Source organism: Cantharellus anzutake, assembly GCF_015039405.1.
Source record: "Cantharellus anzutake strain C23 chromosome Unknown EI90scaffold_1, whole genome shotgun sequence".
In the NCBI taxonomy this organism is placed as follows: Eukaryota; Fungi; Basidiomycota; class Agaricomycetes; order Cantharellales; family Hydnaceae; genus Cantharellus; species Cantharellus anzutake.
The window spans coordinates 2068343-2129290 of NW_024066951.1; the positions used below are offsets into that span (position 1 = coordinate 2068343).

The 60948-nt window shown below is 49.4% G+C and overlaps 7 protein-coding genes across 7 annotated transcripts; 2 read left to right on the forward strand and 5 right to left on the reverse strand.

Moving 5' to 3' along the window:
• Positions 1-35270: 35270 nt before the first annotated feature.
• Positions 35271-36062, forward strand: EI90DRAFT_3010917 (uncharacterized protein; the record flags this gene model as incomplete). Its single annotated transcript, XM_039056422.1, has 2 exons — positions 35271-35313; positions 35386-36062. 2 exons carry the CDS (start codon positions 35271-35273, stop codon positions 36060-36062), a joined length of 720 nt encoding a protein of 239 aa, XP_038923995.1.
• Positions 36063-37036: 974 nt separating this feature from the next.
• Positions 37037-37198, reverse strand: EI90DRAFT_2901729 (uncharacterized protein; the record flags this gene model as incomplete). Its single annotated transcript, XM_039054071.1, has 1 exon — positions 37037-37198. One exon carries the CDS (start codon positions 37196-37198, stop codon positions 37037-37039), a length of 162 nt encoding a protein of 53 aa, XP_038923996.1.
• An 818-nt stretch (positions 37199-38016) lies between these two features.
• Positions 38017-38425, reverse strand: EI90DRAFT_3114831 (uncharacterized protein; the record flags this gene model as incomplete). The annotated part of the gene is made up of 4 exons (XM_039062715.1): positions 38017-38094; positions 38149-38214; positions 38284-38298; positions 38363-38425. The coding sequence occupies 4 exons, from the start codon at positions 38423-38425 to the stop codon at positions 38017-38019; spliced, it is 222 nt and encodes a 73-aa protein (XP_038923997.1).
• A 255-nt stretch (positions 38426-38680) lies between these two features.
• On the reverse strand, positions 38681-39224 carry EI90DRAFT_3114832 (kinase-like domain-containing protein; the record flags this gene model as incomplete). Its single annotated transcript, XM_039062716.1, has 3 exons — positions 38681-38747; positions 38795-38940; positions 38988-39224. 3 exons carry the CDS (start codon positions 39222-39224, stop codon positions 38681-38683), a joined length of 450 nt encoding a protein of 149 aa, XP_038923998.1.
• A 90-nt stretch (positions 39225-39314) lies between these two features.
• On the reverse strand, positions 39315-39699 carry EI90DRAFT_3114833 (uncharacterized protein; the record flags this gene model as incomplete). Its single annotated transcript, XM_039062717.1, has 2 exons — positions 39315-39497; positions 39559-39699. The coding sequence occupies 2 exons, from the start codon at positions 39697-39699 to the stop codon at positions 39315-39317; spliced, it is 324 nt and encodes a 107-aa protein (XP_038923999.1).
• A 665-nt stretch (positions 39700-40364) lies between these two features.
• On the reverse strand, positions 40365-41699 carry EI90DRAFT_3114834 (uncharacterized protein; the record flags this gene model as incomplete). Its single annotated transcript, XM_039062718.1, has 5 exons — positions 40365-40682; positions 40736-40798; positions 40912-41039; positions 41081-41369; positions 41406-41699. 5 exons carry the CDS (start codon positions 41697-41699, stop codon positions 40365-40367), a joined length of 1092 nt encoding a protein of 363 aa, XP_038924000.1.
• Positions 41700-43752: 2053 nt separating this feature from the next.
• Positions 43753-45072, forward strand: EI90DRAFT_3010919 (uncharacterized protein; the record flags this gene model as incomplete). The annotated part of the gene is made up of 5 exons (XM_039056423.1): positions 43753-44292; positions 44364-44510; positions 44562-44723; positions 44754-44962; positions 45015-45072. The coding sequence occupies 5 exons, from the start codon at positions 43753-43755 to the stop codon at positions 45070-45072; spliced, it is 1116 nt and encodes a 371-aa protein (XP_038924001.1).
• Positions 45073-60948: the final 15876 nt, after the last annotated feature.

Below are 60948 nucleotides of genomic sequence, written 5' to 3' on the forward strand. Positions count from 1 at the left end.
CAAAAAGAGCAAGGGTACTCCAAAAGGAGACAAAGGGAGCTGGAAGTAGGAACAACACCAAGGGTTTGACTCACCAAAGGAGGAGTGAAGGGCCAAGGCCCAAGGAGGAAGGAAGGAGGATGGGAGTGGGGAATGGCTAGCTGACTGAATAGGAAGGAAGCAGCAGCCCAAATAGGAATGAGGGAGAATAGTAGAATTGAATGGGACAATGCAATAGTTGCAAGGTCTGAAGTAAGTCTGGAAAGTCTGAACTTGGAAGTTAAACTCCAGAACATTGGCAAAGGTAAATAAATGGAATGGGCTAACCAATACAATGGGTATAAGTGGAGGTGGGGTCAAAGTCCAAGGTTGGAGCTAAGTGTTACAGGAATGGGTTCCGGGGAACCCAACCTGAGCCGTTCGGCTCACTAATGGAGGTGGCTGCATAGCCATCAGAGGGAGAACGGAATGGGATGAGTGTTTGGCAGTGTAACCTGTGTGTCGGCCAATGGTAACTTGGCGCTCCTGGGAGCGTACCGGTAGCGAGTATGATGTGGGCTCCTTGAGGGAGCCACCTGGCTGTCTGCTAACGGGGACTTGGCGCTCCTGGGAGTGTGCCGGTAGTGGGTGTGCTGGGAGTGTGTGGCTAGCGGTGACTTGGCGCTCAATGGAGCGTACCGGTAGTGAGGGATACTGGGACTCCCAAAGGGAGTCACCCAGTTGGTGGCTATCGGTGACTTGGCGCTCATGGGAGCGTACCGGTAGCGGGAGTTGTTGGGGAAAGCAGGCTGGTGGACCAGTGCACGGTAGTGGGTGACTGTGGGAAGTGGGACCCGCGGGTGCGTGGCCAGGCATCCTGGAGCTGCCTGGACCGTATCCTTCTCCTGAGGAGGTGGGATAGGTTACAGTTCCTGATAGGGAACTTCTGGTTGGATGGGAGTAACCACTCAACCACCCGGTGGACTGGTGGGAGTGGGCAGCAGGAGGTTGGGCATGGGAATGCCCACCTCGTTGCGGTTTTGTCATGGAGAGGAGGAATAGGGAGGTGGACATGGTTCCAGGGTTACAGGTTGAGTTTACAGTGGTGGCACAATGGTGAGGATGTTACAATTGCGGTACAAGGTTTTAGGGTTATGTATTCGATAATCAGAAAACAATTCCGGCAACTGCCTTACATGTCATATGACTCATAACTATCTAATATAAATATTACAATGGTCAAGGGAAATCCCTTGAAACTCAACAAATCCCCCAGCCAGCACCAAAACCCAGTGGGAAAGCTTGGCATGGGGTTTGACAGCGAAATAAGGTGATGGAATCCCAAAGTCTGCTTGCCTATAGTCACGGACCATAAGATTCTAGATCCGTTTCTATAACACTAAGACTGGAGGTTCTGGAGTCAGGAGCATAGGTGTTGTGTGCTTGTCTGGAAGGTGTCAAGGTTGAGGTCAGACCCGGAATGTTCTGGAGTCGGACCAAAGGTGGTGTCGAAGCTGGAGGTGGAATAACCTCTTGGGAGTCGGCAAGGAGAAAGGTGATGGAAGGGAAGCAGGGCTCCGGAGTCAGTTTCATAGTTCTGGGAGCCCAGAGCAGAGGTCGGGATTGTATGGATATGACAGCACCCTAAGGCAGGGTGCTGAACCCTGACAGTTTGGCAGCGAGATCTGCCAGCATGTGTGCCTCTTTGAGCTCGCATTTTAATAATTTGATCTCCCTCTTCTGGAAATTGACTTCTCCCTCTGTATCTCTCAGAGAGGCAAAGATGCCCTTGGCATCTCTTTGTGCTCATGCCTCCAATGGGCACAATTATCACAGGCATCATCTGACACCCTTGAGTTGTCAGACTGTACCTGTTTGGATGGCCTGGATGAGGAGCTGCTGTTGCTCCCTTGTCTGCCTCCTACAAGGGACTTCATCTCTTTCAACTCCATCAGGAGTTGACCTGTCTGGGCAGCTACTGCTGATGCGATAGCTGATTCCCATCCTACATTTGGCTGGGGTGTTGTCAGACCTGGGCCAAATTGGCTGATCCAGGGAAGTTCCCTGGGGAGTTGTCACGGCCGTGCATTCCGGCCTGTTAGCCGCCCGTCCTGATGCCACCCGAGCCCGTTCCCGCTATGCGAGCGTGAGCGCGAGCCCCAACCTCAGCCCTATCCTCCCTGAGGACTCCCTGCTCACTTCCCCGCTTGCCCCTAGGCTCCCCTACACTTGGCCGACTCCCCTGCTGCTGCACCAACCTTCCCACCCTGAGTCCGCCTCCGGCACCGTGCCCAGCGCGACTCCCCTACCCCGCCCACTTGGCCCCTACAGGGCCACTATCATCCCCGTGCCTGACTCCGGCCCAACTCCGAGTCCAGCGCCGCTACGATACCATTGCCGCTATCGCGGCCCTACGCTCTTTCCTTTATTTATCTGTTATTGTTTGTTTTGACCCTCGGTCATTGCCGGCCGCTATGCGGCCAACCCCGCTCCTTCTTGTTTGCTTCTGGACCCTTCGGCCTCCGGCCCGGGTCTGCTTCCATTCATTTCTTCTTCCTATATATATCCTGTATGATACTTTATTGTACCTTAGCTCTAATATCAATGTGACCACGACCCCTAAGTCCTGACCCCAACAAGGCAACCCCAGTGAGTCCAAAATGAGGGCCAAGAGACAGCTAGGGGGCACAGCACTCCCTTTAGAGTTGCTGAGGCCAAATGCCCTACCCCCGGGCCTTGTTTGCGGCATCACAGCCATCGTGGCCTATAGCGGGCCACATAGGCGACCTTCGGTGCCGACCCCGGACCAGTGTCTAACAGGAGTATGCCTGGGGCTGCAGCAGCAATTGTTGTCCCTGGAATGGTGCTTGTTGCGCCATCGGTGAAGTTTGCACCACATATGGTTGGAAGCCCCTTTGGGAGGCTGGGGGTATGCAGTGCCAATTGGCATCATGGAAGGTTGTTGGTTTGCGGCACTCATTTGTGCTGCATGCATCATATAGTCCATGGTGCTTATCTGCACCTGGTGTTGTTGTTGTTCTGAGGAGCCTTGCTCCCCAGGTTGATGTATCTCAATTTCTGGCAGCTTGCTTGGATCAAATCAAGGGTTGCCTCCCCCAGAGAATGACATTTTGTTGCTTTGCTTCTTGTGGTGGTGGGGGGGTTTTGGTTCTTGCATGTGTGGGATTTGCCACAATTGTGTGTAATTTTGCACATGAGCCTGTGGTCCATGTGGTCAGGCAACTTAGTTGCCTAGCCCATGTGATCTCTGGCATATGGTGTGGTTGTCCAGGCGAGTTTTTTGCCCAGAGTTTTTCCACACTTCCAGTTCCCTCACATTTTGTAATGTGAGGTACTCATCCAGGTGGACAAGGTCGTTGCAATTTCCTAGGGGTTCCCATGTGGTGTCCCCTAGCTCCCATTTGACCTTAAACCAGAGTTTGTCATGAACCCACACATGGTTTAAGATTTCGTGAACTACTGCTTTGTGGTTGGGGTCTTCCCCAAAATCGTAAAATATGTTTACTTCCCTATTTGGGAAGATTTCTTGGTTGTTTGGCTTGTGAGGTGCAAGCCAAGATATGTGGAATCTTGGGTGGACTCCACATTGTTCAAGTTGTGGTGGCAACTTGAGGAATGTAGTTTGATGTCTCTGGAAATATTTCCAGAATTTCATCAGGCTGTCAGAGACCAGGTTAAGACGAAGGAGTGTCTCCATGGTGAAGGGCTTTGGCCTCAGCGACTTGTGCTAGGAGCGCTGTGCCAAGTAACATGTCCGTGCCCTAACTTACTAAGCTGGCAACCAGAACTGAAAGGGGGTAAACTCTAGTCGATTTTATTACTGAGGTATAACCTATGTACAAGTTGGATATATATAGTTACAGCGAAGACGGGTCCACAAATGGCAGAGCCAAGTGGGGCAGAGCTAACAGGGTTAAACATTAGCCAACTGAATGTTACCAACGAGTCAGGTTACGGGGTTAACGGAAAGGCAGGCGATAACCCAGAAATGGAAAGGAGGGATAGGCCTGAAGGTGGGCTCTGCAGGTGTTATAAAAATGGGGCCTAATTGGCCCATTTCTATAGCGTCCGGGTGCAGGAGGGGGCCGTGACATTGAGAAGCTGTTACAATTAATGTAACAGATGTTGTAACAGTGGGGTTTACAATAACATGGACATCGGGTGTTTTGGGTGATAATAGTTGGTTAGGTTGTTATTATATACATGTCACGTGATAATATACTGTACAGAGGCCATAAGAGGCTAAAAATGGGAATTTCCCATTTCCATAACAGCAGGGCAGGCGAGTGTATTGCCCAGTGGAGGCAGGAGTGCGCTAGTGGACGTCGGAGCTGTCTGGAAGCCTTCGGGGCTCCGTACTTAGGGAGGTGTAGGTAATAAATTGAAAGGAGGGGGTGGTGACCATCGAGGGGTACCGAGGGGATTGTGGAATATGGGAGCTCCGAGGTTAGTGAAGAAGGAGCGGAGGTAGACCGGAGGGATTGGAGGGATCGGAAGTCGATGGCTGGGGATGGATATGACAGCGACCCTCAGTGCCACTGACTCTGGACCAGTGTCTAACATTCTCACCCAAACTCAACCAATTTTGACAATTCAAAAGGCTTGGTATGGATGTATGGATGATATCTGAAGGATATGTACATCAGCTTTCTGTCATGACTGACAAATCCTGGGGCTTCGTTAGCAGCAAACTGATGCCGATAGGTGAATCTGCCAACCTGAAACCCATCCTAACCAGCCCCCAACCCAATGTCTGGCCCCCTGCCTTATTGCATGAGACTTGGCCAATAATCAGAACCCAGGCACTCCTGGCATTCAGTCCCTCCAGTTCCTATGCCTGCCTTGTCTCCATCTGAACCACACTCATTGCTTCCTGCTATGTGATCACAGCAATGCCCCGCTTCTGTGCATTCCATACCCTCTGCCCACCTCTGCACCCTCTGCACCCTGGCCACTCCTGGTTGACCTCCACACCCTGTAGTCAGGTCAACACTCCCCTCCATACCTTTGCTGGCCATCACGCTGTCCTCATTTGTGACAGCACTGACGGACCACCCTCTGTTGCAGACTTATCAGCACCATGCTGATTCCTGCATCCCATTTTGTGGACTTGTGTCGGTGCTGTGCACTGACCACACTTTTCCTTTTGCCTTTTGCCACTCAGCAGCTTATCATTTATTCCTTGCTGAGTGCCTATTATGTTCACCCCTTAACTTGCCAATATTGGCATTTAATCTGTCAATATTGGTACTTGATCCACTTTGACTTTATTCATTCCTTGCCTCCCATTTCCCAGGTTCTCGTCCTTGGTTTAGTTTGACAAGTCCCTGCTCATTTCCCCTTATTTCTGCACCGGACCAACCAGTCCCTCTTTTGATTTCTCTTACCTACTTATACCTTGTAAATATTTTCAGGGACCTCAGTCTGAAATCACCTAGAGTACCCCCCCCCCTGTCTGGTCTGAGTCCCTCCTTCTGCAAAGGGGCTTCCCCCCTTCTGAGTCCGTGCTCATGGAGTCCACGCTCCTCCTACAGGTCCACTCTGCCCACAAGTCTTGTTTGAAGTCCACTGTAATTGTGAGTCTGTAAATAAGGGATCTCCCCCAGATGTCAAGCTCAGGGCACAGCGCTCAACTTGAGTCACTGAGGCCACGAACCCATTCTGCTAACTCTGAACAGCACTTCCAGAGATGCCGCATGTTTCCACCCACATATCCACACACATGCACTCCAACAGACCTCTGCATCACCTCCGACCCCAACTCTGACAGAACCCTGCCCATCTCTGACGGTATTTCAGACTCTGACACTTTCTGTTTGCTTTATTGGGCTGTATTTTAAATTTACTCTTTTTGGGACACTTTTCAAAACTGATTTATACCCTACATAACATGCATGGTTACATTGCCACACTTAAGTGCTTTCCAATCCACATAGATAGAATCATCAAAATTGGATGAGTTTTGAGCAAGAAATGAGATGAAAGATAAAGTGCAAAGTTTTGGATTTTGGAGTTTTCCTCAAATTTTGCAAATAGCAATAAACAAGGTGCTGTATCTCAGCATATTCCATGGATACATCAGTAAACACAAAAGGTCTATGAGCCTGCTGAGATCATAAAGCTCATAGAGCCTTTGGAGTGATGAGGATGGCTATTTTCCACACATTTACACAAACATATATCCATATTACCATTGCACTACTGGTGCCAAGATAACTCAGCAGATTCCATGGAGACATGAAGACCATTCATTAGTGAAAAAAAAAAAACACAAAGCTCTATGAGCTGATAGAGCTTTTCAAGTGATGATGATGGCTATTTTACATGCATTTCCAAAAATGGATATCCATATTATCTTTGCACTTCTGCATCCTTATGAGAACAAAATCACATATATATTTCATTTTCTTGACTCTATGTGTAGAGGGTGCACAGCAAAAGGCTCAATTTGCTCACAGAGCTCTGAGAGGTCTGAGAGGTCTGAGAGGTCCATACCAGGTTTGCTGATGATGGTTACCACTCTGCTTCCTGTTCGGGTGCCGGACCGACCAGCCACTTCTTTGTTCTCTTTTCATATTTATACTTGTAGTTTACCATCAATGTACCTCAGTTTGAATATTGACTAGAAATCCCCAAAGTCCTCTTGTCTTTAAGTTTGCCTCTAGGTTTCATCTTCACCTGAGTAAATGTTGCCACAAGGTCCTCCTGCTAACCTGAAATATGGGACAGCCTAGAACCCATGGTGCAATGCTCCAGTTGAGTCATTGAAGCTGAAGTCCCATCTCCCAAGACGTGTTAGATACTGGTCCTCAGTCAGCACCGAGGGTTGCCGATGTGGGCTGCTATAGCCTGCGATGGCTGTGATGCTGCAACAAGGCCCTGGGGGTAGGGTGTTTGGCCTCAGCGACTCTAAAGGAGCACTGTGCCCCCTAGTTGCCTCTTGGCCCTCATTTCAGACTTACTGGAGTTGCCTTGTTAGGGTCAGAGCTTAAGGGGTTGATGTCAAAAACCCTGAATGTAGGGGAAGATGCGTGAGTCCGAATGCAGGCAGGGCTCAACTAGAGGGGATCTGAGAGCTCCGGTAGTGGACTGAAGCTTCTCCAGGAAGCCCAGTTCTGCTGGGTGGTACAAGAGGCTCTAGGAACGGGATTCACTCAGAGGGACTTGGGGTAACATTTTAGTCGAGATTAGAACTGGGGGACTACAGGTTCTAATCTACAAGTATTTATATATGGAGGAATGGGGAGGACTTTAGTCAAGTCTGAATGATAATGGAAAAACACCGAAAGGTACCGAAAGGTCCCAAACGATATTCCTAATGGGAAACCAAGGTGTTGGGTCAAGAAGGGTGGAGTAAGAGGCCGGAGGATGAATGGGAACGAGAAATGGGTAAGAGGAGGCTAGCCGACTGAATGAAAAGAAGACACAATCGTACTATAAATAGAAGGTGACTAATTAGTGATGATGTGAGTGGGATCACCGGAGGATGCAGGTAGCTCTGAAGGTGGAGTTACATATCTGAAGGATATTGGGTGACTCCAATAAATGAAATGGGTGGGAGAGTGGTTTAGAGGTAAGTCATGGGATGTTGGAGATCCGTTGGGAGGTCGGAGCAAATCCGGGGTCTCCGAATGTTCCAACTCGGGACCGAGCTTCCGGGATGAGAGTGGCCCAAGTAAGGTGTGTGTGAGGTCTCAGGGTAGCTCAGCACACAGAGCTGTAAGTGATACAAGTGTGTGTATTTTACGGTAGTGTGTAAGCAGTTACCTGGAGGTTCCCCCTTACCCACGTGACTATATGTATCTAATTACATGTGGCTTGGGGTTCGGGGCTATTGCCCTGACATTCTCCCCCCTTGCATTGCATTTGCGACGCATACAAGGTTGATGGTGAAGAAAATAAAGTTTTAAGAATTGATTTACATTGAGTTTAAATTGTCAATGAGTGTTTTGTTGTCGCCACTTTAAAGTGGGCGATTTTTGTACATGTCGGTGAAGGAGAGAGAAAGGGTTTAGGGAATAAGTGAGTGTGGGCCGTCACTTTGAAGTGAACGGTGATACATGGGTATCACAGGGAGGAAAGTAGTGGAATTTGTCGAAAATGAATTTTGACCCAAAGGTTGTATGTCTTTGGTGTTCCTCACTTGTTCCGTGAGGGTTCGTGTGTAAGTGGTGTTTACACACGAGCAGTGGTGGATGTGGGTCTTTTGACGGAGTAGAGATTTCCGCAAATGTTACTTGCAGTTCCTCGCATACAGTATTGTGTGCACGGCCTCGAGTTGGGGGAAGGTGTTTTCATGGGCACCTCAATGGCATATTACCATGTCACTTTTCCTTTCCTCAAGGGTGGAGTCATTGCCCTGGAGGAGGGTTTTCCTCTGGGTTGTTCATCTGGACATCCGATTGCTGCGTCGGATGCAATGACATAGCCTGGGCTACATTGTCGGGCTGTGGGCTCGACGAAGTGGGTGCTCCCTGGGTGGGAGCGGGTTGTTGTGTTCCTGAGCTACTTGGCTCAGGTGTGGAGTACGGTAGGTCTACCGTTCTTCCCGTGGGGAAGGGTGGTCGTTGGGCTGGTTGTCCAGCACGGAGACTTGCATCTCTTTCCCGGTATCTGGAAGCTTTCACTTCCTGCTCCACAGTTCTTGTGGCATGTTCCTCAGGAGTCCTGAGTGGTTTGAACTGGGACTTTAGATAGGTGGCTTTGCCTAGACTTTCCCAGGAGATTTTTCCCTTGTTCTCCAGGGAATTATGCTCCTCTGCGAGTCTTGCAATACTCGGGAGTCCCAAGAAGTATTTCTCGGTTTCCTTCGCTTTTTCGCGAAGGGTTCTGTGTACCTTGCTGCTTTTGAAGGTGGCTTCAGCCTGTTCGTACCAGTGTATGAATTCTTTCCCACTCACGCTTGTCCACCAAGTGTATGTGGTGTTGTGCGCCGCTTCTGACCCTGCTATTCTCCTCATGGGGAAGTTGGGGTCAATTGTTACGTCGACTGGAGCTTTGACTTTGCCGAACTCGTTGAGTTCGGTGGTCTTGTATAGCATGTGGACACTTCCCTGCAGGGTAGCTTGCCCATAGGGTGCTGAGGTACTCAGCGGTGTAGGAGAAATAACGGTCACACTATGGAAACCCATTATGGAAATATGCCAGATAAATCACAAAACCTCATACGACAAGTAGATATGAGAAAACAGAAGGACACAAATTTTAACGAATTATTATGACTATACGCGATAAATCGAAAGAAAGAAAAATAGCAAAAATACTTCAAGCGTACCATCAACGAGACGGAATTCTCGGGGGAATTTATAGCAAATATTAAACCAATAATTAGGACAATCGACCAAGATTTGACTATAAAAACAATCAGAGAACCTCCACGGAAACTACTTTCCCACGTCCACACACGTAGCCAAGGATGGAAGTACCACGGAACAAGGATTCCTCAGGAACTAATGCAAAATTCAAAGTCGTGTTTATAATAGGAAATGTAGATGTCCACCAAACGGACCCAATGAGAGTAATTACAGGGGAAACTACCCATAAACAACGGAGATATGACTAAAACTCCTGCAAAACGAGGACAATGTCTAAAAGGCAAGCGCGAAGATTAACCAGTAATGACCGAGACAAGCTTGATAGCCCATTAGAAAGGAAGGGATCTAATCTTAATCCTCCCAAATTTTCATAATAAAAGGGTCATGCGTTAATGAGATATCCAATAACGGGAACAGTGACATCAAAAGTCCGAGCTCAGGGAAAAGACGATGTTTGCGTAGGATCCATAATTAAAACATACAACGAAATTTACACAGAAATTATAAAAAATGGGGAACTATAGATATGCAAATTTTCAGCCCAAACGGTCCAGCCGTTGTGAAGTTATACTCATGACGGGAATATAGAAATCCGCATCATGTATAATGACACGTGAGGGTGGCGATGCGCAGGGAACCGGCCGTCGGAACCGAGATCTGCACTTCGGCAGATCGCGAAGACCAATTTCCATCCAAATAAGGAAGAGCCCGGTCAAAACAAAGCACGGAAAGTGCAAAACAACCTTAGATCATGAGGGAAAAATCTGAAATAAATCACAGAAGCCCATATGAAAGAAATAAACACCTGCGCATATCATAAATCCTGAACAATGAAACGAAAACGGTGCCCGCATACGAACGACTATGGGGACGATGCATGTGATTACCGAATGTGCGTGTGAACCTTTGCTAACTCAACGAATACCAGGAAATAGGACACAACCTTAGCACCATTGGAAAGGTGGGAATAAATAGAAATTTATGATACCAAGAACGTGAGAAAACATCCAGAAATGAATGAGATACAAGGACATGAAGTTAGAAACCTGAAAATGCACAGGAAGACAGCTTGAAGAGGTCCAGAGTCCTAAATAAAATACATAAAAATATGATATCTTCAAGGGCGACCTACTATAACAACAAACAATACATATGGAGGATTAGGATGTGATAATACAAAGGGGAATCAGGGAATATGAACGAAATTCACGAAAACCACTAAACTACGATGGACCATGGCGGGAATTTTAGGGAACGATGTTCTAACGAAGTGGAGAGCTATAACACATTCGTTTGAGTAATTCTTGACTACTAGCAACTTTTTCTTTCAGTTTTAAACCTGAATAATTCACTCATTTACCATTTCAGTCTCATTTTAACTAAATGTCACTAAATAAAATTGGAATAAATCAGCTGAAGGTCTCAACACAGCCATACGCATAGTAATGCGAAGTTTGAATTCAGAATCATCGAGTCATAGCAAATTTAATGGTATATATAGGGAATTTGAAATAGGTAACTGCAACAAATACAGCGCAGCCAAGTTCCAATTAACCATTAAAATAGCTTAGGCGAGGGAGGACAATAAGGATTCTAGGCACAGTCTGACCACAGTAGAACCACAGTTCAGCGCAGTAGAACTATAGCGAACATTTCATTTTTTGTTCAGTTTGAGAAAAATACACTGTAAATAAATCCTGTAAATAGAAGGTAGAGCATGAAAAAGGAAGGCGACCCAAGGAGTATAAAAGGGAGACCCTTTCTGCCACTTTTCGCCCCCCTTAGAGAAGTAAGAAAATAGAGTATCATTTTTCTCAAGCATTTCTGGTTGTCACTCCAGTGCGAAAAAGTGATATACAGTTAAGATTGCCACTGTAGTAAAAGGCAGCAATTAAGGAGAGAAATATTAACTAGATATTTCAAGAGGAGAGCTGGTTAACACTCCAGATTTCAAAGTGTAAACACAAAACAGTTATCTTGCTACTGTTAAAACAAGCAATAAAATAAGACAAAAATAAAACAAACCCAAGGGACACTCCAGACACAATCCAAATCCATTAACTGAATAGAATCTTTGAAACTTCACTAAGTAGAAGATTAAATTCAAGTTTAAATCCAAATTAAACAACGCTACACAGAATTACACCTAGACAAATTAAGAAATTTCAATAAAGAAACAGCTCCGCAGGGCTCGGTTTATCTGTAAGTCAATTCCCAGGAACTTTAAAACTAACCCATAAAAATAGAATTAGCCAAAACACTTGGATTGGTACTATATTTTACAATAAATAACACTAGTACACTTCCCCATCCTAACTAAAGAACCAGGGAACAGCTTGGTGGTGGTATTGTTTGAACCTCCCAACTGACCTTCCTTCGTTCTCTCCTTCAGCGGCCTGCCACCTCCGGCAGTGGTCCCTGTTTTAGGGTCTGCCATCAGTTGCCTACCGCTCTCCCTCTTCCCCTCAACATGGGTTTGCCCTTCTGAGGGCGGGCCCTTATGCAACCTGGACAGGGTTGCCTGCCCATGGGGTGGCAGGATAGTCGGTGCCCCACCCCTTGGTGTGCTAGTCCCCATGTGGGGTTGAGGCCCGGAACCATATCCCCTCCCCCTGACCTGGGAGGCCCCTGTCATGATGGGTTTGGCAGCGAGGTCTGCCAGTGCACGTGCCTCTCTGAGCTCGCGTTTCAGTAATTTGATCTCCCTTTTTTGGAGATCGACCTCTCTCTCTGTGTCTTTCAGAGAGTCGAAGATGCCCTCGGCATCTCTCCGTGCTCTGTTGTATTCACGCCTCCAGTGGGCGCAATGGTCGCAGGCGTCTTCTGACACCCTTGAGTTATCAGACTGTGCCCATTTGGACAGTCTGGACAAGGAGCCGCTGTCGCTCCCTCGTCTCCCTCCTACGAGGGACTTCATCTCTTTCAGCTCCTTGCAGAGCTGACCTGTCTGAGCAGCTACCGCTGATGCGATGGCTGATTCCCAGCCTGCATTTGGCTGGGGTGTTGTTGGACCTGGGCCGAATTGGCCAATCCTGTCAGAAACTGTGTTAGAGGTGATTGTGGGAAGCGGAGCGGAGTACGGCAGCGTGAGTGGTCACTTAGCTAAATGAGCTACTCTGTTGCAAGGCGTCGTGGGGTTGGGACTTCGGCTTCAACGACTTGGCCAGAGCGTTGCGCCACACGTTCTTGGCTGTCCTGTATTTCATGTTAGCGGGAAAGACCTTGCGGCGACGTTGACTTAAGTGGGGATGAAGTTGAGAGGCAAACTTAGGATGAGAGTACTTGGGGGGGAATTCTACTCGATATTTGAACTAAGGTACATCGACAGTAAGCTACAAGTATAAATACGAGAGGAGAACAGAGAAGGGGCCAGTCGGTCTGGTGCAGGACGGGAGCGGGATGGTAAGTACGACAGAACTAAAAGAGCGATGAGAACCAGGGAAATGGAACAGAAGAAATGAATGGAACAGAGGACGGTGAAGTTGGGAGGCAGAATGAATTGGCTGACAATCTAGGCGCACGGATCAGAATGTCAATATACGAATAGATCAAATGTCAATAAGGAGCGGATCAACGGCGACCATATCAACTGCTAGTTAGTTAAGTGAATGAATAGAATAAAACGGTATCAGCCAAATGGCTGAGGAACTCTAAGTGGTGGCGGGAGAACGAAGGAGGTGCTGCTACGGGGCCGTAGGATGGGAACCACTATCGGCACCGCTAAGTGATGGGCAATGGCGCGATTTAACGGGCGCGAGTAATGGGCGCAAGAATGGGGGTGCAGAAAGTGGTAGAGGGGCAGGGACTTTGTGGGGCCGTGACAAATCCAGGGGTTGATCTGGCCAGGGAAGTTCCCTGGGGAGTATACCTGGGGCTGCAGCAGCAAATGCTGCCCCTGGAATGGTGCTTGTTGTGCCATTGGTGCAGTTTGCACTGCATATGGTTGGAAGCCCCTCTGAGGAGGCTGGGGGTATGCGGTGCCTGTTAGCAATGCGGATGGTTGTTGGTTTGCAGCACCCATTTGTGCTGCATGCATCGTGTAGTCCATGGTGCTTATCTGTGCCTGGTGTTGTTGTTGTTCCGGGGAGCCTTGCTCCCCAGGTTGTCGTATTTCGATATCCGGTGGCTTGTTTGGATCGAACCGAGGGTTGCCTCCCCCAGAGAACGACATTTCATCATTATGTTTCTCATGGTGGTGGGAGGGGTTTTCGTTCTTGCATGCATGGGATTCGCCACAGTTGTGTGTGCTTTTGCATGTGAGCCTGTGGTTCACGTGGTCTAGGCGAGTTACTTGCCTGGCCCATGTGATCTCTAGTACATGGTGTGGCTGTCTGGGCAAGTTACTCACCCAGAACTTTCCCACGCTCTTGGCTGTGGGCCATCATCCCTTGGCTTTACTTCCTCTGCCTCCGTTTTTGGGGGCGTAGTGATGCCGAGAGTTCCCTGTCTTCTTTGATAGGGAGTTTTTCTGGTTCCCTTACATTTTGTAATGTGAGGTACTCGTCCAGGTGGACGAGGTCATTGCAATTTCCTAGGGGTTCCCATGTGGTGTCCCCTAGTTCCCATTTGACCTTAAACCAGAGTTCGTTGTGAACCCACACGTGGTTTAAGATTTTGCGAACTACTGCTTCGCGATCAGGGTCTTCCCCACAATCATAGAATATGTTTACTTCCCTATTTGGGAAGATTTCTTGGTCATTCAGCTTGTGAGGTACGAGCCAGGATACATGGAATCTTGGGTGGAATCCACGTTGTTCAAGTTGTGGTGGCAACTTGAGGACATAGTTTGACATCTCTGGAAATGTTTCCAGAATTTCATAAGGCCCTATGTATAAGGGCTTTAGTTTTCCTGCCCTTCCTTTGGGTAGGTTCAGCTTATCCGTGGATAAGTATGCAAGCTTGCCTTTTCTCAAAGGCAGGTCCGGGCGTCTTTTCTTATTCACCTGGATTGTTTGAGCGGTGCGATTGTGTATTATCACGTCATGTGCTGCCATGAGGTTTTCCTTCGCCTTTTGGGTGAAGTCGTTTACTCCTGGGTAGTCCAAGAGTGGTGCTGTTAGGCACATCTTTGGCATATGGCCATAGATTAATTCAAACAGGGCTGTTATGGAAATGGGAATTTCCCATTTTAGACTCTTATGGGTTCTGTATCACATGATTTGTATAGTAATTGAGTTTATGGAATCAATAATCAACAAAAACCCGCTGCCACACTACCTGTTCAACAACATGTTAAACCATCTGTGAAACAACCTGTAAACCCTTATGTCCAACCCCCTTCCCTATTCCTGCGCCAGAACGGATGAAAATGGGCGCTTCCGGCCCCATTTTTGTAACAAGGGCAAATCCTGTTGATGTGTTCGAGCTTGCATTGATCGCGAATTCCTCCATCGACAGTTTTGCTGCCCAGTCGCGTTGATCTGGTCTAACCATCACGCATAGTATTTGTACTACTTTTTGTATCATTCTTTCCGCTTGGCCATTGCCTTGCGGGTGGAATGCAGTTGTGAATTTCAACTGCACACCGAGTATTCGGTGTAGTTCATGCCAAAATTTTGACATGAATTTCGAGTCTCGATCTGATATGATCGAGTGTGGTAGACCGTGGAGTCTTACAACTTCACGAAGAAATACGAATGCTAGTTCTAGTGCATTCGTTGTTGTTTTTATTGGAATTAGGTGGACGTTGGACGTCAACCTACAAATGATTACCCAGAGGTAATCATTATCCCAAGCTTGTTGGGAATGGACCTGTGAAGTCCATAGCTATTGACGACCATGGTGTCTCCGGGGTCGGGAGTGGGTGAAGCAGTCCAGGATTTCTCCTGGTGCTTTTCTTTGTTGTTTGACAAGTTCCACAAGACCTGCAGAACTTGTGGGTATCCTTCCTCATCGACTTCCACCAGAAGTGTCAACGGAGGGTTTCCACTGTTTTCTTGGATCCTAAGTGTCCAAGTGTTTCATGGATGTTTTCGACGATTATTCCTCAAATGGACTTCCTTTCGTAGTTCCCTTTCAGGACTACTATTTGGGTCGTTCCTCCTTCTCCAAGTTGGGTTATCAGCCCATCTTTTATGGAGAAGTTTTTGAAATTCCCCAGGCTCTCTAGGATTTCCCGGTGGATCTGGCTTTGCGAGTAGCCAGATTTTATTGCCTCAATGAGGTCTTTCTCTTTGAATTGTTTTCGAAGGTTCTCTTCTGGAATTATGATTTCTTCCAGATTTTGGGCGCTCCCCCCTAGAGTTTCCTCTAGGTTATTGCTCCCCCCTAGAGGGTATTTCTTGCGCATATTGCTGCGAGTCTCTTTCTCTCTGAGTTTTTACTCAGGGTACTGCTTAGCAGCAGTTCTTCGTATTCCTCGATTCTGTTGGGGATAGTATCTTCTGCATTTTTGTCCAGATGGATGTCCGCCAACACGTAGTCGTCGAAATGCAGATCCTCTTCCATTGACGAGTCATAGTACCATGAGAGTGCATCTGCCACTTTGTTCTTGTGGCCTTCCACGTATTTTATTTCGCAATTGAAGCTTGCAAAGACGGCTTGCCATCTCAGGTGTCTACCTGAGTTGTGGTTTTTCACTTTGAAATATTCCAAAGCTTTGTGGTCCATGATTACTGTGAATTCATGGCCTCCCATGAGATTTTCTTGTCATCTCATGAGTGCTTCGAGGACACCCAGTGCCTCAAGCTCGTAGGCAAAGTACCTACGTTGTGTGTTGGTGAACTTTTTGGACATGAATGCGGCCAGGCGGCAAGTCTGCCACTTTTCACCTTGTCCAATTAGTGGGCCCATGCCTGCTGGGCATGTGTCTGTTATGACCCAGACATGGAGTTTGGTCCTCTCTTCTTCTGAGAGGCTTTCCGGTGGATTCCACTGGACGGGCTTCAGGATTGGAGCCCTGCATGCTAGACATTTGATCTCATCGAAGCATTTCTGGTGGAGTGGTGTCCACCTGAATGTCTGCTTGTTTGAGCAGATTGTTTGCAGTGGTCCTGTGTAGCCACTGACGTTTGGCACGAATATCGATAGATATTCTACCATTCCCAGGAATCTTAGGACTCCTGTGTGGTCTACTGGCTCTTGCCAGTTGCGGATTTTTTCCATTTTATCCGCTTGAGCGTGGATGCCTTGTTCGTCCACACGGCTTCCTAGAACGTCCAGGATTGGGGCAAATGGCTGGAATTTTTTCCAGCTTATGTAGAATTTTGCCCCCTTTAGTGAACAACCACAATAATGCTTTATTGTGGTTTTCCACCAAGCTTGTGCTGGTGAATATATCATTGAACCAGACATGTAGGCGTCTGCCTACTTCTCCTCGTAGTTCCCAGGTCAGTGCATGCTGGAAGGTGCAGGGAGCGTTGCAGTCTCCTTGCTGCATCGTGTTCGAGTTGTATGTCCCGTGGGGCATAGAGAATGTCATCCTATGGACATTGTCTGGATCCACGCATATTTGTTTGTACGCATCCGACATATTGATCTTGGATCGGTATGTTGCTCTGGTGACTGATTCTTGGATCAGTCACATGTCTGGCATTGGTGTGATGTCGAGGATCATGTTTGAGTTATGATTCCTCACATCTATTACCATGCGCAAAGATCCATCTGCTTTGTGGATACACAGTAGCGGGCATGCTCGCTTGCTGTTCGTGGGATACCACCATCCTGCTTTTACATAGCGATCTATTTTGGTCGCTAGTGCTTCCTGCAGTGCTGCAGGACATCTTGGGGTGTTTTCCCGAAATTTCTTGTTCAGATCCTTCAACAGGATTTGATGGTTCACCTCCCTCAAGGGAGGCATTTCTAATGGCGCTGGTGTCATATCCCGGGATCCCGACCCTGCACACTCCCACCACACCACACCTTCCTAACAACTTCACCATCCCCTACACCATGCCTCCCCACTCCCCAAGCCACCTTCCCTCCTGATTGTCTCAGCTCCGGTCTGGTTGCAGCACGCTGAACCTTGGCCACTCCCATCCCGGAAGCTCGGTCCCGAGTCGGAACATTCGGAGACCCTGGATTTGCTCCGATATCCCGACGGACCTCCAACATCCCGTGACATGCCCTTAAACCTTTCCTCCACCCATTTCATTTATTTGAGTCACCTAACATCCTTCGGATACGCAACTCCGCTTTCGGAGCTACCCACATCCTTTGGTGATCTCCCTCACGTTATCACTTATTAGTCACCTTCTATTCTTAGCACAACTACCTTCTTCCTTTCATTCAGTCAGCTAACCCCCCTTTTGTCCATTTGTCTTCCCCATTCATTTTCCGGCCTCCAACTCCGCCCTCCTTGGCCCGACACCTCGGTTCCCTGTTTTAAATATCGTTTGGGACCTTTCGGTACCTCTCGGTATCATTCGGCACCTTTCGGTGTTGCCCCATTGTCATTCAGACTTTAACTAAGTCCTTCCCTTTCCCCTTTATAAATACCCGTAGATTAGAAGCTGTAATTCCTCAGTTCTAATCTCGACTAAAATGCTACCCAAAGTCCCTCTGAGTGAATCCCGCTCCCGTTCTACAAGATACCTCAGACATAAGAAATACAAGGACTAACTGAGACGTAACGGAGGCACAGCGCTCCCTCCGAGTCGCTGAGGCTGTGTCCTTCTTAGAGCCTCTTGTACCATCCAGCAGAACTGGGCTCCCTGAGAAGCTTCGGTTCACTACCAGAGCCCTCGGACCCCCCTCTAGTTGAGCCCCGCCTGCATTCGGACTCACGCATTTACCCCCCTTCCATCTCGGGTTTTTGACAGCTGGTGCCATTATGGTTTCGAATTTCTCTCTCCACCACTCCCTGAGTATTTCGAACTCGGGGTTGTTCATGGAGAGACCTTCCAGATGTGGTACATCTGGAAGTTCTAGTCCTTCCGGACTAGGATTGGGCCAACCTTCAGGGTACTTTCTTTTGATTACCCTGAGGTGTGTTTCAATCCTGCCTCCCTGTCAGGGGGGCTTCTTTTTTGGTTGTTCTCGAGCTCTTGCTCGAGTTTTCCATCCATGTGATCTCGTCACATGGTCTTCGCTTACTCCAAGGGTATCTATGTTGCCCTTGTTCACCGTTCTCACTTTGTGGGACCGGAAGTCTAAGCTTACCTGGTTTTTGTTTAACCAGGGGGCGCCGAATATGGCATCGTATCTATTGATGTTAATTACATCGAAGTAGTGTTTTTCTACATGGCCATTGATCTCAACGTCCACGTTTGTTCCAAACAGGATCTGTGATCTTGTTCCTTTCATCCCCATTTGAAGGATGACTGGGTTCTCCAATTGGAGAATTGGGATGTGGACTGTGTGGACAAAGCCCGGCAATAAAGTGTCCTTTCAGCTCCACCGTTGAATAGCGCATAGGCTTTTATGCCTGCTATTTTTATGTGGGCCATCAGCATTCTCTTTGTTGAGAGTGGTCTGTTTGCGGGGTATTTTCCCACATCTTTTGAGATGCGGAATTTCGCATCAAACAAGGGGGACTGGGTTTCGATGGACTTTTGGTCCTCCTTCCCTTTGTCCTTGTTTTCCTTGGGTACTTTGGTGTATTTCCCCAAGGCGTCTTTTCTTGGTGCTTCCACCAAGGCTTCGGCAACTTTTTCGTCTGCTGTGTTTTCTAACTGGCATGCTACAGCCAGTTTGATTTTGTAATTTATGTCATTGTGATCAACGACTGACATGAGGCCCATCCTTATGGTCCCAACGTTGACTTCCTCACCCTCTGAGTCAGGTGAGTATTAAGATCCTTTTTATGGGTCCTCTACTTCGAAGCTTGATGCTCCGGAGTTACCAGAGTTGTTCTCTGGTTTTTCATTTGATGAGTCTTCCAACTCTTCTTCTGTTGTGGTCACGATCTCCATGGCAGCTATGCACCTTGGTTTTTCCTCGCTCATTGCATTGTGTCTTGGGCAATCTTTCGTTTGCCCTATTTTGCCGCATTTGCCGCAAATTGGAACTGACTTTTGGTCGATTTTCCTCAAGTTTTTCGAGGATGTATCCTCTTTCCATCTGGGTTTCGGCTCTTCAGCCTTCTTTCCTGATGGGAGGGCTCTACCGCGGCTCATGGTTGCTGTGGTAGTTGTTTGGGTATAGTATCCTGATTTGTAGGCTGAAGACATCTTCAGCCCATCAATTATCTTGTCTACACGAGATATTGCTTTTAACACCCCCTTGTTTGAGGAGAAGTCTGCTCTGATTCTATCATGAGCAATCATTTCCCTCTTCCATTCGAGGGGAATGTAGTTTAGGAACCTGGCGTTGAAGGATGCCTGGTCTGGGTGGCGTCACCATCTGGGACGCTGCTTTAGACAGTTCTAGGTAGAACTGTTTTAGGCCTTTTTCCACTTCATATTTGACGTTGCGGTACTTCTTTGTCACGTTCAATGCGGCAGAGGCTTTAATGAAAGTTCTCATCAATATGTTGAGAACTTCGAGGAACATGCCCTTGTCTCCTCTGAGGAGAGTTTCGTCTCGGAGTCTTATTCCGAGGTCGAACGTGGGCCCCCCTGATCCATGAATCAAGCAGTCCAGATGGACTTCATCGAATTGGGGACCTTTGCATCCTCGTGAAGCGAGGAATCCCAGTAGTTCTGTGAACCACTGCCAGAACGATTCCATGTCGTTCTCCCCTGACCATTTCTTGTCAGGGAATGCCGGCCCATTTTTAGGGCTTCAGGCTTCACTCCTTCTGGGTAAGGAGTGAGTATTCTCACCTCAGCCATTCTTATGGCCTTTTTGTACCATTTCTCCAGGTACTCCTCTTGCTCCCCTGCCTTCGCAGGGTCGCTATCCAATGGAGATCTCTCCTTTGGGGGGTTTTCGCTGGAGGAAATCTTCCTCACAGCGTTTCTTTGGTTTCAGGCGAATTTGCCTGAAGTTGTATGTGTTTGAGTTACCTCTCTGTTTGAGAGGTCCATCGTAAGTGGACGTTTGGCCGAACCTTTGGTATGTGCCAATTCTCCTCCTAATTTCTGAACGATGCCTTCTTTCGGCATCGTCTTCTCCTATCCTTGGGAGAAGGATCTCTTTAGCATCTCTGTCGAGTCGCTGATGATACTCCAGTGTGCTTTCACTGGTGGTTCTTTTCGTGAATTTTTCACAAGCTCTACTTATGTCCTGGCCCGTGGTCCAGGGTGTTTATTTGTTTCCTCACTTTTTTGTGAGAAGTTTCTTTCCTTCGCTGATTTTTTCAGTCAACGCGTCGATTGCGTTGGCCATTCTTTCTAGAGTGATCTCTAGACAAGCCATACTATTGTGGTTCATTTCCTCGATCTTTTTTTGGATCATGTTTATCGTGTTTATTATGCACAATTCCTGATTTTCCAGGAGGAAGTTTGGTTGGGCAAGCAGTGACTCTCCCCAGTTGACATTGCCGCTTCTGGGGGTTCCAGAAGGGGTTCTTGGAGTGAACACTCCACACTTGCTTTGTTTAGGCAAGGCCGTTGTGGAGGGTGCTTCCCTTTCATAGAGGGGTCTGTTCGCAAGTTTTTCCTTACTTTTCCATAAGGCTTCCTCAGCGAACTCCCTCATTTCAGTTTGCCTCCTCTTCATTATCTCGGAGTCCTCCTCCAAGGTTGGCAACCTTGCCTTGTCTGGCATGGCATGGGGGATTGTAAACAGCGGAAGTTCTTTTGGAGCTTCCACGCTCTGGGAGATCCTGCTCTCAGGGCATATCTTCACGCCTTCTTGGGCTTTCAGCCTGAGAAGAAGTTGGTCTTCGCTTTCCGTCCTCCATTCGGATGGAACCTGGAACAAGTCCAGTAGTTTTTCGGATAGCCGATGTGGGGGCTCTTCCCTTTGTTTCCCTTTGTCTGCCTTTGGGGCTTGACTTGGGGACATGAGGGAGGACTCCAGGGGATAGTTGGGCCCTGGAGTTTCCTGCGACTCTATCCGATCAGCTTTTTGGGCTGATCATTTGGCGCCTGCACGTTTATCATGCAAGTCAATCACCTTGTGAGGAGGTGAAGGATCTTCCCCAGCTTGGGTTAGATCGGTATATCGTGGAGTTATAGGGGTATTAGGCCCCGCACTTACTCCACATAAGTTTCTAAAACCTTCAGGGGCCAGCCCTGAGGTGGTTGCTATTGCCGGATCATGTTGATCCTCGTCATCGTCTGACAACAGCTGTTGGTTTGAATCTCCCCTGATGGGAGATTGCGGTTTCTTAATAAACTGCTCATTTCTTTTTAGCGTCACTGCAGATGTGACCTTGCCCTTGCGGGCGTGTTTAGGTGCCATTGGCGCTACCGAGTCAGATGTTAAGATTGGATAGTTTTTGTGGGTTGTGTTGTAAAACACACCTCATACACTTAAAAAAGTCTGTGGTCTCAGGGTAGCTCAGCACACAGAGCCATAAGTGATACAAGTGTGTGTATTTTACAGTAGTGTGTAAGCAGTTACCCGGAGGTTCCCGCTTACCCACGTGACTATATGTATCTAATTACATGTGGCTCGGGGTTTGGGGCTATTGCCCTGACAGACAGCTCCAAAAGTGGCAAAGTCCCAGTGCGAGGGACTTGATGAGACAGGTGTCAGCTGTGCATAGCAGTGATCCTGTCATGGGGTGAGCATCCCCAACCACTTAGTCTGAAGTGGGAAGTTGAGAAGAAGGCTGCTTCTTCTGTCCCCACCCCAGGCACTATTATATACATGTGGTCAGGGTCATGTGGAGGGGGCCACATCATCTCTGCACACAGCTGCATCTCTCTGGGTGTCTCTGCAGGAGATCCTGGAGGTGTGCTGCTGTGCAAGTGGGGATGCACACAGTGGGTGCAGCACTCATTGGATGTCTAGTGATACATAGAGAAAATGGAAGTTGACTGTTACAGGAATGGGTTCTGGGAACCCAACCTGAGCCGTTCTGCTCACAGATGGAGGTGGCTGCATAGTCATTGAGGGGAGAGCAGGAGGAGATCCAAGGCCAGGTGCACTAACAGTAACTTGGCACTCTGAGGAGCATACTGGCAGTGGGTGTGGTGGCTTGCTAGTAGCAACTTGGCACTCCGAGGAGTGTACTGGCAGCAGGTATAGTGGGGGCTCCTTGAGGGAGCCACCTAACAGTTGGCTAGAGGCAACTTGGTGCTCATGTGAGCGTACCGGTAGCATGGGTAGTTGGCACTCCTTGAGGGAGCAACCCAGGAAGGAGCTAACAGGTACTTGGCGCTCAGGTGAGCTGTCAGGGTACCGTGCTGCTCGGACTCTAAGTCAAGGGATCCCGAGCCTTTGCTGGAGCTGAGGCCGAGGGGGACAGGATCAGTCTCAATGGGGGAACCTGGCAAAGCAGATTGCGATAGGGATTCCAGCTGAGCAGTGAGGGGAAGTGAGAGAAGAAAGTTATCTTCCTCACTTGCTACCCAGGGAATGATAAAGTCAGTATACCTGGCAAAGCAGGGCTGCTCTACAGAAGGAAATATAACAAATGTCTGTGCCAGTCCGGGGATGATGATCAGGCTGTGCGGGTATGGGGCAGGTGTGTCATCAGTTGTGTGTAAGCAGTCCGGACTTAACCAGGCTGTACTCTGACATGAGCATACCAGTAGCGAGGGCAGTTGGCACTCCCTGAGGGAGTGACCTGATGTTGGACTAATGGTTACTTGGTGCTCAATGGAGTGTACTGGTAGCATGTAATACTGGGACTCCCAAAGGGAGCCATCCAGTTGGTGGCTATCAGTGACTTGGTGCTCAGGTGAGCATACCAGTAGTGTGGGTAGTTGGCACTCCTTGAGGGAGCAGCCTGTCACGACCATGCACTCTGACCCGGATGCTGGCCCCTTTTTGTTTTGTTTGTCACTTGACCCATTCAGTTTCCTTACTATATATATACTTGTATATTACATCATCATAACTTTAGTCTGAATATCGACATGGTTTGACCCCCCTAACAAGGCAGCCCAAGCCACTTTGAAATGTGGGCACTGAGACTGTCATATCCGTGCATACCCAACCCTGACCCGACTTCTGGACCTCCACCCTCTTCACCTCCGGAGTCGTACCCTACTGCTGCCGTTCCGATACTCAGCTTCGGTCCTGGCAACACACCTCCTTCTGCCCCTTCCCACGCCACCTCTACTCCTCCTTCCCTCTCCTACCCTATCTCTGTCCGCTCCGATACTCACCTTCGGACCTGACAACTCTCCTTTCCGCCACTCCTTCTTCCTTACCTTTCCCCTCTCTCCTCTCTCTGGTACTCCTCCGCCACCCTCCTGCCAAGTTACGACCTTCCACCGCTGTCCCGTACTTCGTACTCAGACACCGCTCGTACCTTTGCTCCGAGCCTCCGTCATAGTCCCTACCTCGGACTTTGACTCCACCTCGGTCTTAGTCCATTGCATTGGTGACCTCATACTACGTAAACACCATTGCCAATATCCCTCGGACTTTCAACCCCGCCTCCGTAACCTCCATAAGCTCCGCTACCCCCAAGCTTCGTGGATCGCCTTCGGCACTTTTGCCGCTTGTAATGTATCTCTCGCATTTACCCCTCATCCCTATTTGGACTACTGCTTCTTCCCATTCTAGCCAGTTAGTCATCATCCCCACTTCTCCTCATCCTCCTGCCCCTCTGGGCCTCGCCTTCCCTACCTCCTTTCGGACGTATCACAGGTCCTGCCTTATGACCTTCAGTACCGCTCTGCTTCTTCTACCCTTTGTTCCCATTCGGACGTCTTCATTCCGATTCGGTTTCCCTTTGTTTTCCTTGTGCTTTTGCCCCCTCCATTATATATATCGGCGCTTGTACATACTCATTTTGGTTCAGTCCGAAATCGACCTGAAATGCCCCCTAGAGACTTCCTGCTCACCTACTGTGAAATTAAGGACCAAATGGACAAACAGCAATGGCACAGTGCTCCGCTTGAGTCGCTGAGGCCAAGGTCCCTCCATGCTAAGTCTCTGATTCCACTCCGGAGTCGTCTGTATCAGCCCTGTTCTAACAGAGACAGTAGGTGGGCACAGTGCTCCTTCAGAGTCGCTGAGGCTGAAGCCCAACCCCCTGGGGCCTTGTTCCTTGAGCTGCCAACCTGGTACCTAACACAGCCCAGTGGTCGACTATCAGTTACTTGGCACTCAGGGGAGTGTACCAGTAGTGGGAATTGTTGGGACAAGCAGGTTGGTTGACTAGCGCACAGTAATGAGTGACTGTGGGAATTCGGGCCCATGGGTACATGGTCAAGCATCCTGGGGCTGCCTGAGTCACTTCTCCCTCCCAAGAAGGGAGGAAGGGTTGTAGGACCCAGTAGGGTACTACAGGAAGGGTAGGAATGGGAGCTCAACCACCCAGTGGGGGGGTGGGAGCAGGAAGAGTGAGGGCCGGTGTCTGAGCACTTACTGGGTCGTTGAGGTTAAAGTAATATGAGGTTGCTAGCAAGGCAGGGCAACTAGAGGTAATATACAGTATATAAGTATAGATTGAAATGAAGGAATGATGTTACTAACCTCAGTCTCAAGCAAATAATGCAAAAGAGAACTGAGGGAAAAAGTGATTCAATGAGCAGTAATTCCCATGTAGTTTAGGAGTGGGATAGTCCAAAATGAATACAAAAGAATGAACAAATAGATGTGGCTGGCCAGGCAAGTTCCTCACTTGGCTGTGGGAATGTGGCTGTATGAAACTCACATGGCCACGCTAGCACGCTGTTTTCCAACAGAGGTTTCCTCATGGATTGTAAGAATATATCGATATGGATCAAGTCAGATGTTACAGGGAAGGTTTACAGGTGGTGGCACACTGGGGTGACAGTTACAACCACTGGGTGATAGTCTGAGATTGTATATTTGATGAGGAAAGAACAATTCTGGCAACTGCCTTACATGTCATATGACTCATAACTATCTAATATAAATATTACAATGGTCAAGGGAAATCCCTTGAAACTCAACAAATCCCCCAGCCAGCACCAAAACCCAGTGGGAAAGCTTGGCATGGAGTTTGACAGCGAAATAAGGTGATGGGATCCCAAAGTCTGATTGCCTATAGTCATGGACCATAAGATTCTAGATCCATTTCTATAACATTGACCATGGAGCAGAAACAGAAAGAAAGGAAGAAGAAGGAAGAAGGAGAGGAGGAGGAATGGAGGAGCAGAGTAGGGTGCAGTGCGGGGTCAGGCAGGGCATGCCCTGACACAATCACAACTCTTGATATCGATCATTCACTCCCTTGAATATTTCTTTTGGTCTGTCTGTTCCTTTCTACATCTATGTGCCCTACCATCTTCCCCCTTCTGATACAAACTTGTCCCATTTAGTCTGCATCACTGTGTTTGCATTTTCCAACTGATCATCCTCCCCAGCAAGAACATTGCATGCAGGCTGCCTGAATGTAAGGGATATAGGCCACATACTCGTGGCCTACCTTATTCATTCTTCATTCTTTATTTATTGCGTCAGGTTTGTACCCGACATGACACTTCTATTCCCGAACCCTTCATTTCTACCATGCAGTCCCAAGCCGCAACTATCACATGTATATACAGCATTGTATTTAACCTACATGCAAGGGGGGTAAAGGCTTCCCCAGCCTTTTACCCCCCCATTGATAAATACAGCTTCATACAGCATACTTCAGTGGACTGGGAGTGTAAGGCAAAAACCTGACTATTGCGAGATCACTCGCAAACTCAACCCAAACAATGCTTACACTTTTTTACGCTTGGTGAGCAAACAAATTTAAACCTTTCAACTTCTTCTTCGATTGACGTCATGAAGCACGCCGATCTAATTGAAGTTCCCGACTTTTCATTACCACCATGGTAAAGAAAGCTTCAGGTTCGCCCTCTGCAAAGAGGACAAGGGTGGCTGCACAAAACAATGCACAGACTTCGGATAGTGCTGGGGTTCCCAGTGTTAACACGCCTGATATCCCTCCCGATCCAGGAGAGACAGACGACCCCCGACACATCTCCAGGTCCACCAGGAGACCTGGATGTGCCAGGCCCTTCCCAATCCATGACCACAGTTGTACCTGCCATGGTCGCACCTCTTCCCCTTAAGGAAGACCCACCTGATGCGCCAGTTGGACCTGATCTGTTCGCTGACGTGCCTGGTTCCCCTGATCCTCTCAGATCAGGTGAAGCGTTAGGGCTTGGTGATGGCCCTGACAATTCAGTTGAGGTCGTCAACATGGGTGGCACCAAACCACAAGCGAAAACTCCTGGATCGTCAAACAATTAGCATGATGAATTGATGATGATGCTAAGAAGCATTGATCAACAGCTGACTCGCCATGACAAGGCTATAGAGGACTTATGGGCTTGGATTTATTGCCCTAGCCCTGGATTGGCTGGAAGCCAAATCCCTCTAAACTCACCCCAGTTTGAGGCAACAAGTGTGCCTCCACCTGTACCAGTCAGGGGACGGGACAGAGAACCCATCCAGCGACGAAACTTGCTGGTGGACGAAGTCTCTGCTGACAAAGACTATGTAGGACGACCACCTACCTCCCTGTGCCTGGGCATCCCAGTGTGAGGATGACGACATATGTCCCTCACACTGATGAACCCGCACCTGGGAGTTCTTTGACCCCATCGCCAAAGAGAATCCCTTCTTATCTGAAGGGAAAGAGTGTCGATTGGGGCCCTCAGGGCCTGCCTGTTTTCCTCAGAAGGACACAGCCACCTCCTCAGTCGCTTCCTCTGCCTGAAGCGCCCGTCATTTTGGAAAGTTCGACGGACGAAGGGGAGACTGATCGCGATCTGCAATTGACCCAGAACCTACATCACGGCTCCGGGCCTGCCCTCATCATGAATGCACAGGGCGAAATAAAGAAAAAGCAAAGAACCATCTTTGCTCCCCATGCACCTAGTGAGACATCCATGGAGTATGGGACACGGATGGATGGCGATGCCATCTACATGCACAGACCTGAAGGTCTGGACGATCATGCCCAGGAGATCAGACATAGGCTAGGTTCCTATGGTCGATTTACCGCACAGGACCCACGAAGTGGGGCCCTTGAAAGATTAGGCCAAGATTGGCCCAGTTGGGCAGACACCCAACAAATTCCTCTCAGGGCATCAAGACAAGAAGTCTCGACCCCTCAGCCAACCATCCGTACCCTCCAAGACCCTCTTGGAGGGGCTTCACATCCCATAGTGGTTTCCCCAGTAAAGAGGGAAAGGGAGCCTAGCTCCCAAGTTCCACGTGTTGCAAGCTCTGTCCACCCTCGGATGGTGAGCTTGACTATCCCCTGCAACGGATTCATTGAATCCACTCTCAGGTCTTATTCGAGGGACCCGAGTAGTTTGTCCCCCGGCGACCCTGAGGGATTCATGGAGGAGCTGGTTCACTGAATCACGAACCTGATCAGGATAAGGATCCTGACCCCTCTTCCTGCTGATGTAAAAACAGAGTTATTAAAGAAAAACTCTGTTCCACTCCCCACAACCCTATGGTCTGGGGAGAACAATCTCGAAAAATTCGAGAGTTGGCTCATCAAACTCACTTCCTGGATTTCAGGAAATGGGTGGAAGGGCAAGAGCTACAACGAGCTCCACATAAACGCTCTTGCTCGCACCCTAGATGGCAATCCTAAACAGATCATGCTTCACGAAATGAAGCTAGGATTTGAGAGTGGGACCATCCCCACCTTCACTCAGTGTTTAACAAAGCTGATGCTCACATATGTGAAGAGGTCGGCGGCAGTACCTGCCACCAAACTCTTCAAAATGCTCACTTATGACCCCACAAAGGGGATTAAGCATTTTTATACTCAGCTTCTCCAAGCATCGGAGAAGATGATCACTCACCCTGACCAGGCGAGTTTCAATGAACGTTTTGTAAACGCTCTCCCCTATCATATAAGGGAAGAGCTCATACTATGTGACCGAATTTCGGTCGACTTCACATCCAAAGATGAACTGTGGATGGCTGTTCTTTGCGTTGACAATGCGATGGACTCAATGTGTGCAATAAACGTGTATAAAGGAGGGCTTGCCCCCTCCAAATCAACCAATACACACCCAACTAGCAAGTCGAGTGTATCCAACAACTCAACCCCGTCCACAAGGGGATCATCAGGAGTTGCTCCTAGGATAGCCCCAACGAGGGGCTATCCGAATTTCCCTTCTTACTCTAGTAATAAGAAGCCCGCTGCAGCCACAACGAAGCCTGTTACAGGCTCACCTTCTTCACATGCCAAAGGGACTCTCCAGGCCCCTTCTTTGTCAAACAACCGGTATTCTTTGAATACCGGTAATTCTTATAACACCCAACAATGCCCTTCAAAGGATTCAAAGGGCAACCCCCTCTGCTACAAATGTGGCAAGATCGGATACTCTTTCGAGTGTCCAAACCATCCACCCAGAGCCAAATGATATGCTCTGGGCGTAAAAGAGGACCAAGACCCTCCCCACAAGCCAGAGGGTCAGGGAGACAAAGATGATCCGTCTGGGGAGGCCCCAGAAGAAGAAGTTACCGCTGAAGATGGTGATCCTGACAATCGATTCATCAAGGACCCATATGAACCGGCTGGCCCTCCTGATGAGACGGTCAGCGAACCTGAAGACGAGGTCATCTTCAGGCACTTAAGTTTACGGGGGATGGGTATTATTGACCCATCCAAGGACAACTATGCCCTTAAGTTAGCATCGGCTCAAAGAGCCGACTTGCTCCTCTCTGAAGAGCAAATCGTCACTGAGCTGGTAGACGAACCAGTTCGTCGATTTAAGACTGAGGGGCAGTTGCCTCTCCCAAAGCCGGAGACTGATATAGTCCCAGCAAAAATAACAAAGAAAAACCTGCCTATGTTCGACACAAAGTTCAGACTTTCATGTGAGGCAGGTAAATACCCTACCGATCGGAGTGCCGACTTACATCGCACCCTGACTGGTCTTGTTAAGATCAACAGGACCAAAGCATTCACATTGTTCGATAGTGGGGCAGAGACCGATGCATTATCCCCTGACTTTGTCAGAGCGTGTCACATCCCACTCCTTGAACTTCCCAATCCCCTCGTGCTCCAAATGGGCACCAAGGGGAGTAGGTCCTGTATTTACTATGGGACCAATGCTGATCTGACCATACTTGGTCAGAAAAACAAACACTACTTCGATGTCGTGAACATTGAACGTTACGATGCTATTCTAGGTGCTCCATGGTTGAACACCTACAAAGCTTTGCTGGACTTTGACAAGCACACCATCCATGTGAAGGGCGGTCTTATCTCCACTTTCGACGTTCCTATGGAACGTTCCTTCATGTCGACTGGCCACCAGGCCCATCGAGATTTCACTAACCTCTCTAAGAGGCCTCCACCCACAAGCAGCCGTGTGTCTGCTTTGACCAACACACCCAAGGTGTGACTCAATAAGGTGAAGGAGACTTCGCTGCCCAATCACTCCTCTAGGGAGGAGCAGGGTCTTCATAGCATATCTGCTATGAAGGCCATGTCCAATGCGTCCACAACAGACACATTAAGTTACCTGGCTCACTGGCCTGATCCCCAGTCTGGGAAGTTACCAGACTGTTCTCATCTCGAAAATCGCCCAATGATGGACAATGGTTTTAGCACCCTCTGCAACTGGTGGAGGTCGCAATTTGAGGATGTCATGGCACCTGCACCTGAGATCTTACCTCCCTTCCGGGAGGTCAATCACAGGATCGACTTTATCGATCCCAATAAAAGGTATCATGAGAGGCATGCAACGTGCCCCCAATCTCTCGAGCAACAGCTACAAGAGAAAACTCTTTGATATGAGTGCACGGGCTGGTGGGTTCGCCGACCAGCCATTATGGCGTGCCCATTACTATGTCTTGCAAAAAAGGACAGTTCAATAAGAACCGTTATTGACGCAAGGAATCGTAATGCAAATACGATTCTCAACATCACACCGATGCCTGACACGCGATCCATTATGGATAGCTTGGCCAGGAATTCATATCGATCAAAGATCGACATGACAGATGCTTACGAGCAAATTTGCGTGGAACCTGAGTGTGTTCCACACACTGCATTTGCCACTCCTTGGGGCATGTACATTTCAAACATACTCCAACAAGGGGACTGTAATGGTCCCTCCACATTCCAGTGGACCATGTCGTGGGTCCTCTGAGATAATATCAGGTGGGCTGTTCACACATGGTTTGATGACATATTTATGGGAACCGATACGGTTTCCGAACTGTCAGGGATGGCTTGAGGAAGGCAGAGGTAGTGGCATAGCACTCGGCGCTAGCAGCCCAGATGGCAGCGGGGCGGTGAGACCGTATAGTGGGCAGCCCTCACTCGGGCTTACATCCCTGTGTGGCTTCTTAGGCTGAAGCGGGAAATGTATTGTTATTAGGGTGGGAAGCTAGACTAAACTAGGGTACTTGCCTGAAGCGGGAAATGAGAAGAAGGTTACTTCTTCAGTCCTGCTTTGGCTTAGTTTATATACATGTGTGAATGGGTCACGTGGAGGTGCCACGTCGCCCCCAGACAAAGCCAGGTTACTGTGGGTGGCTCCGCGGTCGATCCCGAGTGTTGGAGGGGAAATACAAGTAGGAGTGCACAGCACATCCGGTGTTGCGGTGCCCCTACAGGGTGCTCAGCGTTGGACGCATCCATGCTACAAGTGTAGGAAGAAAGAGAGGTCGTCTGTATAAAGATAGAAAAGAGAAGAAGGAAAGAAGAGAGGATGAGAGGATGAGACAAAAAGGAAAGGAGGTGGCGGTGGTGGCAGCGGCGGTGGCAGCGTGCCCTGACACGAACACAATGAGAAACTTCAGTGGGTGCACAACCGACTAAAGTCTGAATGGCTATACATTAGCCATAAGAAATTCGAACCGTTTGCCCCAGTTCTCGACATTCTGGGATGCAAGGTTGACGGCCATGGGGTCCACACAAACTCTGATAAAATGGCAAAGCTTCGTGCTTGGCACAAACCTTCAGACCACCAGGAAGTGCTACGCTTCCTAGGCCTAATAGAATACCTTGCTCGATTTATGCCTAATGTTAGCACATACACTGGTCCTTTGCAGACCATTTGCACTAACAATCTGCCTTTCTTCTGGTCGCCACTGCACCAGAAGTGTTTCGATAACACAAAGAATCTCGCATGCAAGACACCGATTCTAAAACCAATCATCTGGCAAGTACCAGATGGCCTCTCTGAACAAGAGAGGAACAGGTTTTGAGTCTGGGTTATTACCGACACCTGCCCTGCAGGCATTGGGGCTATTTTGGTTCAGGGCGCCAGCTGGGAACTATCCTGCCCAGCTGCCTTCATGTTGAAGAAATTTACTTCGACACAACGTTCATACTTCACATATGAACTGGAAGCCCTCTCCAAGTGGATGGATGAATTGACTGGAGGGCGTGAATTTACGGTCATTACAGACCATAAAGCCCTCACCTACTTCAAACAGAAGCAGCACACTTCTGGGCGCCACATAAGGTGGCAAAACTTCTTTCAGGGCTTCAAGTGCGACATCTTGTATGTCGAGGGCCACAAAAACAAAGTGGCTGACGCACTCAGTCGCTATTACGAGTCTTTGTCAGATGAAGACCTTCATTATGATGACTTTGTCTCTGCAGATGTCCACATAGACAAATTTGAGATGACCTCCCTCTAAGTCATATTGAAGAGGCAGAAGAAATGCTTCTTCTGCATCGACTTTCGTTACGACTCGCTATGGCGAGTAGTGTGATCGAAGACTGCGACTTGGAAGCCATGGTCCTAGACCCCCCCAACAATTGTTCAAGGAGGAGCGAGCTGATGCTCACTGATATTGTACTGCCTGAGGATTCCCTCAGGAGTGTTGTTGGGGAAGACGACTTCCTCTCCTCTGTGAGAGAAGGGTATGCCGAGCATGCAGCTTGGCAAGGGATTCTAGAGAATCCCAGACAATTCCCAAGATTTAAGGTTGAGAGCGGCCTTATTTCAAAGTTGAATGACTTGGGAGAACCACATCTGGTTCTCCCAGACGTCATTCATAAAGGGGAGAAGGTGACTGGGATCACCATCCAAAACACACATGAGATCCTAGGTCACCTAGGATTCCATAAAACCTTAGAATATTTACACCACTACTATTGGTGGTCTACAATGGTATGCAACGTGGAGAAGTATGTCTCCTCCTGCGAAATGTGCCAGACCACCAAGCAGTCTACTCGACAGAGAGCTGGGCTGTTGCACCAGCTGCCAGTTCCAGAGGCCCCATGGTCCTCTATATCGATGGACTTCGTTGGTCCTTTCCCAGCGAGTCTAGATCATAACTACCTCTGGGTAGTTATGTGCTGTTTGACTTCGCAGGTTCACTTGATACCTGTGAAAACCATGATCAATGCGCTAGAACTCGCATATGAGTTCTCGAAAGGCATCATGCGCCTTCACGGACTCCCAAGATCCATAGTGTCTGACAGAGACACTAAGTTTACATCCAGATTTTGGATGGAATTACACAGGTTACTCGGTGTTCATCTAAAAATGATGACCACTTTCCATCCAGAAGGTGACAGACAAGCTGAACGAATGGTTCAGAGCGTTGTCCAAGTAATTCACACAGCTATTCGGCCAGATCAGTGTGACTGGGTACTAAAAGTCCCTCTTGCCGAGTTTGCAATAAACTCGAGCATGAATAAATCAACAGGGTATGCCCCTTTCAAACTTATCTATGGGACAATACCCCATATGATGGTGGAAGTTCCACCGACTAACCTCCCTGGAGTGGGCACCTTCCCACAGAAAGCGTTAGATAACCTCCAGGGCGCCCATGATGCGATAATAAAGAGTTGCATCGAGCAATTGGTCCAAGCCAATCGGCATAGGCGCCCAGATCCGCCTAAGCTGAAGGTAGGTGACTTCACCTACTTGGCAACCAAGGACCTCAACCTGCCTAAGGGAAGAGCAAAGAAACTCCTCCCCAAATACATTGGGCTGTATGAGATCCTCGAAGCATTTGAGGATTCATCCAACTATACACTCAAGCTCCCTCTGGAGCTTCTCAATAGGGGTATTCACCCCAAGTTTCATGTTTCTCGTTTGGCCCCACACAAGCCAAATGACTCACTGCTATTCCCGGGTCAGGCTGCCCAAGTCTTCTACAACTTTGGTGAAGATCCTGAACGGGAATATCAGGTCCAGGAAATCCTGGATCATTCCTGGGACACTGGCAGTAGCCTGTGGTTCCGCATCAAATGGGGCCTGGGGGATCTCACATGGGAGCCTCTCACTCATTGCAATGAATTGGCTGCATTGGATGACTACCTATTGTTACATGGGGTCGATGCAGTAGAAAATTTGAATAAGGAAAGCAAATTTCCTTCTATTCCCACATGAGGGGCTAATAAAGCACCCTGTCCTACTCGCTCCTGATGGACTACCCACTTGGGAATAGTCTTACAGCCTAATGAAGGACAATTATGGCGCTAGTTGCCATATTTGGGGTTTGCCTCCGGGGTATGAACATTGTTCCCATGGACAAAACTTCATCCTTCTTCTTTTCCCCCATCATGTCTGCTCGAGCGAGTGCAAGAAAATTTCAGGAGGGAAATGCCACCCGATGACGACTGTGGGCAAAGCCCACGATCGAACACCACCCCCATGGACACTGAGACCACGGGTCCCACCTTAGACAGCGTTCAACATACTTCAACACTGGGTGCTGAGGCCCCCAGTGCCGCCAATATCCCTAATCCTACCCCGATACCAACAGTATCAGGGCGTCCTTCCCCTGTGATGGATGTGCAAGCTACTGCAGCTTACACTGTGTCCGACCATCAGACAATGGGCCAGCAATTTTTCGTGGACTCGATGGCACCAGGACAAGCGCCGCTGTTGCCATACTTTAACCCCAATCTCTGGGGTTACCACCCTTCCCTCCCTCGTGGAGCACCCACTCCTGAAGCGGCTCACCAGCTGCATGCTACAATGTCAGGGTCTTTCCTGACTGAACTCCTTATGGACACAAATGCCCGTGTTCGATGTCTTGATGATGAACTGTCACAGTCTCGAGAAGGGACTCAACGTATCCAAGAAGAAAACATAGGGCTCCATGAGGAACTCTTTAACATCAAGCTCGAGAACCAGCATCTCACCAGTGAGTTGTGGGAGGTCTCATTACACTGGGATTTCCTCCAACGAAAGTGCAACTCGCTGGAAAGGGACCTTGAGTCATTTGAAAAAGGTTGCGAGGAAGATGAGGCATCGCACCCTCGAAAAATCCCTCACACAGAAACGCATACCCAGAACACCCCCGTTGAGAGGGCGCATTGTGTAGATGACAACTCTCATCCACACCCTGGACCAGCCAAACTGGCCCGTCCTCCCTGTTGCTGACCCAACGGTGGGCCATTGTCGGGGACGGCTCAAGGAAGGCAGAGGTAGCAGCATAACGCTCGGCACTAGCGGCCCAGATGGCAGCAGGGCAGTGAGACTGTATAGTGGATAGCCTTACTCGGGCTTACATCCCTGTGTGGCTTCTTAGGCTGAAGCGGGAAATGTATTGTTATTAGGGTGGGAAGCTAGACTAAACTAGGGTACTTGCCTGAAGCGGGAAATGAGAAGAAGGTTACTTCTTCAGTCCTGCTTCGGCTTAGTTTATATACATGTGTGAACGGGTCACGTGGGAGTGCCACATCACCTTCGGACGAAGCTGGGTTACCACAGGTGGCTCCACGGTCAATCCCGAGTGTTGGAGGGGAAGTACAAGTAGGAGTGCACGGCACGTCCGGCGTGGCAGTGCCCCTACGGGGTGGTCAGCATCGGGCGTGTCCGTGCTACAAGTGTAGGAAAGAGAGAGACCGTCTGTATAAAGATAGAAAAAGAGAAGAGGGAAAGAAGAGAGAAAGAGAGGGTGAGATGAAAGGAAAGGAGGTGGCAGCGGCGGCGACGGCAGCGTGCCCTGACAGCCATAGGATCCAATCTAATACATCCAATCCCGAGTCAGGAAAAGAGTGGGCACCACGTCACCCCCTCCTACCACTTGAATATTCATGGTTCCGGCTACCTAGCCAGAATCGTTCTCCTTCTCCTGGGACATGGAGAAACATACCCATCCCGGGTTCCTTCCATGCCAACGACTTTGTACATGGAGTTACCGTTAGTGGCCAGAGGTGGCTGATCACCACTGAAATACCATCGTCAATGGTGATGGGACAACTTCATACTCCTGTTCCTGATTACAGTGAATGGGTTTAAATTCCTGGTCGACCTCAAGTGGATCGACCAGCAGGTTGGGGTGGCTGGGGTTATCAATGATGCCCCAGGCAATGTTCGTGACCTTCATGCTCGTTACTTCGAGCTAAAATTCGAGGGCGGAAGGAATCCTTCTGCGGATGACTTTGACAAGAGGTATGGGTACGTCCAAAGAACTCCCGAAATTCTCAATGAGGCAGGGATGAAGTACATCCTGCTGTCGTTGTGGAGGCATCATCCCTCCAACAAGGCAAGGGTTCATAGGGCAGCCAATACGACTGCCTTCAAATTCTCGAAACTGCATGTGGGCAACTACCCCGTACCTCCTCCCCCTCCATCGCGGTCAGGGCACTTCATGCCTGAACCAGCTCCACCTGCGCCTCCACAAAAGACGTGGGTTTCTCTCTCTCAATTAATGGATGGCAACTATGGCTATCTACCTGCCGCTGTGCGCCCTCCCACCCCACTGCCTATCCCCGACGAGGACGAGGATATGAAGAGTGATGGCGAGGCGACTACAGGGTCAGTCAATGAGGCTGCCCCTCTTCCTAAACATCGTTTCCCCGCTGCGATCCAGTCTGAGACCAAGGCCGCTGTTGCTGGTCCTTCGGACCTTTCTAATGCTGCCATTTCCACTACTGCTGGCCTTTCCTCCAAGAAGGTTTAATCACCTTCTCTTCATCGAGGTATATGTGCCTCATTTAAAATGGAGGGTTTAATCACCCCCCATTCTATCATCCGCTCTGGTGCATCATTCATACCGCTGAGGCGGTTTTTGCTTTCTGCTCTGGGACCGTCGTAACAACGGTTCTGCAAAGGCCTAACAGCCTTTGCTTTGCTATGTTCTCCACCCCATTCTCTGGACCATCATAATAACGGTTGTGTGAAGGCTTGACAGCTTTCACTTCCTTAGTTCCTCTGATCCACCGAAACAGTGGGTCGGTGGAGGCCTAATGGCCTCTACTTTATATATCTTTCTTTGGTCTGTCGAAACAACAGACCTGTGGAGGCCTAACAGCCTCTGCTTTATATCTTTTCTTTGTTCTGTCGAAACAACAGACCCGTGGAGGCCTAACAGCCTCTACTTTCACTTAATCCTGAAACTGTCATAATAATGGGTTCGTCAAGGCCTAACAGCCTTGCAATTACTGGATGGCCTAACAGCTATCGTTTTTAAATTCTTTCTTGAATAATTCTGGTAAAAAGTTTTGAGGGGAATGGCTTAATTGCCATTCCCCACTTTATATTAATTTCTTGACAACTTCTTGTTATACCTGCCTGTGCGATATTAATATCGCAAGGGAGGAGAGTGTAAGGGATATAGGCCACATACTCGTGGCCTACCTTATTCATTCTTCATTCTTTATTTATCGCATCGGGTTTGTACCCGACATGACACTTCTATTCCCAAACCCTTCATTTCTACCATGCAGTCCCAAGCCACAACTATCACATGTATATGCGACATTGTATTTAACCTACATGTGAGGGGGGGTAAAGGCTTCCCCAGCCTTTTACCCCCCCATTGATAAATACAGCTTCATACAGTGTACTTCAGCGGACTGGGAGTGTAAGGCAAAAACCTGACTATCACGAGATCACTCGCAAACTCAACCCAAACAACACTTACACTGAACAATTTCACAAAAGCCATATCATGTTCCTTCCTGAGCTCTGTGATAATGCCACATAGGCATTGAATGGAATTAGCCCACCTGCTGGTGGTGGTGCTAGATCAATCATCACATACTTAATTGTCTGCCCTTGAGCCCTGTAATCTGTGAGTGTGTATGCACTTGTCATCAGCAGTTGTCGCTGTTTCACTGTCCTGGTTGCTCCATCTTTCAGAGTGATCCGGTAAGTGCATTCCTCCACAAAAATCAGAACAACTCCCTTTTCCAGGTCCCCAACTCTCCTCTCACTGCTGTGATTGAGCTTGACCAGAATGCATACTGGGAGCTGTTTCAGCCACACTCTCACTATATCCTGTTGGAGAACTGTGTGTTATGGGAGCAGAGCAAGCATTCTGTACAGCCATGTTCCCACAGCTGCTTGTGATTCAGATTCTCCTGGATCCTACAGTCTGACCTACTTGGTTGGACCATGTGCTACTCAGTCACAAGACTTCCTTTTTCTACAATTTCGGACTTATCCGTGCTGGGCCATTCATTCATTGAATTATTTCCTTTTTCCTCAGTTCTCACACATATAGCTTGAGACTGAGGTCAGTAATACTTCCTTTCATTTCTCATCCCTTTTACTCTGTAATTCAATATGTATATTGCCTTTAGCTAGTGCTTATAGGTAATATAAAGTTCTTGTGCATATAGCTTGAGACTGAGCTAGCACTTATAGATCAATAACCACACATTTCTATTGATGAGCGACAATTTGATCTCGGAGCTGGACTATAAGTGTGAAGCTCAGTCTCAGCTAATATCCATGAAGAACTAATTGTATTACCTATAAGTGTGAAGCTACATCAGGAAACTTCCGAGCTCGATTGAAACAGTTGAGAGCACCCAATGTGCTCAATCGTGACAACCGATGGATCGAGTCAGCCCAATTATTGTACACATCATTAGTATATATTATGTATGTACAAATGTCGGAATAAAAGTTCACTGGTATCGTGATATCCACCGATGGTTTTTGACCTCACTAAGAGTGAGTCTATCCTCTGGATTTTTGCACAGGGACTAGCGAGAGGTTAGTAGCAGTAGGGCTGAAAAGAACTTGAAGTCTGAACATACACGTTGGATAAGGTTGGAGGCGTCCAATGAAACATGATTGGGTATCCAGAGATCAACCTCTGTAATCTGTCGATATGTATCTATCGCACCATGTCATTCAACAGACTGGACAATGTACTGGTGGGTCTCACATACCTTGTTTACTCCTTCCTGTGAAAGGAGATTTACCGGTGAGTAATTGATAAGTAAGGACACCAAGTGCCCAGTGATCTACTTTCTCCAAGTATGGTTGATTTTCGACCATTTCAGTGTCAGGGGACGACTCCCGGGTCCCCATGACCCTCCCCTATGGCCCACAGCCTCAGGTCTGGCCAGCCCTATCCAGGGCACAATCTACTGTGGGTAAGAAGATGAGAAGGAAGCTAACTTCTCATCTTCCCACAGTGGCCCCAATATCAGCAAAACTTCCGGGGATACCCGGAAGTCACATGAAGGGGTAGGAACCAGGCCTGGAGCATGCGGCGCACGGAGCTGCATGTGTGCAGGAAGCACAGCAGGCGGAAGCAGGTCCAGACGCGGGTCCGGGTCCGGGCTAGTCAGGGTGTGTGCCCTGACATTCGGGAGCCAAATAAGCGGTTGTGCTACAAATAGTTGTTTGGCTGAGAAGTTATGTTAGTACTGTTCAAGGTGACCATGAAAGACTTACTGGTTGCGTGTTTGAGTGCTATAACTGAAGTCCGCTAACGTAACCTGTCCATGAACATCAACAAGGATGTTCTCCAAGTCAATGTTGTGGTAAATGATGTGCTTGCCATGCAAATATTTGAGCGCATCTGTTATTTGAGCAATGTACTGAAAACAATCAATGGTCATAGTCATTGGTATTTGAACAGACCTACTTGACTGCTCATCTGTTCCGGAACACGGCACCATTCCAAAACGCGATCAAACAACGTTCCTTTCGGAGCCAACTCAAGCACTAAACATATTTGCACCTTATCGTCGAAAGAGCTGTAGAGGCAGATGATGTTTGGGTGGATGAGATTCTTGTGGATTTCGATTTCACATTGAACTTGTTCCTCGACATTTTGGTCCAGTTCAGACTTGCATAGGACTTTCAAGGCGAGTGTTGACATTGAGGGGCACTTGGTACGAGCAACATGGACTCTGGCAAACTTTCCTCTCCCAAGTTCATGACCCAGTCCAAACATTGACATATTCCAATGTCAGGTGGGTTGCAAATCAACATTGTTGAGGAGTGCGTGAGGCATCATCAGACTTATGGGGTGAGTGAAGATGAGAAATGATTTTCGGAGCCGAGTGAGTGACAAGCTGGAGGGAAATGTGAGTTTTAAGGCCGGAAGCGGAAATCTCATCTTGAAAACTTCAGCCTGGAACGAACGGTCAATCTTCAGGGGTCCATCAGTAGTCCAAAATAGCATAACGATGCGAAAGAGGGTCCGCACTAACATTTTGCAATGTTGGGTAGTCCGAGAATTTGACAAGTGGGTACTCTTTCAGGATTTCAACGGCCTCATCTTGCTTCTTTCCTTTCTTCTCCATGCTCTCATCTGCACCAGATGCCCTATCGGTGTAGGTAGGAATATCCATGAAGTTACTTACCATGTCTGTGCTGCTGTTGACAAGCATGTTGTCCATGTCTTGCCGAGCATAACCCGGCTCAAAGAACAGGAGCCAACGTGCTCAAAAGCTCCTCCTGTTGGCCCTCATCTGCGACAGAAATCCCCCACTGCTACAAAGTCCATAACTTTTCCTTCATTCTGCAGTTATTGGGGTTGTCCACATCCTCACGGCACGGAAACGTACGATCGCATTAATTATTTCAGAGCTAGGGAGAAATGAGACAGGCAGACTCACTGATGAGGGACAGCTTGATTCGTGACCCGAGGTCAAGCCAGCCGTCTGCAAAACAGTCCTTGACTTAGACTCGCATTGTAATGACGAGAACTTTTGTAAAGCCAACTGTGACAACTCTGAATTGGATTCATACCCCGAAAATGAGGGATTTTTCGACATTGACGCTAAGGCATGCCTTAAAGATGAGGGCCTCTGCCAATTGGCCTTTGAAAGGATGTATATGCGTACCTTGACGAGGAGTGCTATTCTGAGGCGGCCCACAATGTCCCCGGAGCAGCACCGAGTCCCCTGTTGAGTCCAGCAAAGGCAGACGTGAAGATACGGGTCCAGAGGCGCTCAAGCGAAGCGGCTGAGTGAGTTAAGACATTGCATTCGATGCATGAGTCCGATGAATGACATCACAGTCCACCCAAGGACCCGATAAGTGCGCCAGACGACTCTGGGTGAAGAGGGGGAGGCGAGGGGTAGACAGCCTCTTCTATAGGCTCCACCATGGGTTCAGGGGATGGAGGCGGGACTGGTACGACTTCTCGGACCTCCCATACTGATGGAGATTGTTGCACTGACTCTTCTTTCTGTCGAAGCAGATCGGCGAGCTCCATTATATCATCTTCTATCTTGCATACTGCTGTTGGAGGCAGAACAGCCACACTCAGGATGATTGGGGCTGTAGGAGGCCAGGGTGCCTCTTTTTCCTGTTTTGTTACAGGCAGGGCCTAGCAAAGGGTGAGCGGTATTCATTCGTCACATCATGTTGCATTCCACTCACAGGTGGGGCCCCAGCTGGCAAAGGCTTTTCCGGAGGTTTGTTGTACCGTGTCCGGGGCCGGAACTAAATCTGGTGGAGTCGTGGGTGGACATCTGAGGCGTTCAATTGGAGGCTTGGGCTCGGGCTCCTGCCAATATTATAAAAAAGAATGCTTGAGACGAATAAATAGCTGTCACCATTGGAACTCCTGGTGATGGAATGAACGTCCCGCCTCCACCTCTCCGAGCCTTTCTATGATCACGAACTATCTTCAAGTCCAATGCAGGGTCAACAGCCTCTGCCAAGGCCTCCCCGGTGGAGGGAGCTGTATGCTGGACTCCAAAGTCTCTAGCTCTCTGGGCTCACGATACTCGAATTCTCGGCGTGGAGAGCCTTCTCGAACAGGCCGATCCCTTGGGCCCTGGAGGAAGGGCAGGCGATCTGCAACACTGGAAACGTCCTCTCCTGTCGGCATCTGCTCTACAGTGCTCATGGACTTGCACTGCGTGCCCTCTGGGACAAAGGAGGAACCCTCCACTACTGTTACTGGGGTGGGTATGGTAATAGTTGGAGGCTCAACAGCAGCCTCGCCCCTCTGGCTCAGCTTCAGCAGGAGATCTATAGGTGCATGAGATGCCGTACTGTAACGATGGGACTGCGATTCAGCTGACTCCATTTTTCTTCACCATACTATCAGCCCACTCGTTGCTACTCTCCTCCAAGGGAGGTTGGGCAGGTGGAGCTGCAGGGGCGCAACTTCTTGGTCCTGCATATCAGAAATGATACCATGGGCATTAAGAATCCAATGAAGCAAGTCTGTAATCCCTTTCCATGACGCAGCCTCCTGTGCCTCATTACGAACTGAAGGTGGTCTAATCTCCAGCTGTGTTGGTGGTGGCCGGTCATACAGTTTTTGAAGAAGCACCCTTGTTTCCAGCTGGTCCTCGAGGAGATTAGCGCTTTGCTGCTGTAACGTAGATAACATGTCCTGAAGTGCAGTAAGATCGACTCGAGGACAAGCAGGCAGTGGAGGTAGGAGAGGATGGTATGGTAGATTCTGATATTTCAGAACTAGGGGGAGATGAAACAGGAGTACTTGCTGATGAGGGAGAGCTGGGGGATCGAGCAGACTGACATCCAAGTAGTGGGAAGATAAAAATGAAATACTCGAAACAAAGGACAAGGGAGATGTCAGGGCAACCACACCTGACCATACAACCCCAGAACCACCTTCCCTGACCTCCCCCCACTTCCCCCACTTCCCTCATCCTCCCATCTTCACACACCTTTCGCAACTACAGCCTGCACACAAACCCGTGGGAAAAATCACATGGGTCAAGGCGAGCAACTCGCCTTAACCCATGTGACACCTTTTCCACATCGTGGGAACATGCTCAGCTCCTACCCTTAGTCACGTTACAAACTGTATAGTACATTTCCCTTTTATAGTAGCCAAGCAGGGAATAGGGAAACTTACCCTTCTTCTCAACTCAATCCCCGCTTAGTGAGTTTGAGGAGCTTGGGGTAGGATCTAGCACTTGGCTGCCTGGGACACCGCAAGTGTCCAGTTCTGAGGTAGGGCCACCCCCGGACAGAGGCTGGGCCCTGACAGCAGAAGAAGGGTTCAACCTACTTCCACATCCCCTGATGTCGCTAGAAGAACAGATATTAGAGCTGACTCGCCAGCTCCAAGACCTCCAGACCCAGCTGGCTACCCAAAGGCAGCCTGCCCCCCCCCCCCCCTGCTGCTGCTCCCGCTCCAACCTGCAAGCCACCCAAAGTAGCTACCCCCACTCCCTTCTCCGGGTCGCAAGATGACCTGGACCGCTTCAAGGCAGAATGCGGGCTCTACATGAGCATGCGCCATGCTGAGTTCCCAGATGAACACAGCCAAGTTCTGTTCGTCCTGTCATACATGAAGGGAGGTGCTGCCAGCCCATGGGCTACCCAGCATATCAACTCCCTCCTTGCCCCCAGTGCCCCAAGGATCGCCTCTGATGATTTCGCCCAAGAACTGGACTCCATGTTTGCTGACCCCAACCGTCAGGCCACAGCTCGGCAGAAGCTGGCCTCACTCCAGCAAGGCAGCGAGTCAGTGGACAAACTGATCCAGCAGTTTGAGCTCCATGGACCTGTGTCATGGATGGGAGATGTTGCCCTGGTAGACCGTTTTGAGCAGGCCCTCCACCCACGCCTCCGAGAGAGCATCTACCGCCTCCGCCTGATGCCTATGACCTGGGCCGAATGGAAGTGTGAGGCCTCCGTCCTTGACAACCAGTGGCGACGTTTCCAAGCCACCCAACCTCGCACTGTGGCAGCAAAACCCTCCCCATTCCTCTCTCACCCCACCCCACCCCTGGCACCGTCTACCACTGCTCCTGCTGCAACCCCAAAGCCAGACCCTCAGGCAATGGATCTGGACCACACACGCTCCCCCCACACTGAACAGAGACGCAGTGGGCTCTGTTTCAACTGTAACCAACTGGGGCACAGTGACTGCCCAAAGCCGAGACCTCGCCAGATCCATGGGGCCCTCCAAGAAGAAGGCCCCAGAACCCCATCCCAGCTGGCCCCAGAGGACCCTCGAGCGATCATCGACTCATTGAGAGGCCATCATGCAGTGGAGGCCCCTCCCCCAGAACTGGAGGAAGTGGAAGAAGATCCAACAGGGGATTTTCTAGAGGGCGACCAGTGAAGAGTGTGCCCCGGTTGCCTGATGAGAGCGATGTACCCACCTGTAAATACCGCAGCTGCCCCAGACGGGCCATCCAATCTAAGCTGCTCCGGGTAATTGCAAAAAAGAGAAAAGCCACACCAAGGAAGCCAGAAGGGTGTGAACCCCTGTGCAAGGTTGCCATCCCAGCCCCTGAAATTTATGTCCTGTCCAAGCACTCCCCCTGCTCACTCAACCTCTCAGTGGAACTGACGTCCACCACTTCACAAATTGCAATGTGCTCAGTAGTGCCTAATTGATCAACTTGATTTCCAGGATGTAAATTTTTTTTTATTAAAAAAAGGAATCTCAGGGTGGGATCCACATGTCTGGCTACCGGCCACAACCGCAGCAGCTGGTAATGGACCTTTCATCCAATGTACAGAGCTTGAACAGAGAATTGAGCCAAGCTCAGCCTAACCCACCCACTCCCAATTCTGTCAATGCCAGCATGCCCTCTCCTGATATTTTTAGCCAAGGTGTTGGCACCCCCACCCACAAGCCTACTATTGGCCTCAAATTGCTTTCATTCTTGAGTGCTTCTCCCGCTTCGGGAAGTAGTGTCGCCACGCCTACAAGGACACTGGGCAGCCTCGACATGGGGGTGGGGTCTGGGAAGGATGCAAGTCAAACTAAGCGCCAAGCAATGGTTCTTAAGAGCAGTTTTAAGGGGAATCCCCATAACAACTTAATTGTTGAAGAGATCTCTGTGGACCTTTACTTGTTGGTAGTTACAGAACAGTTGTTCATAGAAAGATGTGCCGATTTCAAGGAGATTATCCGAGGATTGGCAACAAATGCAATCCAGCACTCGCAAAATCCCTCTTCTATCACCATCGACCTGTCTGACGGTCTTTTTGATATGGTGCGTGTACCTCCTTCACTCAGACTTGACCCTCTGTTATCTTTAAATCCTTAGTTTGCATGAGACATCAGGACATGCTCAAGTCACATCTCCTTGGTGAAATCCCGGCATTGTATGGTGCTGGAGGGGGTGTGGAAGTGGGCGCTGTCGAGTTGGCAATTGACGGTGGTAACTATGCATTCCGAACCTATGAAGCCGCGACAGGCACCACAGATGAGGTGACAAACTTACCTTTTTTTAACTGCTCAAGCTCATGTTTCAAATATCAGTCACCACGTTTCGGGCCGCTGGAACACCCTGCCATTGCTGCTGTGTTGGAATACACATTTGGGCTCAAAGAACTGCGACTGGCAACTGACACCAAGCGCCAGGATCTCAAGATAAGGCTATCCAAGCCCAGCATTGAGACGGTTGTATTTGCATTGACTATTGTAAGTGGATAGTTGTTAGTATCACTCAAGACATGCGGCTCAAACAATTATCTCGAGATCAAATATGCATTGAATCAACACCAAAGGGGCTGTGTGGCGCCGGCTCTTCAAGAATTCTCTCATTCCAACTACTATGAAGACTGGAAACGTTTATGCTCCATGTGGGGTCATTGGAGTGCTAAGGAAGATCGGGCTGAACAATGGAACAGGATCTCGACAAAGCTTGGCAATGTCATACTGTGAGTTTTTCGACTTGTTTCTGGAAATGGATTCCAAATGGTTTGATTGTAGCTCGAAACTTGGCCTGGGTGCTTCACACAAAATGGAATACCTGTTGGACACTGAGTGAACAATCATAAATTGTACATAGCATCCGCAATTATATAAATTGTCCATCACACATCACACACAAAGATGCCTGAACAGAATGAGAGAACCAATTGATTGGACCATCTGAGCTATCCCCAATACCACTGATCGGGGGACTAGTTGAGGTGATTGAAATGAGTTAAACCACGTAAATCAGTGAACCCATCCTAATCATCCCAATCAACTAAAAATTTGAGAAGAACACCATTGATTTTGTCAATCTGAATCTGGGGACCTGATTGGCATGATTGGACAGGGATTGACATCCCAATGATCTCAATCAATTCAATCAGTCTCGGAGGTTTCCTGATGTAGAGGTAATGTACATAGTGTAAGTTACAATAGTAAATGAAACAGTAATAAAGGACTGTTGTAACTAACCTCAGTCTCAGCTAATATGCGTGAAGAACTGAGGGAAAAGAAATGAATTCAAAATGAATGAATATATCCGTGGCCTGGCATGGGTTAGTCCAAAATAATATAAAAGAGGTCTTGTGACTAAGTAGTCACATGGTGGATTCTGGGCGAGTTGCTCTCCCAGAATGTTCCCACGCTAACGCAGGAATGTGGCTGTTCAGGTTAGCTCCGTTGGAGTACCCTCATAGCACATGGTTCCTCCAACAATTTCCTCATATCCTGTGTGATCTCCAGCTCACTTGGATGCAACATGATCTTGATAATCATGCCACATTCCCCATTTGTGATATTTCTGTCCATGTCCACATTTGTTGTCACCATCACCTTCCCTCCAAGTGCAACTTCAATCATATCTGTCAGGGGATGACTCCCAGGTCCCCATGACCCTCCCCTATGGTCCACAGCCCTGTGGTATAACCAGCCCTGTCCAGGGCACAACCTACTGTGGGTAAGGAGATGAGAAGGAAGCTAACTTCTCATCTTCCCACAGTGGCCACAATATCAGCAAAACTTCCAGGGATACCCAGAAGTCACATGAAGGGGTAGGAACCGGGCCTGGAGCATTGTCAGGGTTCAGCACCCTGTCCTAGGGTGCCCCAGACTCCCCAACCAATCCCTTCCTTCCATTCCTTCATTGTTGCCTTGTTGTTGCCTCTCTGTGTTGTGTATCCGCTCACATGGGATAGCGTGGGAACTTTCTGAGCGAGCAGCTCGCCCAGAACGTTCCCATGCTTACTGGGCACTGCCACCTGGATGTACCCTCCGGGTCACACTACACAACTCTAGGAGCTGTATAGTTGTGGGCATGTGACCCATTCCTTTATTAGCAACCATGCAGGGAGATGAGACCTTTACCCTTCTTCTCATCTCATGCCCGACATAGTGTGAGGACAGGTTAGATGGGGGTTGAGGTCCAAGTCCGAGGCCGGGCCCTGACAAGCATGTGGTGTGTGGAGCGTGCATGCATGTGGGAAGCGTGGTGGGTGGAAGTGGGTCCGGACGCAGGTCCGGGTCCGGGCTAGTCAGGGTGTGTGCCCTGACATATCTGGTAGTTTGCTTCCATCATCATGCTGATTTCGTCTGCTTGCTGGCTGAAGAGCACATGCCCACTTCTCCAAAAGATGAAGTGGTCTGTTCTTGATCATATCCTCAGCTGCACAGATGAATAAAGTCTTCTTCAAACGCTGACAGTGTTCTACTGTCAGGGTGGTCAGCTTCACAGCAAGGTTGAGGTATCTTGGAGAGTGTTTGGAGAGGATGTAGATAGTGGGTGGGGACACTGCTACCTCTGGGGTCATCTCTGCGGTTTTCTCATCCTTGCGGGCTGGGGGTGCCTTCCTCTTTTTCTTTGCAATGACTCGGTGGAGTTTCAGTGCTGGTAGCAACTCGCATGCGTCATGGCGTCTGTGTGAGCTATCCCTCATGGGCAGCTGGGTCTCCAGGTGCCCTCTTTGGTCCATGCCTAGCCCCTTCCCTCTTGCTTCTGATCCTTTCGTCACTTGGCCCCTCAGCCCCTTTATCAATGTTTGGAGGTCTTCTGGGTGCAAGCATCGGGTCTGGCTGGCCTCTGGGTGGTCTCTGGTCTGGGGCAGGTTACGGGAGTCACAGACGGGACTAGTGGGGGAGGGGGTTTGGGTGAGGGCATACACAGCTGCGTCCTCTGGAAGCGCTGCCACTGGCTGTCAAGGAGGGTGGCCTCGCATTTCCATTTGGACCAGGTGGTGGGCATAGGGCGGAGCTGGTAGATGCTCTCATGGAGCTGGGAGTTGATTGCCCACTCGAAGCGGTCGACTAGCCCTATGTCGCCCAGCTGTGAAGTGGGCCCCAATATCTCAAACTCCTGGATGAGCTTGTCCACGGGATCACTCCCCTGTCAGACAGTAGCCAACCTCTGCTGGGCTGTGGCCACCCAGTTCAGGTCTTGGAACATGGCATCAAGTTCCACATTGAACTCGTCCATGGTGGGTGTGGGAGAGCCCATTGTCAGTAGCGCCATGGTGCATTGCGTCGCCCACGCTCCTGCAGTCCCTCCCTTCATGTAGGAAAGCATGAAGAGGACTTGGGAGAGGGTGCTGGGGAATTCGGCTGCACGGACATAGAGATAGATCCCACATTCAGCCCTGAAGCGGTCGAGGTCCTTGCTGACTCCTGAGAAGGGGGTGAGGGGGGGGGCAACCTTGGGTGGTCTGGGCACGTGTGCGGGCTGGCCTTGGGCTTGGGCTATCACAATGGCCTGTAGTTCCTGGAACCAGGCCAGCAAGTCATCATACTGTTCTTGCATCACCATGGCAGGGGAGATGGGGGGAAATGAGGTTGAAACCTTCTTCTGCTGTCAGGGACTGACCCGGGGTCAAGAGCGTCCGGGTATATCGCCCAGGGCTGAGGGCCCGGTAGGGTGTAGCGCAGGCATGTGTAACAATGGGCCCAAAGCAGACAAGGGTCCCTGGTGTCAGGGACGCGTCCGGGGTGGAGGGGGCCCGGCTGTAGCGCCTGGCAGAGGGACCCTCTCGGGGGACGAAGCGGGCACGCGTACTGACGGGCCCGATCTGGGACTGTAGTCCCTGGCCACTTAGACTGAAGTCGAAAACGTGAATTGTTATTAAAAGGAAGAACTACACTACTTACCTGAAGTGGAAAACGTGAGAAGAAGGTTACTTCTTCAGTTCCCACTTCAGGTACATTTATGTACATGCGGCTTGGGTCACGTGACGGGTGCCACGTCATCTGCGGAGAGGGCCGCAGCCATCCGGGTATCCCCACGGGGGATCCCGAGGGCGTCCGCACGTGCTGGGCGTAGCGGGAGGTCGCCTGGGGTGTCCGAGCCAGACGGGTCAACAGTACAATGATACAAGGGAAGGTGGTCCGTGTAAATAGAAAGAATAAACAGAAAGGGAGAGTGAAATAAAGGAGGAAGAGAAAAGAGGGAAGAGGGAGGAAAGGGGAAGAGGGAGGAAGGATGGGTAGCGGGTGAGCGGGTGAGCAGGTGAGGTGGGCCCAGGTGGGCCCGGGTGGAACCGGGTCAGGCGGGTGTGCCCTGACACAAGTGTTCCATGGTCTCTTGGACAATTCTTGCCAAGTTGTCCACAATTCTTTGCCTGATAATGGGGGAGATAACAGGCACATGAAAGGAGGATGCATTCAGGTGATTCTATGTGGGGATTTCCATCAATTCCCTCTGGTCAGAGGGGGAAAGAAAGCCCCACTATACTGGCCATCAGTCACAGGAGACAGTGCAGAAGAAGCATTAGGAACGGCCCTATATAAATTGTTCAACACAATAGTCATTCTAAAAGAGCAAATGCAGGTGACAGACACTAGATGGACAGAGCTTCTTTGGCATTCACAGCATGGGAAGAGCCACAAAGATGACATAAAGCTGTTAAAGGGATTAGTTTTGTCATCAAAGTCATGCCCACCCACTGACTTTTCAAGACCTCCCTGGAATGGCACCAGCTTGGTTACCCCTTGTCATGGAGTGCAGCCTGAGTGGAATAAGGCAGCTTTGGTAGATGTCTGGGCACACCCACCTGACCCCACTCCACCCGGTCCGACCCCACCCGATCCCACCCGATCCCACTACCCTCACCCGGTGCCCCCATCCTCCCTCCTCCCTTCTCTCCTCTCTCCTCTCTCCTTCTTTCTTTCCCTTCTTCTTCCTTCTTCTTTCCTTTCTTTCTCCTTCTTCCCTTTTCTACTACATGGACGACTTCCTTGCTTGATGTACCATTAACCAGGCTGCGCAACATGCCCGGACCCGGACACACTGGGTGACGCCCTACACACCGGACGCTCCTGAGATCTCTCACGGAGATACCTGGGCAGACATGGCTGTGCACATAGATGATGTGGCGCTCCCCACATGACCTCCAACTGCATGTACATAAACACAGCCTAAGTGGGAACTGAGAAGTAGCCTTCTTCTCACACTTCCCACTTTAGCCTAAGTGGCCAGGTGTCAGGGCACACCCGCCTGACCCGGTTCCACCCAGGCCCACCTGGGCCCACCTCACCCGCTCACCCGCTCACCCGCTCACCCGCTCACCCGCTCACCCGCTCCCCGCTACCCATCCTTCCTCCCTCTTCCCCTTTCCTCCCTCTTTCCCTTTCCTCCCTCTTCCCTCTTTTCTCTTCCTCCTTTATTTCACTCTCCCTTTCTGTTTATTCTTTCTATTTACACGGACCACCTTCCCTTGTATCATTGTACTGTTGACCCGTCCGGCTCGGACACCCCGGGCGACCTCCCGCTACGCCCAGCATGCGCGGACGCCCTCGGGATCCCCTGCGGGGATACCCAGATGGCTGCGGCCCTCTCCGCAGATGACGTGGCACCCGTCACGTGACCCAAGCCGCATGTACATAAATGTACCTGAAGTGGGAACTGAAGAAGTAACCTTCTTCTCACGTTTTCCACTTCAGGTAAGTAGTGTAGTTCTTCCTTTTAATAACAATTCACGTTTTCGACTTCAGTCTAAGTGGCCAGGGACTACAGTCCCAGATCGGGCCCGTCAGTACGCGCGCCCGCTTCATCCCCCGAGAGGGTCCCTCTGCCAGGCGCTACAGCCAGGCCCCCTCCACCCCGGACGCGTCCCTGACAACTTGTCGATGATTAGATATTGCTGTGTTCTCCACCATTTGGTGTGCATCTTTATCTGCTCAGATGATGGCATCTGTTGTTCACTCTGAGGCATACTGATTAATGTGTGCAGGGTGTGTCCACCAATGTGACATGCTGCAATGCCTGTGTATGCCCCCTTGGCCAGCATGTCTCCCTTTCCTTGCACCTCAAAGAATGAAGTCACTGTACTGATGACAATGGATTTTCGGAAACAGTTCCACCCTCGCCTAGCAACATCATTAAGAGCTGTTCTCCCTTCCTCTGTTGATATCATTCTGAGCATGTGTGGTTATGATGTCAAATGCTCGTTTCTGGTCTGTTCGAAGATGTAATGTGTCAACTGCAGCAGATGGCCAAAAGGCTTCCAAACTATTCAGAGGCTCTACTCTCCCATCTGCTGCTCCATGAGAGCGGTATAGCATATCTGTCAGTGACTCTACTCTTCCTATATCACCTCGTTGTGCTTCTGATCTTTCATTCGCCACGCTTTCATCTCCACATTTCATTGCTTCCTTCCAGCATGCCAATTTCTCCAGGTCTCTGTGTGTAATGGATGATAGTGTTTCTTCCATCTCCCAAGGGTCTGAGATTGAGTTGAACACTTGTGCTGCCTTTGCACATTCTACTGCATGTTTGCCATGAAGCACTTCACGAGTCTGAGCTCTGTCCTGCAAAAACTCCTCCAGACCTGCTTCTGTCCAGTCACCCCCTCCCACCATAGGATCCCTGTCTTCACTTTCTTCAGCCCCTTCCTTGGACTCTGTTGGAGGGCAGTGCATATAGTGCCAAAAGGCACTAGCGTGCGACCCCTTCCAGACATTGCCGGAAGGTTTGGTCTGACTTGGTTAGACCATGACTTGTTCCCACAAGTCACACTTTCTTCCTTATTTGGCTATTTCGGACTTATCCACAAAGCCACAAACTATATTCAATCTTTTTGAATTAGTTTCCTTTTCCCTCAGTTCTCATGCATATTGCTTGAGACTGAGGTTAGTCATCTTTCTTTCACTTCTTATATCTTATACTCATTGTATGTTACCTTATAGCTACTATATTTAGGTAATACATCAGTTCTCGTGCATATTGCTTGAGACTGAGCTACTATATTTAGCAAGCCATTATTCCGTTAGACTCCTCATCAATGTCTCTCTCATATCCTGACGAGCCCACTTGTGAGACTTCTTGGCACATAGCTGAATCTTTGCACTCATGGCAGAACTGCGCATTTCCAATAATTTGTCAGGGGACGACTCCCGGGTCCCCATGACCCTCCCCTATGGTCCACAGTCCTAGGTGTAACTAGCCCTGTCCAGGGCACAACCTACTGTGGGTCAGAGATGATATATAAAAGAGAGGCAAGTATATACAACTTGCCTACTGTGGGTCAGAGATGAGAAGGAAGTTAACTTCTCATCTTCCCACAGTGGCCACAATACATCGAAAACTTCCGGAGATATCCGGAAGTCACATGAGACCCGAGACCCGAGGTCCGGGCCATCCGGCCGCACTGAGCATCCGGCACAGGGCGCGCGCGGGGAGTGCAACAGCCGGGTGCAGTCACGGGTGCAGGTGCGAGTGCGGGTGTGGATGCGGTATGGGCTAGGTCAGGGTGTATGCCCTGACATAATTGCCTTGTGAGGTTCCAACTGTTCTACAAACTTGTTGTCCATGAATCATCATCACCCTTTAATGTGCCCAAATTTCCCCATGGTTTTAGAAGACACAGCATCGATGCATGGTGAATATTGGTCCTGTCCACATCATCTTGCCATGGAAACCATTTTCCCACAATGTTCGCTATGGTGTAATGTCCAGAAAAACAAATGATATGCAGTTTTGTGTCATGACTTCCATGCAAATCCAAGTACCTGCTCCTCATGTTTGGAGAGCAACCATGTGCATTGTGGATGCCATCTTGCTGCATGGACTCTTTGAGGAAGATGATGGTTTGTACAGACAACCATAACTGACACCCTTTCAGTTTCTTTTGGCCCTGATTGGAGATGGAATCCGATGCCTTGTTTGTCATCATTTTAGCAGCAGTGTATAGTCTGGTGTAACCTATGGGTTGGCAATCTGGATACTGTATGGTGGATGGGTGTAAGGCCAGTTGGGGTGCTGGCCTGGGTTGACTCCTCAGTCCTCAGTAGTCAAGATCTAGGCTGTATGGAGCTTATGATTCGACTTTGGGTTGAGGGTAAAGAGTGAAGAACCCTTTACCCGAGCCCAAGCCATACATATGTAAATACAGTTGTTTACATTGTATACAAAGAATAAAGAACAAATAAAGTAAGCATGCAAAGCGCGCACCACCACTCCACCACCCATCCCTTACAATGGGACACTGATTCCACTTGTGTCAAAACCTGGTCATTATGGTGAGCAATTTTTTGATTGCAAATCCAACTACTCCCTTAGTCTTACAGTACGACACATCTTGATATATGTGTTTGTTTTACTAATTATAATTTGGTAGCTTATCACACTTCCCAATCTCCGGATTGTTGATTATGTTCTGGGCCCTCCTGGTAGTATGCATGATGCAACAGCTTTCCATGAGTCACGCATTGCCAAAGAACATGATCAGCTCTTCCATAATGGTGAGTGGGTGTGGGCTAACTGTCATATCCGTGCATACCCGACCCCGACCTGACTTCCGGACCTCCACCCTCTTCACCTCCGGAGTCATAACCTACCGCTGCCGTTCCGATACTCACCTTCGGTCTTGGCAACACACCTCCTCCTTACCCCCCACACCACCTCTACTCCTCCTCCTCCTACTCCACTCCCCCTCTGCAACGCCTCCACCCTCCCATAATCCTCCTACGCTTCCCCCGTCCGCTCCGATACTCGCCTTCGGACCTGACAACCCTCCTCTCTGCCACTCATTCCCCCTTACCTTTCCCCTCTCTCCTCCCTCTGGTACTCCTCCGCCACCCTTCTGCCAAGTTACGACCTTCCGCCGCTGTCCTGTACTTCCTACGCAGATGCCAATCGTATCTTCACTCCGAGCCTCCATCATAGTCCCGACCTCGGACTTTGACTCCACCTCGGTCTTAGTCCATTGCATTGGTGACCTCATACTATGTAAACACCATTGCCAATATCCCTCGGACTTTCAACCCCGCCTCCGTAACCTCCATAAGCTCCGCAACCTCCGAGCTTTGTGGATCGCCTTCGGCACTTTCGCCGCCTGTAATGTATTTCTCGCGTTTACCCCTCATCCCTATTTGGACTACTGCTTCTTCCCATTCTAGCCAGTTAGTCATCACCCCCACTTCTCCTCATCCTCCTGCCCCTCTGGGCCTTGCCCTCCCTACCTCCTTTCGGAAGTATCACAGGTCCTACCTTATGACCTTCGGTACCGCTCCGCTTCTTCTACCCTTTGTTCCCGTTCGGATGTCTTCGTTCCGATTCGGTTCCCCTTTGTTTCCTTGTGCTTTTGCCCCTTCCATTATATATATCGGCGCTTGTACATACTCGTGGGTTCAGTCCGAAATCGACCTGAAATGCCCTCTAGAGACTTCCTGCTCACCTACTGTGAAATTAAGGACCAAATGGACAAACAGCAATGGCACAGCACTCCGCTTGAGTCGCTGAGGCCAAGGTCCCTCCACGCTAAGTCTCCGATTCCACTCCGGAGTCATCTGAATCCGCCCATCTCTAACACTAACACTGCCTATGGCCTCACACCATGGTGTATTGTACCATACAAGGCTCCACTGTCTCTGACCCCAGAGAACTGTCAATTCAACTACTACCTCTCACATGTACATGAATTTTCAATTTCCTTGACTGAATTGCTAATTTGCTAAAAATGCATATTTCAGTGTTTCCTGAAATAACCATGAAGCCAATGTAGTTAATATTCAGCATCTGTGAAGGCATTATCTAGCGGAATGTTATGCAAAAAAATGGAGTGAAATGGCCCAGTTGTGGTTGAGAAATTGCCAGTGTGTACATCAGAGGTGTGTGCATTTTGGAGGCAAATGACTGTATTTGATGCATTGTACTAAAATCATATTAAATTGGAGTCTCAGAGACTAGTGCCAAAGTTTCCACTTGTGCTGGTCATGTCAGTTGGTCCCAGGAAAGTTGGTGTGAAAAGCATATCATGGGAAGTGCAGGAGGCCAACTGCATTTCCAATTCCAATTTCTTAACTTCCAGGTTTAGCATCTCTTGCTGGTGCTTCTGAGTTGCATGCAGTGTCTTCCGCTGCTCCTGGACCAACAACCACTCATGTAATTGCTCTGACTCCCAGTGTGTTTGTTCAAACTTGAGATGACTTTGCTCATGAAACTCAGACAGGGCATCACGCTTTCCTTTTCAGGTGGGTTGAATAAGCACTGATCTACTGAGAGGAGTTGATACTGAGGGAAATGGTGTGTGAAACCTAGCAGCCAAAGTGGGTTGAGTCAGTGTACTCGATGTAGGAGTAGAGGCCTCTGATGGTGCATATTTAGTCTCATCCAAATCAGAGAGCAGCACAAGGGGTGAGGATGGTGGTGGTGATGATCCAATTGGAGATGTGGAGGCAGCACTGGTGTCAAGAGGCAGGTCCTCATATGACACATGAATAAACAACAAATATAATGGTCACCAAATACATATACCAGAAGTTGAGAGTTGTCCTCAGAATTGCCCTCCACTACTGCTCCACCTTTTTCAGACAAGGAATTGAGGATGCCATCTAAATGGGTTGCAAGTTCCTGACCATCTGCAGTAGAGTTGCTGGTAGTCAGCACATTATACTTCTGTCATGACCATGCATTCTGACCTGGATGCCGGCCCTTGTTCTGTGTTCCTTTGTTAATTCATCACCTGACCCATTCAGTTCCTCTGACTATATATACAATGTATAATACATTAGTATAGCTTTAGTCTGAACATCAACATGGTTTAGTCCCCTAGCAAGGCAGCCCCAAGCTGTCATATCCATCCCTGGCCATCGACTTCCACTCACTCCAATCCCTCCGGTCTACCTCCGCTCCTTCTTCACTAACCTCGGAGCTCCCATATTCCGCAATCACCTCGGTACCCCTTGATGGTCACCACCCCCTCCTTTCAATTTATTACCTATGCCTCCCTAAGTACGGAGCCCCGAAGGCTTCTGGACAGCTCCGACATCCACTAGCACACTCCCGCCTCCGCTGGGCAATACACTCGCTTGCCCTGCAAAGCCCACCTTCAGGCCTATCCCTCCTTTCTGTTTCTGGGTTATCACCTACCTCTCCATTAACCCTGTAACCTGACTCGTCGGTAATATTCAATCAGCTAATGTCTAACCCTGTTAGCTCTGCTCCACTTGGCTCCACCATTTGCGGACCCACCCTCATCGTAACTATATATATACTCAACTTGTACATAGGTTACACCTCAGTAATAAAATCGACTAGAGTTTACCCCCCTTCAGTTCTGGTTGCCAGTTTAGTAAGTTAGGGCACGGACGTGTTACTTGGCACAGCGCTCCTGGCATAAGTCACTGAGGCCACCATGGAGACACCCCCCTGTCCCAACCTGGTCTCTGACAGTATTTTATTACTCCCTGACTAGTACACATCTTGTATGGCACCAAAAGCCCCTCGCACTCATTTGCAACTATGCACATTAGTTCCCAACTCTGCCTCACCGTCCCCAGAACCCTCACAGCCTGGTCCTAGTTGACTGGTGAGAAACCCAGTTGAGTTTCGAAGCTTTTCTAATCTTGAAACCCCTCTCCCATCGACTCCGATCATGCATCCCGTTAGGAATCAATCACCAGTTGCAGATTCCGACTTCAGAGACACCACAGAACCCCCCATAGACCCCGTCCACTTCTTTGGACTCGGTTCTGAGGTCCCTGACTTCGTCAACCCTCCTCCTGCTGATCCTCCCATCCCCACTGTCCCAACCGCCGACGATGCCGAATGTTACGGATACGGAGTCTCCAACGACCATATCCGTCACATGGTCAAAGACTTCTCCTCATTATCGTTCCTCCCCTCTTTCTCCCTTCCGTCCTCTATCCCGATATCCCATCCTCCTTACCCGTTCTACTCCTTTCCCCCCCTCGTGCAAAGCTTTCCCCAACTGGGGTTTTGGTGCTGGCCGAGGTTATTTGTGTTTCGCGGGATTTCCCGCGACCTTACCATTTGTAGATAGTCACGCGTCTTATACGGAAACCGCCGAAGGCGGTTCCTGCGAACTAACAACTGCTCTACAACTGTCTCGTGTACCGTCTTCTGTAACAACCCTCCCTGTGACTCAACTGAACCCGTGTGATTGTAAAGCTCTCAATATGTCTTATATGTCTGGTTATATCGAGTCCTCTAATGGCCCTCGCCGTGAGAACTCGACGTCGCGAGTCGAAGACTCTCGACATGTATTTCGTCCTATGGAATCTGTACCCTATGGGTCCTCCTCACTACGCTCTCCCCCCACTACTCGACACACGACTTCCCATCACGATCATGGAGATCGTGAATACCCTGAGGCCTGCTTACCCATGATGCCGGCATGTTCGCTACGTGAACGCCAAGTAGCTGCCCATCCACCGTCTGTTACTTCCTTCGCAAGTCATCATACTTCCCCGCCATCGGTACATTCCCTTTGGGAACGCCAAGTCACCGAAGGCCCTATTAGTCAATCCTCATTACATGCCTATGATATCAACCCGCTACCGGCACGTTCGCACTGCGAACGCCAAGTACCCGCTAGCAACTATACGAAGATCTCACCCATCTCACAAGTCACGACCTCGTACACGGTACGCTCCATTGAGGAGCGCCAAGTATCCGTGGCTGACCCGTCTGTCCTGGTATCTCCGACTACCTATCATCAATCCCTTAATGGCTCACTACATCACCTACAGACTAGACACGACCCTCGTCATCCCACTATAAGAACGGATCGAGGAATGGGGAATTTCCCCCATCCCCGTAACACCGAACCCACCCCCAACATGGCTATTGCACAATTAGCCCAAGCCATTGCCAGCTTGGCTCATCACACCGGATGCCCACTACCACCACCATCCTCCACTCTCCGGACCAAGGTCCGTGAGCCCAAACAGTTCAACAGGAAAGATCCCCGAGAACTCTGAGTATTTCTGGTCCAATGCGAACTCAATTTCCAGGACCATCCCCTCGCTTTTGCTAGTGACTGCACTAAGGTCATCTTTGTGCAGTCCTACCTCAAGGGAATGGCCCTTGATTGGTTTGAGCTGGATCTATTATTCGACCAAAATTCTACGCTTCGTCCACGATGGATGAATAACTATCAAGAGTTCGTCAATGGACTTCAAACCAACTTTGGTCCTCACGATCCTGTGGGTGACGCCGAAGTTCAACTAATGACCCTGGACATGAAGGATGGACACCACATCAATAAATATGTTGTCAAGTTCAACCGACATGCCTCACAACTTCATGGTTACGGAGAAGCCACGCTTCGTCATTTTTTCTATAATGGATTGCCGGAACATATCAGGGGCGGTATCGCCAGAGTAGGTAAACCTTCTACTCTCTCGGAACTTCGCACCTTGTCGCAAACTTTAGATGCATGCTATTGGGAGCGTAAATCTGAAGTTACTCGTCACGTGAAACCCTCCTCCTCTAACGTTTTTGACAAGTCCACTGCCGCTTCTCGTTCCGACCCCGTCTCTTCCTTCTCCTCTTTCAACTCCGCTTCCGGTAGCAAGCCTCCGAAGGACAATAAAAAGTCCGAGGCCAGCTCCACTAAACCGGACCTTTCATCTAAACTCGGAGACAATGGCAAGCTTACGCCACAAGAGCATAAGCATCGTCTCAACGAGAAACTTTGTATGTTCTGCAGTCAGTCTGGCCACATGGTCAAGGACTGCCCCAAGTCTTCTTCTCGCGCGTCTAAGGCCTGTTCGGCCCAGACCGAGGAGCAAGGATCCGCTTCTGCAGAAGCAAAAAATTAGTCTGCACCCCTGTGGACTCTGCACAGACCGGGGGTTGCGATTCTTCCCTCCATGCACTCAAAGAAGTGCGATTAAACCCGTCTTCCATCTCCGACTTATCCTCCCTCCATATTCCCGTCTCTTTTTCTCTTTCAAATGGTCTATTTTCTCCTCTCAATGTTGACCCTTCAGTTAATGTTCTACCCGTTGTAGATAGTGTTGCTGATGTACCACTCTCTCCTCTGCCCCCTCCGACTACTTCCATAGATCGATCCACCTCTCTCCGTTTCTCTTCTTTCTCTTCTCCTGTTCCTTCTCCTCCATCCAATGATAGGACACACAATAAACTTTTCCGCTCCTATGAGAACGTACCTGCACTCATAGACTCTGGGTCTTTGGACTGCTTCATTGACGACACGTTCGTAAAGAAGTTGGCCTTGAAGACATATCAGATTAAACCCCTACAACTATGCCTATTCAATGGTAGCACCAACTCAATCATAACCCATGCCGTTGATATTCCCCTCTGCTTCGCTTCCAGAAACATCACCCCCACGACTTTCTTTGTCACATCACTGGATGGATCATGTTCCCTAGTCCTAGGACACAACTGGCTTACCTGCTACAATCTGTTGATTGACTGGGTCTCAAGCAGTATTACGTTCCGAACTTCCGAACCTACCAAGACAGTTACTCCGAGCTCTCCCCCGTCATCTCCGGCACCACTGCTGTCGTCCGACATCCAACCATCTGATGTTTTGCCAGCACCTCAGTCACAGGCTCCCACTCCTCCGTTACCATCTATCGAGTTTGTCGGCCGTTCCACATTCATGAAGGCTTGTCGACTTGAAGGATCAGTATCCTTCAGCCTAACCATCCCTTCCGAGGACAGCCGCTTAAGGGCTGCCTCATCCCACACCGATTCCGTTGACCTCTTGGCTGTCCCGAAGGAGTATCATGAGTTCATGGATGTGTTCAGTAAGAGCAAAGCATCGACGCTGGCACCGCACTGTGAGCATGACCTGAAGATCGACCTTGAGGAACACCCTTGGGTACTATGTACTCTCTCTCTACTTCGGAACTCAAGGCCCTCCAGGCGTTCTTAGATGAACACCTAGCCTCCGGGTTCATTCATCCCACTACTTCTGCTCACGCAGCACCGGTCCTCTTCGTCCACAAGAAGGACAGATCCCTCCATCTTTGCGTTGACTTCCGAGGGCTGAACAAGATCACCAAAAAGGATCGCTACCCACTCCCCCACATCTCCGACCTCCTTGATGCACCTAGCCGTGCCACAGTCTACACCAGACTCAACCTCCGGCATGCTTACCACCTGGTTCGCATTGCAGCAGGCGACGAATGGAAGACTTCCTTCCACACGTGCTATGGTTCCTATGAGTGGCTTGTCATGCCATTCGGTCTCACAAATGCACCTGTGGCCTTCCAGCGATTCGTCAACACGATCTTTGCCGACCTCTTGGATGTTTCTGTGGTAGTCTACCTAGACGACATCCTTACCTACTCAGAAGACATGGCTTCACATCAGGAGCATGTCTGAGAAGTTCTTAGGAGACTCTGCAAACACAGCCTATACACCAATCCAAAGAAATGCGAATTTCATACAGACACTATGGAATATCTCAGATACTGCCTCTCTCCCTCTGGACTCACCATGTCCATCGAGAAGGTCAAAGCCATCCAAGATTGGCCTGAGCCCCATAAAGTCAAGGATGTCCAATCCTTCCTTGGCTTCGCTAACTTCTATTGGCATTTCATCCACCAATACTCCGACATTGTGGTCCCCTTGATGTGCCTTACACGTAAAGGAGCCCCCTGGTTATTCTCCGACAACTGTCACTCTGCTTTCAACACCTTGAAAGAAGCCTTCACTTCTGCTCCTATCCTTACACATTGGTTACCCGATGCCCCCCTCATTGTAGAAACTGACACCTCCGACTATGCGATCTCTGGAATCCTGTCCATCTGCTGTGATGATGGAGAGATTCGCCCCATCGCTTTCTGCTCTAGAACACTCTCGGCACCGGAGCTCAATTACGACACCCATGATAAGGAACTGCTTGCCATTCATGATGCATTCCGATCGTGGCATCATTACCTTGAAGGTTCAGGAACCCCAATCGACATCGTCACCGACCACAAGAACCTCAAGTATTTCTCCACCACCAAACTCTTGACCCGGCGGCAAGCCTGCTGGTTGGAGTTCCTCTCCCAGTTCCACATGACTGTCTGATTCCGTCCCAGAAGACTCGGAGTAAAACCAGATGCGTTGACTAGACACTGGGACGTCTATCCCAAAGAAGGGGATATGGACTATGCTTGCATCAATCTGCAGAACTTCCGACCGGTCTTCACTTCAGAGCAGCTTACTGCATCCTTACGAGCCACATTCCTAGCTGCCACAGTGTCAGGGACAGCTCCGAAAGCGGCAAGGTCCCTGTGCGCGGGACTCGGTGGGACGAGTAGCGGCTGTGCATAGCGGCGATCCCGTCACAGGGTGAGCATCCCCGACCACTTAGTCTGAAGTGGGAAGTTGAGAAGAAGGCTGCTTCTTCTGTTCCCACCCCAGGCACTATTATATACATGCGGCCAGGGTCACGTGGAGGGAGCCACGTCATCTCCGCACACAGCTGCACCTCCCTGGGTGTCTCTGCGGGAGATCCCGGAGGTGGCCGCTCAGTAGGCGGGAGTGTGCACAGTGCATGCGGCGATCAGGGGGGTGGGGTCAGGTATGTAGTAGTACATGGAGAAAGAGAGATTGACCGTAGAATAGAAATAGAAATAGAGATAGAGAGAAGGGGGGAAATGGGGGAGGGGAGACGGGGAGTGATGATGGGGTAGTGCGGTACAGCGCAGGGTGCGGCGTGGGGTCAGGCGGGTGTGCCCTGACACACAGTAATCC